General features: G+C 40.0%; 4 protein-coding genes across 4 annotated transcripts; 2 read left to right on the forward strand and 2 right to left on the reverse strand.

The window, feature by feature from the left end:
- Positions 1–3,248: 3,248 nt before the first annotated feature.
- On the reverse strand, positions 3,249–16,820 carry LOC133122113 (carbohydrate sulfotransferase 3-like). Its single transcript, XM_061231847.1, has 3 exons — positions 16,401–16,820; positions 7,285–7,502; positions 3,249–6,890 (listed from the first exon to the last, which is right to left on the reverse strand). Exons 2-3 carry the CDS (start codon positions 7,362–7,364, stop codon positions 5,657–5,659), a joined length of 1,314 nt encoding a protein of 437 aa, XP_061087831.1. The 5' UTR covers positions 7,365–7,502; positions 16,401–16,820; the 3' UTR covers positions 3,249–5,656.
- Positions 16,821–18,441: 1,621 nt separating this feature from the next.
- Positions 18,442–26,601, forward strand: ghitm (growth hormone inducible transmembrane protein). The gene is made up of 9 exons (XM_061231274.1): positions 18,442–18,560; positions 21,057–21,179; positions 21,543–21,645; positions 21,976–22,087; positions 22,626–22,767; positions 24,006–24,114; positions 24,722–24,910; positions 25,426–25,597; positions 25,968–26,601. The coding sequence occupies exons 2-9, from the start codon at positions 21,069–21,071 to the stop codon at positions 26,053–26,055; spliced, it is 1,026 nt and encodes a 341-aa protein (XP_061087258.1). The 5' UTR covers positions 18,442–18,560; positions 21,057–21,068; the 3' UTR covers positions 26,056–26,601.
- A 2,741-nt stretch (positions 26,602–29,342) lies between these two features.
- On the forward strand, positions 29,343–50,894 carry LOC133115149 (cadherin-related family member 1-like). The gene is made up of 18 exons (XM_061224907.1): positions 29,343–29,412; positions 35,844–35,942; positions 36,464–36,559; positions 37,219–37,364; positions 37,481–37,531; positions 37,643–37,732; positions 38,313–38,399; positions 38,713–38,829; positions 39,579–39,722; positions 39,912–39,994; positions 40,444–40,540; positions 40,939–41,142; positions 42,987–43,139; positions 43,601–43,765; positions 44,705–44,772; positions 46,851–47,079; positions 48,017–48,271; positions 50,349–50,894. The coding sequence occupies exons 1-18, from the start codon at positions 29,343–29,345 to the stop codon at positions 50,892–50,894; spliced, it is 2,700 nt and encodes an 899-aa protein (XP_061080891.1).
- A 7,032-nt stretch (positions 50,895–57,926) lies between these two features.
- lrit2 (leucine-rich repeat, immunoglobulin-like and transmembrane domains 2) lies at positions 57,927–60,586 on the reverse strand. Its single transcript, XM_061221415.1, has 3 exons — positions 60,477–60,586; positions 59,304–60,082; positions 57,927–58,717 (listed from the first exon to the last, which is right to left on the reverse strand). Exons 1-3 carry the CDS (start codon positions 60,584–60,586, stop codon positions 57,927–57,929), a joined length of 1,680 nt encoding a protein of 559 aa, XP_061077399.1.
- Positions 60,587–61,195: the final 609 nt, after the last annotated feature.

Genomic DNA, 61,195 nt, shown 5'->3' on the forward strand with positions numbered 1-61,195 from the left:
CCCTATTCCCAGACTCCAAGACCAGGCTTAGACACCATATCTGTATTATTTTGTCTTAAAATTATACATTATATTAGTTTTGTTTTAAAATGACAAATATCACAATAAACATTTTACTGTATCTCTTTTGCCATGAATGTAATTATTGACTTTAATTCAATGGTAAAGTGCTGAGAGAGGCCATAGAGTTCCAACTAAATAAGAATCTTTAACAGTTGAGACAGGAGAGGAAATTTTGAGACCGGTCTGAAAAGCCTTTGTGCTCCTCCTGTGCCGAATCTCTCCGCACCTCTTAATCTCCCCCCGTCTGCCACAGGTCTGCAGCCTCCCTGGCACGGACAAGAGAAGGATTCGTTCAGCCAGCGGCGGTGGAGTCAAAGGCAGCTGTGTCCAGAACGGGTCCTTATTGCTGTTTACAGTCGCAGCGGTGCGAGCAGGCCGTCTTTTGAAGACCGGCGTCTCCCCCTGCCCTGTAAGTATCCAGCTGTGTTCCCTCGTCATTTTTCACCTTACCTGCTTTTTCATCTTCCTGTCTCTAGCCCATAATCAAAGGACACGTATGGCATTAAACCAATTCATACAACAATCATTAAAACCCCAGCACACAGCCTTTGATAGGAGAGTATGTCATTCTCTCTTTCAAAACCGCTCCATCAGTTCTTTCCACAGTTGTTGAAGTCGGTGTAAACAATTCTTTGTCTGGGCAATGAAGAAGAACTACACCAAGCATGGCTGCAGTTCGAACCCTCCCTCTCCAGCATGGCAAAACCAGGGGAATATTTTTATACAGCAAGCTTATGTCCCTTCGTATAATACTGCTCCTTTGTTCAGGGCCAGGAAATCTCTTTTCTTGATCTGATTTGTGTAACCGTGAGGGAGGGGCTGCAGCTTAATAAGAAATCGCTGACATACAGTGTGTCATTTGATCAAGCCAATTAGCAAAGAGCTCCTTTTGACCCAGCATTTCAGTCCTCCTTAACTTAAAGAAGATGGATCTACAGTAAGTACAGCAAGTGTATCATGTGAATGCTCAACATCACTTTGGTAGTTGTTATTTATAGTATTTGTAATTCTTTAAAAAAATAATGCCTGTTCAACATTAGGACAATGTGCACACCAGTGTTAGATTCAACCTGGTTTGAATCCAGAGGCTTTTACACACCTGAACACCACCTCAGTAGATAAATACAAACTACCATACAAATATTTGTGGGATGGTCATGTGACATGCTGAAAAATGCCATTTCACGTGGGTCTAAATGCTTGCTAGGAGTAATAATGTATTTGCTTGTCTCAGTTGACTGTTACCTGGGAGCTGGGAGCTCATCCATTTACAACTGCTGCAGCAAAGATGGCTGGGCATTCCTCAGACACACTGCGCTTTGTTAAGACTATTTCGGGCCCTGCAGTTATGATGTGGCACAGCACAATATAACAGGGCAGCAGGGTGGAGTCAAGTGCCTTTTTTCACTACGAAAATAAGGCTTTAATTCAGTGGAAAGAGGTTTCTATATTCTATATTTGCCGTAACCATACACAAGCTCCACCCTAAAGACATGTACCATTCTTGAATAAGCCCACAGAACTAGAGTTTCTTTCTCTACAGCTCTTGGTTCTATTGCCTTTTTTTTCTAATCCCAAAATGCTCAAACAATAAGGAGTTATTTTGTGTTCCATGGCAGCAAATACTGTATATTTATACAGAATCATATATTTGAAATAGCCTTTTGATTATTATTTGTTAGGAGACACCGAAACATATCTCTTCACTAATAGTTCCTGCATAAGTATCGATATTTGATAAACCAGCGCACTAGCAAATTCTGCAGCTGAATAAACTTTGGACTGCAATGGCGGGAACGTAAACGACACCACTGTAAATATAGCATACTTTTATCACTTATAAAAGAAGAGCCAGGCCATCCAAATGAGAGAGGCGAGCAGAGCAGAGGAGCGCTGTGCAGACGGAGGGCCGCCATAAATCAGGAACTATAAAAAATGTCCCGCGTGTTGGTTCAGCGCTGCAGCGGCCTGCTGGGATGGGGGCCTCTGCTGTGGGCTCCTGTTGCCAGGTCTGTTCACTGGGTTCACAGCAACACACCACTCAGCACTGGCAACCCACCAGAAACCGGACACTGATGTACACCAAGCAAAGGGGACAACTGGTAAGCACAGTGTGTGTGTGTGTGTGTGTGCTTGTTTGCATATGGGTGTCCCTGTGTGTGTGATTGTGTGTGTGTGTGTGTGTGTGTGTGTGGGTGTGGGTGTGTGTGAGAGTATGTGCGTATGCTTGTGTGCATGTGTGTGCGTGCGTGTCTCTGTGTGTGTGTGTTTGTGTGCGTGTGTGTGCGTATATGCATGTGTCTCTATGTGTGTGTGTGTGTGTGTGTGTGCGTATGCGTGAGTACTGTATGTGCAAATGTACATTTGTGCACAAGTCACACCGGACTCCCGGGTCAGTGTGGGAGGGTGTGGTCAGGTGGGAGAAAGCCTGATCTGTACCACATTTGAATGTGAACCAGCGTAAATTGCTATGTTGGGAGACCTAAATAGCAGAGGCAGTGCAGACGTTACCATACTGCTAGCAGAGCAGCTGCCTCCACACGGGTGCTGCCTAGAAGATGGTTTGCGCTAAGCACAAACACATGCTGCCAATAGTACCAGAAGGGGAAGTAACAGAGACCAGCGCTGAAGAAAATGAGCAAGTAATCATTCTGTAAACAACTTTAAAAAATAAAATGTAACCCCAACTGATGACTGTTGGAGAGGCCACTCATGTTTAAGTCATATTTAGCATTCAATTTCCAGTTGCAAGCAGTAAGTTGTGTACTTTATGCAGATGTGGTTAGCTGTTAAAAGATGAAACTATTGGGTGGGACATTTTGACATAACATTTATGGGCTGTATTACAGCACATAAAGAAAAACTGAATTTGTTTTGTGTCTAAACTTTATAGACAAACGCTGTTGTGATAGAAGAAATCAAACATTATGAACCACTTGGTTGGCACTGAATAAAAGTTGTGTTTAGGAACAAAATGTGCTACTTTTTTCCTCAAATTACACTTCTTTTTCAAAATCAACATTAATAGTACAATGTACAAAAATGGTCATGAAATAACTGCTCCAAATATTTCAGTATTTCAGTATTTTGCCATGTCTGTGATTGGTTTCAAATGTATTAAAATGCTCTATATTGTTTCTCCCAGAGATTAACTGTAATATAATAATTTCATGGCACAAAACAGCTTTACTACCAAAAGACAGCATTTATTGAATGACAGGTCTGTAACATCAGCTTAAGGCAACATTATAATATCCAGGTGTGTACTGGAATCCTTTTTTTTTTCTAGAATATTCCATGAGCTTATTGGCCATCACCCTCTGGCCTCTGACATCCAGATGAATAAGCTCTCATCACACAGGATCACTCTTTGTGCATAAAGTCCACCTGGATTCCTCCTGAAGTACATCACGAGAACAGCTTCTTTTCCAAATTCAAATCCATAATGGAAGAACATCATCAGTAAGCATACCATGTGAATAAAAAACATCCTTTGATTAAATAACATGGTGTTTTAAAAAAAGACACAGACATTAAACAAACAAAATATGCCCATAGTTAAAAACTTAAAACTGTTTAATTTACTTGTACAATGCATTTCCAAGCAGTTCACTATGATAGTTCACACCTCCATAAAAAACTATAGATTCTCGAACTATGGAAAATCATAAATACAAATTGAGGACATAAACCCAATTGTTCGGTCAGTTGACACTAGTCAAGAGATTCTGTGAGCTGAAAAACAAACACAAACAAACAACTGCTGCAAACCAGCTGCAGACTGGAAGTCTACTGTACACTCTACTATTTTAAACATCTGTTCTACAGAAATGAGTTTCCTCCCAGAGCTCAACACATTACCACTACTGTTATCTCCATTCAACACATACATACATCACTACTGTACATTCCATTGAACACAACACAACACAACACACACACACAGGGACACGCAAGTCCATAAAGGATTACGAAAGTACAGCTAGAGAATCTCTCGACAGTGTCTGCGCAATGATATAAAACTTTGGTTGGAAACCTGTTTTTCATTCCCCAACTGTCCCTCTCCCCTTCCAAAAAGGCCTTAAATAAGTTATCAAAAATAAACTGCCCTGTACCCACAAGACTTTCCATAGAAAGGCTGAATTGACAGTAGCTATCATTGAGGTCTCTGTTTCTTTAAAAATATATACTTTTAAATATTTTATTTAGACACTGAGCAAATCTCCAAAGTATTAATTTTCTTGGGCATGTGTTTTAATTCCAAGCCTTATCTTGGGAATCTAAGCAGCATCACTAATTTGTTCATTAATTATCTTGGCATAAAAATACAAATGTAATTAGGGCCCAATTAGAGGTGGGTGACATATAATTTAAACCCGATAAACTGGTATAAATGAGTGCACACTTAAGATATAACATTATAAAAATTAAAAGACAAACAACATTGAATAGGTAAAAATAAAGAATGGCATTTTGAAGCTATTGTGTGAATGAATCTCAGGTGTGCTAATCAGGTTTAATTCACCTGGCCTTAGAAACGGTCTAAAGTGTCCCTATCAAATGAATCCCTGTCAGTATCAGGCTACTTTATCAAATTCTAATGGGGCAGGCTTAACCGGAGACATGTAATGAAATACCATGCCCCATGAGTCACTTGAAAAATGTGAGTCAATAAATTAGAAATGTAGACAAGTTAGCTTGCCAAATGATGATGATGTAATGGCCAAAAATGTGGTGAGGCACAGGTTTGGACTTGAGAAAACTGACACTGACCCGGGTATTTCTGCAGAGCCGTGACATAAGAGAACTTAGATCAATGCAGAAAATTAATTGGCAGGTCAGCAGTCTCAAATCTTGAAAGCCTTACATCAAACACCTCGAGGCAAACATAATTTCTGATTCGCCATCTGAAGTGGCGGTATCTCCTACGAAATGCAGGTAATCCGAGAATATGACAAAACAATGATGTGGTTATATGTACAGTGATTTATATTTCTGTCCTAAAGGTGTCAAGATATTGAGATTTGACTTTTAGTCAAACCCCCTCCCCCACCCAAAACAAAAAGCCCAACACTTCCATCTTATGTTGGTCAGGTTTCCTCATGTCATCATAGAAAGAGGAGAGGCCAACAGCAGGTAGATGTGTGACAAACTGCAGGAGAAAAGCACTAAAACCACATCAAGCTTTCATCAAAAGCACAATTATTGCCATCCATTATTAATATGCTCAGTGTGTTTTGCACTGCCGGTGAAGGACACCATCAATCTCAATAAAACTCTTTTACCTTCAACTTTCATAATAAAAGCTTGATGGCAGCATAACTCAGCCTTGATGTAAAATAATTCACAAGCTAAATCAGGTCGGCTCTGCTGTCAGTTGCTCTTTGGAGTCGCCTCCCCTTTAATGAATGTTGAGTCTTCAAGTGATTCAAGTGTAAAAAACACAGACCCTGGAGTTCCGGCCCTGACGGAGGTCCATACTGCAAGTCCTACGACGGCTTTCCTTTCTCGACATAATAAATATAATAAAACACATTCCCTTCCCATGTTTTGGTTGTTCTTGTTTTATCTTGTTAAAACACACAAAAAAAAGTTAATGGAAGTTAAACATCTTTTCTTCCAGCAAAGTGATAGTCTTGTCGGTCAGTGTTGTCTCATCATTGACAAACTTGTAACCAAACAGCTTCATGGTTGGTCCACAGACGTTCTGTACGACTTGGGCCAGTTTGAAGGGTATACTGAACCTCCATTTCTCCACCTGCTCCGATGAATTTTTCTGCGTGGAGTACACGCCGCTGGCCTCCTTGGAAGCCTGGGTGTTCTTAAGGATCCATTCCTTCACCTGAGGAGTGAAAGGGATCCCGGCGAAGGTGTACATCTCAGCCGCTTTCTGCATGGGGAACCGGGCGATGTCCTCATAGCGCACTAGCATGTAGCGCCCCCGTAGCCAGGCCGGCTGCTTCAGCCCCGCCTCCGCCGACACCCTGATGTTATCGCAGTTTCCCTTCAGCTTCCTCACCTCGTCATCATCGATGGGCACCTCGCCGTCCACCGCCCACCTCTTCCAGTTCTTGTACTTGGAGGAGAAGGCCACCATGCGGGACGCCAGGACGGCCCGCGGGTCTCGCACCAGCTGGATGAACCGAACGTCCAGGCGGGGGTCCTCGACCAGAGGCCGCAGGGTCTCCAGCTGCCGGACCCGCACCGTCTTGATGGCCCGGTGCTCCTTCTGCCGGCACGACTCGGAGGCCAGGGTGAGGTTGAGCGGCCCGCAGCGGCGGATCTTGCAGTGGTAGCGCTCGAAGACCTTCTTGACGAAGGGCGTGCAGACCGGTTCCTCGCAGAGCGAGCTGCTGGACTCCCGGCGGAAGAGGGCGGTCGTGACGTGGTCCACTGGCAGGGGGCTGATGAAGGTCTCCATCAGGCTGAAGTCGCACAGGAACAGCTGTTGGAGGACGTCGCGGTAGGCTTTGGCCGAGGCTGTGGCGTTGGTCCCCCCCGTCTCCAGCGTCAGCATCTTCTCCACGTGCCACAGCGGCTCGAACAGGTAGAACATGTTGCCTCCCTGCTGGTTGAAGAACTCACCCACAAAGGAGGAGCCGGTCCTGGTGGTGGCCATGAGGAGGATGTGCTTCTTTCCGCCGCCACGGCCCTCCGCCTGCTCAGAGAAGTCCTCCAGACGCCTCTTCAGGTGCAGGAAGGCCAGGTCCAGCTTGTTGAAGGAGGAGGAGGACCCATTGTGTTTGGGCAGGAGGTGTGGGCGTGCGGAGACATTGTACTGCAGTGGAGTTTGCGGTGTCTGTTTTGGCGTCAGCTTATCAGAGACCCTGTGATACAGACACCCAGATGTTAGAAGAACTAAAACCCTAACTGCTTATGCCTTTCAGCATTGAGCAACCACTAGCCTGAACTCCTTTTGTTTATTAAACTACTAGAGAAAGATAGATTAAATAGGAACTTCAGAGTTATGAGCATTGTTGAAAGCTGGTTGTAAAAATAAAACATTTCAAACTTATACTCATACTTATCTTTGAAAGATTTAAACATACAAGGACATTTTGAAAGTATCTTGAATTCTTACCCACTAAACATCTAAACAGTAAACAATCACACCCATATACAGTACACACATTTAAAAAAATATGTGCTTACTGAAACAGTCAAAGGTTTAATGGCCATATTAAATGACATAACAGTAGCTGATCATCGAGACTGGCTTACTTTGAGATGATGTTGTTTTCCTTTTCGATGATGACTATTGCCACAATAAAGATGAAGGAAATTGTGTATTTGATCCTCATTCTTGGATGTGATTACTTTGAGATTGCTTCCAAGGATTGCTTCTCTATCAGTTCTGCCAACTGTGCAGGGATCCACGGCTGCCTGTTCAATGAGCCTGTGAGTTCATCGAGTCTCGCCTTGCAGGTCCTGGCTGCATCCTGCAATACCAAACAAACATTTAATACAGCAGCAGACAGTGAACATGAGGCAACCAGACATCATGCACCCATGTGCAGAACTTCTGAGAGCCTTACAGAGCGTCCCATTAATGCACAACATTGCAGATACAGACACTGTATTCCTGTCGACAAATTCCCAAAATATACGCTGAGCAGCATATAACTTTGCCACCAACTGCAGTCTCTATTTTGTATTTAATCAGAATAAACCCACCGAACTTCAGCTAGCTGGCTGCATGGTTTTTAGAAAAATAATCTTCATAAAAACTTTCAGAGACAGGCATATTAGCAAACTTTATCACCATATGTTTCAAACAAAGTTTAAATTTTTGTTTGCACTGCGTACAGTAAGGTTCAGTTTAAATTAGAAAGTAAGTCTGGAATTGAGGGTAATTGCCCCCTTAAAAACATGTATGCTACCCTGGGGAGCACAATGAGATGTAAAGAACAGGCCCACCAAACAAGCACATTCTAACAACTGGAGCCCTGCTGGCAGCACAACGCTATGCTGGCAACATATGCCTCTTCTGCTTTTATACACAAAACAGGATAATTAATGAGAACTAAAAATACCCAGGTATAAATAAGGCTCAGAAATGGAGGATTACCATCTTTCACATGTCCACAAATCTCCACAACATAAACACTGCAAACTCCAGAGCAAGAGAATCTACATCCTGGCACTCAAGGCAACATGAAGAACCATGTGGTCGGCCTCCACCCCCACTTGCCCCCCTCCTCCAGCCCCCAAACCCCAACCAAACTACCCACCCACCCCCACATCCCGCCTGCAACCCGACACCTGTCAGCTTGTTACAGAGGCCTTTTATGTGTGAGAAGACATCAGCCATCTGCTCTTCTTTTCACCAAGCCGAGGAGATCTGCTGAGAGCCAAGAGCCACGCCATTCATCTCGCTACAAAGCAGTTTCTGCTGGAGGTGTGCTTAAAAAGTGCCTCTCAAACCGAGTGTGCCATTCAGAGCCTGGCCCTGGGGACCACACATAAAGAAGTATCCAGGCAGAAGCATGTACAGCCCCTTTTAGAGCTACAGCCACCACGGTTAAACGTGTGGACCAAATATAATGAAGTGAGAATACAACAGGAACTTGTCTGTTCAGGGAAATTTTACTAAAATCAAATGTATGAGACTAAGAGCAAAACAGATTCCATTTTCAGTCAAAAAAATGTTCACCAAAAATAAATTATAAAAACAATATCGCTCTGATATTTCTAAACCAGACATGCTTGTGGGAAGATATAGTGGGCATGAGCAGTCAAATCTAGCAAGCTGGTTAGTCATTATCGGGCCATTTTCCACCTACAGAGGAAGTCACTTCGACCGATTCAGAAAAGAAGAACAGGAAGGCATTCAGGTTGAATCAAGAATAAACTTATGTTTGGGAGGCAAGCCTGTTTATTCCAGGTCAGCAAATTGCAGTTGTTGAGCTGTGGTGGCAGTTCACAGACTGTCACACGGTGGGGGTCCGATATGCTGGTCAGCAGGGGCTCAGATGACTGTTGGTCCCTTGAGTGAGAATGGGTGCAGCTTTCACAGGGACTATATGAAGATAACCTGCACTTTCCAAATGTGCTCAGTATCAGGTTACAGCCCGGTCCCAAAAGCCTGGAACACACACTACAAGTCCTGGAAGATCACAAAGTAGTGCATCGCAAGTGGGCCTGCCATACATGGGCACAAGATCATCATCATCCCTACAGCTCTATTCTGTACTGTTTTTGTGAAATATTTATCTATTTGCTTGGATTTTTAATATCTTCTCACAACTGTGTCTTTCTTCTTGTGAAGATTTTGTTGTGTTGTTGGCATTTTTGTTGTTGTTGGCTGTGGTGTTGTTAATATTACTATTGTTGTTGCAGTTAATGTGTTGCAGCAGGATCAAGCTCTATGAAATAACAGCTCAAACATGACAATGTAGTGCTCCTTTTTCAATGTCTGTCTGTCTCTTTTTAGCTCAGCTTGTGAAACCTAACACTTGATCAACACTGTTATACTGATTACTGCACACTTATTACACCAGACGATTGTGTGCCAATGGATAATTTCAGCATGTTGGCACTATGTTTCAAAACAACCTATGATAGTTATTATTTTTCATGCACTGAGGCTGAAATCATTCATGGCCTAAGTTGGATAAGGCAGGAGGGATGTTTGAATAGCACCAGCTTTAAAAAGCCTCTTCTCTACCTCAAGATATCACCTACAAAACCAAACTTTCATCTCTACATCTCTACAAATTGTAATCTACTGCACATTAATTTACAGTTATCTGATCTGCACCTCACATATATACAAAATTCACTTGTTATTTGTCAAATAGAAGCCAACCAAAGTTCAACCACACAAGCACACTGGCAAAGTTAAGTGTTCAGTGCCGGAATAACCCTGACACATTTAAAACCACTATGAGAGGCCTTTATGTCTGACTAAACAGGAAGAGACAACCCAAATGTTTTCAAGTTAGCAATAACCGTTGATTACCCGCCTGCAGCTGTTGCATTCTTATTCAATATTGACATTGAAAACAAAAAATTATGAAAATATTATTATGAAGACTCAAACATAACCAGCTCAATCTCCACCACTTGTCTGTGTCTCTTAAAGAAGTTGAGTGGTACATCTGCCATATGAACAGGTAACGGTTCAGGTAACTGTTCATATAGTGTTAGGGGGTAAAGTATAGTAGTATAGTTCACTTAACCAATCCCGGGGAGGAGAGTAAAATGCTTTTCTATGGACGAGACTATTTCCTAGATGATTACAGACCATATCAGACCAGCATCGAGAATCAAAAAAGGAGAAAAGCTTTTTTCAAAACAAGCACTGTAATCTAGCTACAGTTCTTCTCACGGGCCACGGCAATATTTACTCAATTTAATATTTGAACTACTTTGGAAGTTAAAGGCCTTCAGTTGACATAAACACACACATACAGTACAGACACCAATGCACACGCATGCACATGCCATAAACTTAGAATTACAGGGTATAAATGCTGCCAATGACACTAGCGGATGAGCAGACACCTGTGGCTTGATCACAATCACAGAAAGGTGAGTTTACGACCCAGAAGTTAATTTCAGGGAATCAAAGATGTAGCAGAAGATGCTTTACCAAAGCTTGTCCCAACATGACCGCCCAAACACCAGTGCATGAGGAATGTCTATGGTTGGAGGGGAGGAGGGGAGCATGGCCAGGACTCAGAGCTGCACTGTAAACACATTTAGACCACTGCCCAGCCTGTGATGAAAGGGGGAGTATCAGAAAAACTGCTTAATATGGGCGATACTTTGTGTTTTAAAGCATGGAATCTGTGAATTGCCTACTTTTAATTGCCTCTCAAAAAACTGGCTACTGTAGTTACCTAGCAACAGATATTCAAACCCATGGATATGTTTCTATTGGAAGACATTTCATATGAAACAGGATACATGTAACTACTGATTTCCATCAGAACATGATTAAATATAAATAGTTTGGAAAGGAGGTGTAAATAATGAGGTTGAAGAGATCTGTATTCATCACAAAGATCCTAGTAGGTCTGAGGTATCCAAGCCTTTGAGGCTTTGCGATTTTAATTTGACCTCATATGAATGACATAAAATAATATTATAGAAGATACATACAGCATTTGTATGTTTCCTTAAATGGGTGTACACATTCGTCCTTGTTTATGAAATACACACCTTATTAGGTATTTAGTAGACTTTTTTTAGACTTCTTGCTATTCTGCTGCTGTATCTTATCCACTTAGAGGTTTGACGCATTGTGTGTTCAGAAATGCTCTTCTGCATACCACTGTTGTAATGTGTGGTTATTTGCATTACTACCAGCTTCCAGTCAGCTTTGACCAGTCTGGCCCTCTCCTCTGACCTCTCATTAACAAGGCATTTCTGCCCGCAGAACTGCGGCTCACTAGATGTTTTTTGTTCTTCACACCATTCTGAGTAAACTCTGGAGACTGTTGTGTTGAAAATCCCAGGAGAGTTACAGTATTTACAGAAGTTACAGAAATACTCAAACCTGGCACCAACAATCATGCTCGGGTCGAAATCACTGAGATCACATTTTTTCCCCATTCTGATGGTTGAATGGTGAACATTACCTGAAGCTCCTGACCCGTATCCACATGATTTTATGTATTGCACCGATGCCACATGATTGGCTGATTAAATAATTGCATGCATAAGTAGGCATTCCTAATAAAGTGCTCAGTGAGTGTATGATTAAAAGATTGTTTTTCCACTTCCACATAATTGAATAATTTATTTCCGTTTTTGTTGTTGTTGCACATTGCACACAATGCAAATCATCAAAAAAAAATTGATTATTTTGGGGGATAAGAGTTATTCTTGAGCTTTTTTGCTAAATAGACAGGAGTTTATCATCAGTTCTGTTCTAAAATAACCTAACAGCAGGGCTGCAATGCACTGTATTGTGTTGTTGTTTATTTTGGTCAAGCAAATTTCACAGTTCCTTCAGACCTCCCTGCTAACACTTCAGAGCTGAATCTCCAACCGAATCTCACTTCTAACACCCTGATGCAATCTCTGTCTCGAGCAGACTTGAGCCATCCCAACCAGCCAGAGAGACTGCAATATAAACAGAAATTCTCTGTGAAATTCTCTGTATGGTATGTTTTAGGGACTGACATTTTAGTAAGAAACCACTATCAATGTGGAATACAAAGGAAGGAACATAAAGGACATTTCTTCTTTTGGCAAAGACATCCTTCAGCCAGACTTGTCCCGCTGCATACCACAGACACAAAGATCTCTCAGAAAGTGAAGGCTCTTGAAATTTCTCTTTCACAGTAGGCATTCTCACAAGGTCAGGCCTCAGAATTGCCTTTCCTCCAAAGCATGCTACTGTTTGTTATCATGAGCCATTTTCTTTCCTGAGAAAGCCTGAGTCAAAAGGAAAAATAATATAACTGTTCACACCTTCTGCTAAGTAGCATTACTGATGGTGTCTCAGGGTGCTCACTCTGTAAGCAATCTAACCAGTATTATATCTATTATTGTCTGCGGTTTGCTAACTGTTTTCCACACTGCTTGGAAGAGATGTGTGCCTCTGTGCTCTCCTGAATTAACAGATGATGTTGCATTATGGAACAAGCCTAAGAATATGATTGGGTATTTAAAATTTTGTGAAAATAGAAAATGGTTAATACAAATGGTTCTAAAAACTCAACTGTGGTAGCATAGATTTTACTCTGACAGAAAGACCAGTCAACCCAACAAGCTATGGAATCGGAAGTATAATTTCACGACTGCAAAACGCATAATGAGTCACACTAACGCTATTAATTGAGACGACTATTAATTGCAGAGACAACAGGCTGAGCTGATTTTGGAGAGCTTTATGAACACTTTGGGCATGCTCAAAGAAAACTCACGTGAAATTTGAATGCCCATTGATATCTTTACCATATTTTGTACACAAGTTGAGATCAAATTTGTGCACAAATATAAAGTAGTTCTGGGTTGGTCCCTCACTTAGAAATTGAGATAATTAGTGCTAAACTATAAAAACAAGGCATTTTGTAATTTTGTTGTATTTTAGTGTAACTTCTGTGTACACTGTATGAGCATGCTCTGACATAGATTTGTTCTGTCTCGAATGTCAGAATGGTACAAGCCTCTCCTTTGATTTAAGTCTTCAACCATATGTGTGCAGTAAATAGTTTTTTAGAGATTGACAATTTTATAGGACTAGTACAAAATAGGTTGAAATTGCCCTCTGGGGGGGGGGGGGGGGGGGGGGGGGGCATTCAATTAAACTTAAATAAAATATATATTCTAAAAATATTTTCACTGCAACATCCAAGACACTTGTATTATGTCAAAAAGATGTAAAATACTTACACTCAGTACTTTTTTCTCTCAGCAGGCTAGACAGTAGCTGCAAGGGTAAATTCCGTGTCAGCCCAGGTTCAGCAAAACATCGGTGCGACTTGGGTTTTCTGTGTTTACGCTACCATCGGTTACAGTAAACCTACCTCCTATGAATAAACTCTAAATTACATGCCTTTTTGTTTATGTAGCATGACTGTGATTTCCATAGTAACAAAATGCTTGAGAAGGGAACTTTTAATTCACATACCCAGGTAGAGGTGCTGCTTCATGCAGGCATTCTACAGGTATGCTGCTTTGGGCACTGTAGAAGGAGAACTAAACTAGACCTACCCTCGCTGAACATGCCCTGTGCATTTTCTCAGGCAGACAGGGAAACCCCATTCATTAAAGTCCTTGTGTTGCTAATTATCTAACATGGAGCGCTTGATTCCCTTATATGGGTAGATTTAGTTAAATTAATTTCACATTAAATTGTTTTTGTCAAACTACTCCTGAATACAAAATGCATACTGTGTCACTGCTTCCCAGTAAACTAACTTGGATGACGAAGAATTCCTTTTATGTAGTACACTGTAGTCAAAACATCCTTCACAGATTTACACAAATTATGTAGAATCACACTTCACATTGTCGCCCTTAAGTGGAATAGCCAGGCTCTTTTAGTCCAGATTTCGTGGAGATTTCCATAATATTTTTTATTTTGCTTACTTATGTCAGCTCAACCTGCTCGTGCTCCCGGTCCTGAACCGTAAGAGGAGCTGGAAAGCTCTTGGTTCCACTGTGGGTTGTGATAAAGACTACAGAAATAAACATGGTCAGGAAAAAGGACCACAGTCATGCTTGGTCACGGAAAACAACCACTTGGAAGCATCTAGCATGGACTCAGATCTTTTTGGGATAACCCACTTTTGGATTTCATACAGAGTAAGGACATTAAGGAACTCTGCCTCTAAGAAGACACAGTAAATTCAGTTTCAGGAAACTTGGTACAGGATTGCTTGGTTATAGGCCAGCATTTGAAAAAGTAATAATAGATTCAACTGAACATGTGACAGCTAGGAAGTCAGCAGAAGGGTGCTCTATGATTACTTGCCATGATATCTCACCACCTCTCACAACAGTGACTCCTCAGTTTCATTGAGCACCTGCAGTTTGCCAGCATCACCTGTGTAAGACCCATAGTCTTCAGTGCAATTGCTGCACAGTTCAACTGGCGGACTGCAAACAGTTGCCAACAACTGACTGGACCCATTTTTTTAATTAATAAAAGTCCATACATTTTGCTGGTGCAGTATCACAGTTAAGGTTAGGACAGAAACTCAGTTAACTAATCCAGGAAGTTACACTTTCTGCTAAAGTAAATGTTCTAATCTGTTTTTCCCTCATTCAAACAGGAGCCAAAATAATGCCTTTCCATTCTCATGTCAGTTTTATAACAGGAGACTGTAATACAATTTTCACATTGTCAATCCTAGACAAAAATGCCCCCCAAAAGCTGGTGGTGAGTTTTCAATGACAAATTTAAGCAGATTTACTTTTTCACATGACATTAATCTCTGGCTTTATCAAACAAAATCTCTCCGAGTGGAGGGTCAATGACTGAATATAATTTTAGAAACTTCATTTGAAAGAACGCCATGAACTGAGGTTTTTCCATTAGCTATAAATAATCAGCATTTGAAGGGAAAAGACATGGATGGCTTCCATAACTACATCATGCTCTAACCTAACAACCACACACACTGTATTGTAGAATCATCTAGGCATAACTAAACCATGGCAAACAAACAATTACAGTATTAAAACAAACACGCAAGGCTCGATTGCACACTGGCTAAGCTAATATACGCCAGTTATTCTGATTCCGTTAACCTAACAGAGGCCTTGTACAAACAGTGATCTTGGAAAATATAGGGGGAAACTCACCACATTTGACAGATCTGATGATTTCATCAAGCTGAAACTATCATTGCTGGATCTGTCATCTAGATAAAAGCTGCTTTGTCAGACAGCTTTAAAATCCTATGATGAAGAAAAATGCTACTGTGGCAAGAGAAGGGGGAAAGTGTCTGCCAAACATCTGTGTCTGCTACTCTCCAGATTTGAGCTACATGTAAATCACCAGATTCATATTCTTCATTCTTGATTTTTTGTTGACACAACAGGATTAACTGCATGAAGTCTGGAGAACAGGTTCCCCTGGCATACCATGTCTTGTTGATAACAGCACATCTGCAGCACATCAGTGAGTGATCTTTACCAAACCCAAGCACAGGGCACAGTATGCTTCAATCGCTTCTGCATAAAGCACAATCACCAGTGACAGATGACCTGCTTGCCACCCATACCTCCTAAGAACAGGAGGTGTGTGTGTGTGTGTGCTGGACAGAGAAATACAAGAGAAACAATTCAGGAAAGAAAGAAAGAAAGAAAGAAAGAAAGAAAGAAAGAAAGAAACAAGCAAACAAAAAACAAAGCAAGCAAATCTACAGATTTGTGTGGTCAAGCAGATTAGATACCACCTTTTATATATAATAATGGTCATATTCAGGATAATGTGTTTCATTATTATTGTCATAAAAAAGTTATCAGGTTGTCACATTATACTTTACTGCACCTGATAGCTGACTGAAGCACCCAAAAGCTCGTCCAAAAGTTTTTTCAAGATCTGGGAGAATTACATGACGGTGAAAATAGGCACTTGTTCTCACACTTGCCTTACCCTTTCATTACTTGCTGCAAAAAAACAGGTTTTCAATGATTGATAATAATGCAGAAGAATTAAGCAGTGCTCATCGTCATTTGCATTTCCTGCCATACAACCACAACCATTTGGTTACCATTGTTGCAAACGTACTGGTACGTACGTACGGCTAAATATATCACAACGAGAAATAAACTGGATTCTTTTTGACCAATTCTTTTTGTATGAGTCCCCCTCTCAAACCCATTATCCGACAAGCAATTATCAAGCTATTTATCAATTTCCCAGTACTTACTTAAGCATTATCTTCAGGGTATTAGACAGTCATTGCTCGATTCCCCGTTGATGACTCGCGTTTTGTAGCATCCTGTTTCTGCATCTCCAAAATGATGCTGCTCAGACAACAAATTCCTTTCATTTGCCATGGACACGGAATGAACTGCTCCATGTCCGTTATGCGTATCCCACGTCAGCCATGGTAAAGACTGTAACTCGGTAAAATGTATGGAATGTCTTAAATCAAACAAATGTATGGATTAATCCTCAACCAAAACTTCGAACGTCCAAATATTAAGTGTAATGGCTTTGTTTTGGTTTATTTTAAAGTGCATACATAAACGAGAAAAACAAAACATTCCTGAAACGAAATAACGTGCTGATAATTGCCCGTCAGTTCAGAGTGGAACTTCAGATCAAGAAGTGTGTAACTGTTCGCCTAAACTGAAATCACCCTAAGTCCCAAAGTCACGTGGTCACAGGAAGCACCCATGTAATTTGAATTCTATACAAGGACCTTACTGTTGAAAGAGGTGTCCCAGTAGTCGGTTACAGGTCTCTGACTGTTATTCACTTTGCTGAAAATCTCGCCGCACATTACTGTCTAACTTTTCGTACTCGAAATATTTATGTAGTCGACTGCAAATTTGCAGATATTTATGCCGTTCGATTATAATCATCATGCAGACTATAATAAAGGTAGAACACGCATGTCAAGTTCTCAAATTGGTTCAGTGATAACTCAAGAATACAACTTTAAGAATACAAATGGTTCGTCGTTGATATTTGTACCACCTTCATTTCCATAGAACTGGGATCTTAGGATCTTAAAACATGTAATGTCAATTCGCTGTTAGTTTTACCCACAGACCGGTTCTACCATTTATTGAAACTTCACGTCGATCGTTGATTATATTGAAACATTGCCATCTAGCGTTTCATGTAGTGTACCGCATACAATGCTGCGCAGTGCGCACTTTCACTCATTCCTATTGGCATTCTTCTTCCCCAGACAACTCTATGGATCAATTGCAGTGTGCTCAGCTGGAGTTTATACTGTGTATCAGTTTTAAACCCCTAGACCACAGAACCGTTTTACAACTGAAAGAGCTACCCAAATCTGTTTAATACAGATGAGTTCTTCCAGTTGTTATGCAGTTCTTTGATCTAGGTATTCAAACTTCCTGATATATAAACTTCAGCTAAGCGTATTGCAATTGACCCTACTACTTTTACTACTGCTACCATCAACAAAAACAACAACAACAACAACAACAACAATAATAATAATAATTGTTGTTAATGTTGTTGTTACTATTCCTATTCTAATTATTATGATTATTATTATTTTATTTTATTTTTTGTTGCTGTTGTTGTGGTGTAATACAATGTTCCAAAATGAATATAAGTATTTTATGAATACATTGGCATGAAACATGGTAATAAACAAATGCCAAAATGCGAGACGTTTTTAGAGAGGGTTTTATACTCATACAATAAAAAAAAAAAGAGCAGGCCATCATAAAATGTCGTCGGGTTAGGTTGAGGATGATGATGATGATGATGATGATGATGATTGTTATTACAATTATTATTATGCATGCATTATTGCATTCATAATAATAATAATAATAATAATAATAATAATAATAATAATAATAATATTTGCAATCATCATCATCAACAACAACCATGTCAACCTAACCCAACGACATTCTATGATGGCCTGCTCTTAAGTATATTTCAAGGCCAACGTGCACATAAAATAATACATATAATACTCATTATATTCAACAAGAAGACGCACTTATCCAATGAAAGTGAACAAAGATGCATCGACCAGTTATGTGAGAACTGTACAAAATTCTCATACCAGCGCGTGTAAGTACGTAAGTGTAACATTTACTTGTGCTTTGGGAACATCAGAAGATAAATCTGTTTCTGAAATAAAAAAATAAAAAATGTTAAAAAGTAAATTAAAAAAAAACCCAGCTTGGAGGCTACCTCGCCTCCCTCGTACTTCAGCCAATCGCACGTCGCTTATTAGAACCACGGAATGTACTGTCGCCAGGTTATGATGTCATCATAACAAGAACTTTCAGGAAGGTTATTCTGTGTTGCGTCAGTTTCTACGGTACGCAGCAACTGAAGGAGAGCGTTTAGCCTACCGTTTAACAAGGTAAGATATTATGTCAAATACTTTAAAAGAGATTACTTTGTGTGTGGGGAACAATGTAAGAGTAACGTGATTCAAAATGTTGATAAGATTGGTAGTTGACGTGCCTCATACATTGCTATGAGAACATTAAGAACGTTACAAGCCTAGCTAACGTTAGCCTACTGCTAGCTAGCTAACTAGCCACTTGTGAAAGGTTAGCATAAATATCATTCCCCACATTCAAGAGTGGCTAGCTATTTAACAAACGTTATCGACTGTGCTAATATCATTTGAGATGTGTCATCATGGTACAGAATATTTATGTCGTTCGACTGACAAAGTGCCGTTAAAAAGCTAATCGTATGGGTTATTGCTATTGGCTTATGCTAGCTACATCATACTAACCTCATACCGGGATCAGTAAAGTCTAACAACACACTATCCCTTAGTTCTTGTTAGCTTTGTCACCACTACTGTGAAGTAAAAAGAACTGGACAAATTACGTTTTCTGTGAGAATTGTATTGTCTAGCGCTAGTATGGTATATATTCACAAATCTTGAGTTGCTACATAGTTAGCCGACACTGGGCAACGAGCAGAGCGGCGAGTTAACTATAAATGTCCTGCAGATAATTTTCCCTTTGAGTTTGAGTTTAAGGACACCGAACAATGACTCGCCCGATACGAGCGTATTTATTACCGACGTCATACTTTTATTCTAATTAGCTAGCGAAGTTTCATTGTAGTTAGGTCATTGTAAGTTAGAGGATAGCTAGGTGCGATCCACACAAATGATAGACTTCAATCAATCAATCAATCAATCAAACAAACAAACAAACAAACAAACAAACAAACAAACAAATTAATTAATGAATAAACGTTTAGGCATTTAGCAGACTCACTCATTTTAGACCAATCTCCAACCTGCCTTTCATGTCTAAGGTGCTTGAGCGTGTTGTGTCATCTCAGCTTGTCCGCTATCTTGCGTCCAGTGATTTGCTAGAACCATTTAAATCTGGTTTCCGAGCACAGCATAGCTGTGAAACTGCCCTGGTCAAAGTTACTAATTATATCCTCCTAGCTGCTGACTGGTTTTATCAGTATACCTCTCCTGTTAGATTACATTACATTACATTACATTATTGGCATTTGGCAGACGCTCTTATCCAGAGCGACGTACAACAAAGTGCATACCCATAACCAGGGATAAGTTCGCTGAAAGACCCTAGAGGTAAGTACAATTTCAACTGCTACCTGTACAACAAAGATAAGGACAAGGGCCATTTTTTTTTTTTTTTTTTTTTTTTTACTTTTTTTGAACAAACAAACAAACAGAGCAAAAGTCACCAAAGTTAACTATCCAAACACTGCTTACCTAGCCAACTAAAATACTGATACACAAGTCACAGAGACAACAATTAAGGTTCACAGGGAGGTAGGGAGGGATGGGGAGAGGTGCTGTTTGAAGAGGTGTGTCTTCAGCTTGCGCTTGAAGGTGGGGAGGGATTCTATAGTTCTGACCTCAACGGGGAGTTTGTTCCACCACCGTGGAGCCAGAACAGATCTTAGTGCCGCTTTTGTTATGGTTCATCACAGCCTCCTCTCCTGAACAGAATGGAGAGCATTTGTGGAATCAGTGGTGTAGCCCTGCAGTAGTTTAAATCCCACCTCAGTGACAGACTTGAGTCAATCATGGCCTGCTTCTGTCACTCAAGGTGTGCCTCAAGGCTCTGAGCTAGGTCCATTCCACATTATTTGCAGGAATGGGCTTGGTTACCACTTTTACACAGATGACACACAGATTTATCTTAAGGTAGTGAAATTCTCTCCTCAACTCAACAAAGCAGCCTCTTTCCATGTCGTTGTGGTTACTGAAATCATTTCTCCATCTCCTTCGGTAAGGAATCTTGATGATGTCTTCGACTCCCAGTTCTGGCACACTTGCTGTACCCCCCAAACTCCATTCAGTGGGTGACGGGGCTTTTAGTGCTTCTGCGCCCAGGCTCTGGAATGACCTTCCTGAGTGCATAAGGACTTCAAAATCCATCCAGTCTTTTTAGGAAAGCCTATGATACTGGTCATCACACATAGCATGTCATTCATCTGCTCATTGAGGGGTTATTATCCTCCCTTCTGTTTCCTGGTAACCATTGTTTTTATTGCATGCTCTTTGTATTTGTGTTGCTTCTTGTATTTTTGAATTGATGTACTTAAAAAAAAGTGTGTACTGTGCAGAGATTAGAGCTTCCCAAATGTGTTGTTGTTGTTAATAATAATAAAAATATTATTATTATTATTATTATTATTATTATTATTACTACTACTACTATTATTATGAAAATATCCGGTGAAACTTAAGCAGTTCTGGTGAAGTGTTCAAGGATACAACAGTAGTGTTTCAGTAGAGTTACAAGCCTAGTTACTAACTAGCCATTATGATACACTGTGATCCTTAATATGAGTAGTGTTTTTAAGATAACTTGTGAAGTTAACGTTAGTATGCAATTCTCTGTTGTAGTGCTTGAAAAGGATGCTGGTGGCCAGGCTAGCATGTCTGCGCAGCATGCCCGTGATGGGGCTACGCCCTGCGCTGGCCCAGAGTTCCCCAGCTCTGAGGAGCCCCCTCCTGAAGCCTTCCCAGGTCAGTCGTGTCAAACAATACTAAGGGCTGAAAACCTACCAGTAGGATATTTCTACGCTATCCCATCTGTAATGTTACACACAGCTTTAAATGCATTGGACCAATTAAAGTAAAATATTATCCAGGAAATGCTGCAGTACATTTCTATTGGTACTGATGGTATGAGTATTCATAGTAGTTGTCAAATTGCACAGTAGTAGCATGTGTTATAAGTATACTTGTGATCTCCTTCCATTTGAAGATATCGTTGGAGCTACAGTCCCATTACTGTGCTCGGACAATGTGCACATATGGGATTATTATTATTAATTTATTTTTTTCCCATACAGCAGATTCAGAACTTTTTTTTTTTTTCTCTTTCAGGGGTATTCCACAAAAGTTCGATTTGGATTCCGACGGGGCAGAACTACTAAAGACCAGCTCAAAGAGGCAGCCTTTCAGCCATCAGCTGAAACATTCATTAAAGGTGAACTCTTATCCACCTAAACATCTGCCTTCATGGGTATGCCATGTCTGAGTATAGCTTGTATGAACTGTAATTCTACCTTGTGTACAGGCTGTTTGTCTCATAACAGCACATTTAAATGCAAATTAAAAACGTTATGGGCGATTCCATGCTAGCTAATGTTACAAATGCAGTATATTTGCATGGTACAGTCTAATAGAGAATACCTAACAGGCTTAAGAAAATTCATTAAAATATGTTGATTGAATGGGTTCATAATCTTTAGCTACTTCCCCAGTTTGGCTGTGCTGTTGGAGTGCCTTTACAAATATGTGTCTAATTCCTCCTCAGTGGATAACATGGGACGGATGCTTCTGGGCGGTGGAGCTGTTGTTGGCCTTGGAGCCTTGTGCTACTACGGCCTGGGGATGTCAAACGAGATCGGCGCCATTGAGAAATCAGCGTAAGATGATCGGCAGCAGTGTTATATCCAGCGATTTAAAACATTCAGTGATTTAAAACATTCAGTGATTTAAAACATTCAGTGATTTAAAACAAAGCCGCATTCATGCATGCACCTGATTCTGGAAAAAAAACTGTTTCAAGGCTTTGTCAGCATTTAATTAAAACTTGTTTCTTTGTATTTCTGAAGACAAAAAAGGTTTTTGTTATAAGTTATTTTAATTACACTATTGAGCATTTGACACTATTTCTTTACAAGTGCTTCACAAGCAGTTATGCAACACAAAATCAGATTTTGTGTTCTCCTGACAACATGTCCCTCTCCGTGTCCCTCTCCGTGTCCCTCTCCGTGTCCCTCTCCGTGTCCCTCTCCGTGTCCCTCTCCGTGTCCCTCTCCGTGTGCCTCTCCGTGTGCCTCTCCGTGTCCCACTGTATACCTCTCTGTGTCCCTCTCCGTGGTGATGGTCTGGTTGTGATGGTGTGGTTGTGCTCCAGTCTGTATTGTAATGATGTGACTGATTGGAGCGTGTCTCCCGCAGTATCTGGCCGCAGTACGTGAAGGACAGGATCCACTCCACCTACATGTACTTTGCGGGCAGCGTGGGGTTCACAGCCCTCTCTGCACTGGCAGTGAGCCGGACCCCTGCGCTCATGGGCCTCATGATGCGAGGCTCCTGGCTGGTGAGAGTCCTTCCTCTGCTCCTTATTCTGCCTTAGGGAAACGGTGCTCACCTCACATACATCATAGCTCATTATTATTACTATTATATTCGCTGTACCAGTGGAATATGGTGCCTCTGTGCTCAGTGAGCATGTCCCTGTCGAAGCGTAGTTTGTGAAATATGTTTGGTTGGACATACTGCGCTGGGCTGGTTTCAGCTGAACCAAGCGTGGTCTGTGCCAGGCCTGGCCCAACAGAACCAGCAACCTGTTTAAACCCAAGAGATCAGCCAAACCAAGGTAGCTGTAATCTACTGCTTTAATGTACCCGGCTGGGTGTCAGCAAAAACCAACAGACACTGTAACTCTCCAGGACCAGGGACTGCTACCCACTGACCTGAACAGTTTCTCTGGGATTAATGTTAACACTTCCATTCACTTTTACTGTGAGATGAAGAACTGAAAAATGCTCTGTGGACCTGCCCTGTGGCCCAGAAGCAGTGACATACCATTGCCATACTATATTTTACAATAGGGTTTATATCCATAATATCCGGGCAGCACGGCTGGTGCAGTGGGTAGCACTACCACCTCACAGCAAGGAGGTCCTGGGTTTGAATCCCGGTCGGCCGGGGCCTCTGTGTGGAGTTTGCATGTTCTCCCCGTGTTTGTGTGGGTTTCCTCCGGGTACTCCGGTTTCCTCCCACAGTCCAAAGACATGCAGGTTAGGCTGATTGGAGAGTGGGTATGAGTGTGTGAGTGAATGGTGTGTGTGCCCTGTGATGGACTGGTGACCTGTCCAGGGTGTATTCCTGCCTTTTGCCCAATGTATGCTGGGATAGGCTCCAGCCCCCCTGCGACCCTGTTCAGGATAAGCGGGTTAGGATAATGAATGAATGAATGAATGAATGAATCCATAATATCCAAGGAAAAAACTTTTTTATTATGTTCTATGAATCTATGGTTTGTTAGATACCTTTTGTTTCTGGTATTCTCAGACATTTGTGACCATGAGTGCATTGTCCATTTGCTTTGTTTGTGTGCTTTCAGTGTGCCCTCCACATAAGTGTCTATACGTATTTATATCTTTGTCTTTATAAGAATGCATTCATTATTCTGCTGTATTTCTTTTTCTCCTGACATAGCTGCACCATGTGAAGCACACTGATCTCCATATGCTGGATGAAATGAGCTCTGTAAATGAAGTTTGATTCTGTTAGATTTTCAGGTGATTATTATGTTTTCATGTAACGGTGTAGGCTATCGGTGCCACGTTTGCCGCCATGATCGGGGCAGGGATGCTGGTCAGGTCCATCTCATATGAGCACAGCCCAATCCCCAAGCACCTCGCCTGGATGTTCCATGCAGGTATGCTTTCCCATCCACTGCTTTATTGTAGGCCATTGTAGCGGTGCTATTGCATTTACTGTTATTTTGCCTCGTTTACGTTTATTCGTTTTGGTAACAGGAGTGTTCAATTCAATTCAATTTAGCCCAAACTCCTAAAACCCAGAAATTCATTTTATCTCAAGAACCATATTCTACTATACTGAAATCTACTCTTCCAGGGACATTCAATAAAAATAAAAGAATATTTTAGAAAATATTTTAGAACATATTTTTGTCATCCAAGACACTTGTGTTATGTAAACATCTGCTGGATATTATCCTACTGTGTGAAGAAAAAAAGAAACCTGCCTCATACCACTAGGGGGAAGCGATGACAAGGTAACAAGCTTAGAATTATGAAACAGGCTGTGGTTTGTCATTTTATCAAAGCTCTGCTGACCAGTAAAAGACATGGGTATATTGCGACCAAACGGGTGCTCTCTGTTTGGCCGCAGAACAAAAAAAAATAAAACTTTTGATTAAAATCACTCATAACTCTCTTGCCTTATAAGTAAAGTGTTTTGATGTGCATTGTTGTGAAGAGGCAGCGTAGCAGCTGAAACTGTTCTTGTGTGTTGGTTTGAAGGCGTGATGGGGGCAGTGGTGGCCCCTCTTACCTTGCTGGGGGGGCCCCTCATAGTGCGCGCGGCCTGGTACACAGCAGGCATCGTGGGAGGCCTGTCCACCGTGGCCATGTGCGCTCCCAGCGAGAAGTTCCTCAACATGGGCGGCCCCCTGGCAGTGGGACTGGGCGTGGTCTTCGCCTCCTCCATCGGTGAGTGTGCCTTCAGAAAATAGCGTTTTACTTTAAACAGGCCGGTTATAGGGAATCACCTGGTGAGCTTTGTTTTCATTTGGTTCCATGTGTGCTCCTGGAGGCACTCTCCCAAAATGAGTGCCATTTGTGGGCCTCATGACCTGTTGCAGTTGTAATGTTTATTACTCTTTTTTTTATTTATTATTTGTTCTTAGTTTTTTTATAATTATATATAATTATAATTGATCCCCTTAATTTTTATGAATTTATATTTCATGTTGTATAGCTTCTTGGACCTGACAACATTGAAATATAAGTAAAAAAAAAAAAAAAATGAAGGGATGGGTATTATTAAGAAATGTAATCCCACTGGAAGTCAGCTTGGAGTCAGACTGAATCATGCAGTTATTTAGTCTTCCGGGCTGACAGTCTCTTGGCGGAGATGTGATGCTGGGTGAGGGAGGCTGTGCTGTTATCTGAGTCTGTTGAAGACGAGGCCGGGTTCTGAGAATGGCGTCTCTCCGCCCGCGCAGGCTCCATGTTCCTGCCCCCCACGTCAGCCCTCGGAGCGGGCCTGTACGGAGTGGCCGTGTACGGGGGCCTCATCCTCTTCAGCATGTTCCTCCTCTACGACACGCAGAAGGTCATCAAGAGAGCCGAGACCTACCCTCTGTACGGCGTCCAGAAATACGACCCCATCAACTCGTAAGTGGAGGAGGTGTGCAGTAAGCTCAGGTCATGCTGTCCACCCGCGTGTGTTTACAGTAGGGTTGTAAGCTCAGGTCATGCTGTCCACCCGCGTGTGTTTACAGTAGGGTTGTAAGCTCAGGTCATGCTGTCCACCCACGTGTGTTTACAGTAGGGTTGTAAGCTCAGGTCATGCTGTCCACCCACGTGTGTTTACAGTAGGGTTGGGTATCGACTGGCACCAGTCTGGCGCCTGTTCTGATAAGATGTTTATCAATCCATCGTCCTCCGTAGTTGGTTTGAAACTATTAACTATTCAAAAATGGTTAAGAAAAATGATATAGCATGGAAATGTATAATAACATTTTACCTTAATCTTGATTTGTAGATGCTTGGGAATATACATGGATACTCTGAACATCTTCATGAGAATGGTCATGATTCTGGCCAATGGCGGAGGAGGCAGGAGGAAATGAGAATCTTCACATTCTACAGTTGGACTAAAGCACTTCCTGAGGAAAATAACCTACCATTATACAGTTCAGCTACAACACAGACCTTTCATTTACACTGGGGGCTTACATAATACACATTGGTAGAACCAGAACTTATTTGTAAAGAAATCACTCATTGATTTGCTTTGCATATGCATTTGATGTTTAATTAATGGGAACCTGATGTGATAAATTGGATTATCGGAATATTGTTAAACCTTGCTTGTACCTCAACCTGGATTTAATTCTTTTTTTTTCTATATATTTATGCATATGTGGTTGTTAATGTATCATAATTTTTGAGAGCAACTCAAACCTAAAATCCTGTGGGGATATTTTCATTGGTAAATTCCAGTGCTGCATCTGATCTCGTGCACCATATGGGTGTTTCCTTCTTGCAGTATGGTGAACCTGCGTCGGGATTTCATAAGTGGGTCATTGCGGTATCTGATTTAATTGAAGTTTGTTTAGACACCACAGTAAAGAAGGCTCCTAATAAAGCTATGAATGGCAGTATCTTTCCCTGTCTGAGAATCTCTGGTGTCATTATTACATTATGCTTTTTACATTGATCTTGGGTGGGTCCATTTGTGGTCATTGTGATACAAGGGAAGTTATTTGAACTCTGGAAATAACACACATTCCCTGCCTGGGCATGATATTTTGTGGGACTTCATTGTTAATCTATAGCATTAACAATGAAGGGTAGGGTTTCTCAGGGATTCTTGAATGATTGCAGAGGCCGTTAAGACTTGCTTCCTGGGAGGAAATGGGCGTAATATCACCTGCAGTGTGAAGGGATAAAAAGGGATTATTTTGATAAAAAGCCTTTTTTTCTTTGTAATTTTCAGTAATCTGATATAAAACTTTTGATTTGTGAACCCTTTCTTACCTTTCCGTGAGCAGAATTCACCCTTGCGTTAAGCGCCTCATTTACTGAGACCTGCGCATGTAAAACTCATAACCAATGCCGGCTGCAAAATTAATGCCATTGCTCATGTTATTGATTTAGCGTGTGCTAAAAGGTTTTGCACGTGCTAAAGTTTTAGTAATTCGGGCCATAAATAGGTCATATATGCCATAATTGGACTTTATTACTTTAAATATGACTTTATTTACATATTTCGTATGTATTCACCTTTTATGGCTCTTGTTTTTCCTCTGCATTGTCAAGAATTTCTTTTGAGTCATCTCCAGTCATGGAAATGTCCAAAGACACCCCCTGAGACATTACAATCTCCTCCGTTTACTGCCCTGCATGTGCATAATTACGTAGCTGGCACAGTCAGGCCGCAGTCATCAGATTCACCAGTGGTGTCGCTATTGTGCAAACGGAGAAGAAACGTCCAACTGACAGACCTTGCCTCCCTGGCTAATTCTACGGCGAGGGTGCACAAGTCCGCTCCTGGAGTGCCGGTTAACGAGCTGGTTTTTGTTCCAACCAATTACCTTCATTTTAGTTCTCTACAAACAGTGGAAACACTGCAAACTACGCTGGCTCACTCCTTTACGTGAGCACAGTGTAATCCAGGGGTCTCCAATCTTATCCTAAAAGGGCCGGCGTGGGTGCAGGTTTTTGTTTTAACCCAGCAGTAACACACCTGATTATACTAATGAACTAATTGTGGTCTTTAATCAAGACCTAGATGAGTAGAATCAGCTGTCTTAGTCCTGTGCTAAAACAACAACCTGCACACACACCGGCCCTTTCTGGATAAGATTGGAGACCCCTGGTGTAATCTTTAATGCCTGTGAATTGTGCGACTGTAGCTGGTGCATGTACCAATGTCTGATGAAGATATGATTTAGGTAATTGTATAATTAAGGGCAGAAGTTGGCACAAAATCCTGAAACGGATCGGCCCTTGCTGTGCTCGCCTGGCCGGTAACACAGGTAACGCAGCCGGCATTGAAAGAGTCAATATTCTGTGCAATGGGGACGTCGATGTGTTTTTCAACAATATACTATATAATGGATTTCTTACTCATTCGGCTGCACTTAACATTATTATCTCAAACTGAAAAGGGGTAGCGTGTAGGCCCTTTTGTAGATGGTATTACATTGGTATGGCGAGTCCTTTTCTTGGTTGCTGAAAAATAAGCTGGCACGCCTTACTTGCAGGCTAAGCTTACAGTGACCACCCCTGTCATCGACTGGAAAACACGGGAACTTTTCACCCCAATTTTTCATCTTTATTCTCCTATGTATATATCAATTTACAAGTAAAGAATCTGGTGCCTGCAGCTTCATGAAATGAGATCTGGCACTGTATTCATCCTGCTGGAAAATGACCCCTTCTTCAACATACCTGACAAATGTATTTCTCATTTGTTGCAGTTGTTTGTTTGGTTATGGGATAATATTGTTTCCAAAAACTCTTGTTTCCCAACTTAACGGCACCCAAAGCAGGCACAGATGTGAAAACCCCAAAAGGAACAAATATGAAAATGCTCTTTTATTACGCAGTCTCTGGGACAGGCTGATATAGAGGCTAATATGTGTGTGTTGTCACACACAAAGCAAGCAAGCTGTATTCACTATTCCCAATGTATTTTTTTCATGTACTTCTTGATGGAATATGAATTATTAGTCTTGTTAAACATCTTGAAGCTCATAATCTCCCGGTGTCCTACTGGACCAGTGACAAGCAAATCATATTGTTTTCAAAACTTTGATGCAGCTTTACTCTTTGTGCAAAGAGTATTTGGGTCAAGCAAAACTGGTATTCCACCGTGCATAGGACTGCCTTTGTTTAAAATGGCTTTGTATTTTTGCAGACCTCTGAGAGGGAACATACAAAGGTCCGTTTGTACAAATATAAAGCAAACTATTTTCTCAGTTAATTGTAAGTGGGGGAAAAAAAACAGCAACAGAGTTGGAAATTGTATTCCATTCGGTGTGTGTAAAGCGCTGGGAAGCATTACAATAACTCACTGGAACATTGATGGAAAATGGCATAGAGAACGTGAATGAAGCCATTATCATCCATGAAATATCATGAAAACCTGTGTGGTTTGACATTAGTCCATAAAATGATGTTACGTGAACTATTATGAAAAGCCATTGTACAGCTTATTTTGGAATCCTTGCTGAAGGGTGCAGTGTTGATCAGGTTACCTCCAGGTGGCATGCTTAATGTCCTTTGAAAATGCAGGGGGGGGGGGGGGAGGGGGGAGAATGCTCTGTGTTCAGGAGCCAATTGGGCGGGTCTCACGCACTGATAGCCGCTGCAAAATTCCCTTAAAGATTATTTTCCAGAAGCCTGCGACATGAAGGGACAGACTCTGCTGGCCTGGGGGATTGTGTTCCTGCTTTGTGTGGCCCTGATGTCCACTGAAGGTAAGGAACGAGCCATTTCCCCCTACACAGATACAAGCTGCTGGAACAGAGAAAATAAATACAGTCATGTTGGGTATTTTCCCAAAGGAGTTCATCGTTGACTATAGATATTGGTATGTGTTCATTAGCTTATGAATAGCTGTTCAAATATATACAGGTCTAAATATATACAGTGACTTCAGAAAGTATTCCGACCCCTTCAATTTTTGTGCACTTAATTTTGTGATTTCATTTTAAATGGAATTTTTTTAAATTTCTGCCCATCAATCGACACTCAATAACCCATAATGACAAAAGTTAAAAAGTTTTTAAGAAATTTTTGCACATGAAAAATTATTCTAAATCAAAGAAAGGCATTAAGGGCAGTTTATCCATTCTTCCGGGCAGATTCTCTCAAGCTCTGTCAGAGTGGATGGGTAGCATCTTCAGGTCTCTCCATGGATGTTCTATGGGGTCTAGGCTTTGGCCCCATTCATGTACAAAGGCTTTGGCTGGGTCACTGAAGGACAGACAGCCACTCCAGTGTTGTCTTGGCTGTATGTTCTGCTGATTTCAGCTTGTAGTTATGGGTTATTGAGTGTAGACTGGAAAAAATGTTTTCATCCATTCAAAATTAAATCTACAACACAATAAAGTGTGGAAAAAGTGGAGGGGTCTGAAGCCACTGTATACGTTTACATGTATAATTGCATGATACAGCATTTTATTTAATGTGGTGGGTATTGCTATTTGGCTGAAATATAATGGGTATTTTAGTTTTTCTTCATGGGAGCTACATACCATTATATAACATCCATGGGTATAATGTCAATGGATTTGATATTAGCTTTATTTGTTCTGTTTAGCTTGTTTCCATGCAGAATATCCACTGTATAATATGATCATTTAGCAACTTTAGAAAACAACAAATAAAACATTTTGATAGCTCTGGAGGTGAATTATCTCATCTTAATTTTTTTTTTTTTAGCAAATCACAAGAGGATTCAGCTCAGGTGCTGTACTAGACGGGACCTGAAAATTCTCAAAGGTAATAAAGATGAATATATTTCCTCCTAACACTGCCTCAATAGGCATTTAAGGTGCTGACTGGCATGTCTTTACAATGAATGTGTAAGTTGATACAGCCTCCTCTACAAATATAAGTCTTCTACTGTATCTTTGCCATCAAAAACTATAAAGTATAAAAACTGCAATTTCCTTTGAATTATGGGTAAACATTTTTTAAATTCCCCACAATTTTGTTAATGTGGGGAGAGTGCTGTCGCAGCATACTGTACCGAGGTTGAATCCCAGCCAAGTGGAGTGTGCATGTTCCCCACACGTACGCTAGGGTTTCCTCCCATGGTGCAAAGACATGCAGGTTAGGAGAACTGTCCCTGGGGTATGAATGTGTGCGGTGGTACTGTGTGTGGGGCTCCGCAGTGGATTATTGACCTGACCAGGATGCCTTCCTGCCTTTCATAATAATTCAAATAATGAATCAAATTAGACCATCAAATTCAAATTTCAAATGAAAATGTCAGATTTCTTTACATTTACTACATTATTTCTTGCCCTTTGTTATGGAAACAAAATCTAATTTGGATGCAAAATTTTAGATTTTATATGGCCATTTATCAAATGCTTTTCTGAGTACTATAACATGCAAATAGAAATGTGTTACTAACCAATCACTGTTGCTTTCCCAACGCAGAACTCTATAAGCATAAAGTTAATAGGATCAAGCGTTTCTGCAAGAAGTGCAAGAAATCACGAAGATTTGTCCTCAATCCACTCCCTTCTGTCTGATGCTCTTCTGAGCATAGAGGCGGGAATATCGGCTGATTAACCCTACATATGCACAACACAAATTATTCAACTGCAGATGCAGGAGGTGTACTGTTAATCTTTCCCTCTCTTATAATATAAATCAAATATTAATCAACATAAGCCTGATCCAATATTCTCTGCCAGGCAGACTAATAGAGAAAGTGTATAAAAGCAGTAAACTTAGTGTTTACACACTGGCTGAAACGTTACAACCTTGTGGCTGCTACCTTTGGTAGATCTGATTAGATTGATGAAAATGGAATGATCCTCTGAATTACTGTCTATTCATCAAATTGGTTGTCATATTCATATTTGTCCATCTACAAGTCAGCTATAGACCTAGGCCATATAGAATTATATAAAAATATATTAAAACAAATCTTTCTGTATATTCATGCCTCTCTATTTTATGTAATTTTATTTTTTCTAATAAAATTCCAAAATTAAAACCATCTTGTAACCTGAAGCTGAATGCATTTTTATTTGTGATGTTTTATCTATATTCAGTCTTACTTTTTTCTTCTTACAGTTATTTAGCTGATGCTTTTATCCAAAGGGACTTTTAGTTGATTAAATACAATCTGAATTGGTTTTCACTCTTTAATTATCTATTAACATCCTGGCAAATAACTTGTAAAAGACACAAAACACACACAATGGAACAAATGGAATGTCAAATTTTCAAACATCTCATTAGTTAATAATGTTCAGACCAATGTTTAGACATTCTCATACAAAAGACATGCAACTTTAGATACACATTTTCATGTACATAGAAAAGAATCTTAAATAGAGTATGAAAAAAGAGTGTAACTGCATGGCTACTGTAGGCTACTGTAGGTCTAATGTTGAACACAGCTGCACTCCTACTTGCACACTTTTTAAATTTGAGATAAAAAACAATGCCCTTGAACTTCCTGATATTTAGACAAAACACAAAATGACTTGGATACATGTCATTATTTTCAGTGGTACAAAATGTCTGTCCGCTGGAATGGATTTGTACATAATGGCGGATGTGTTTCCCGGCTGGCTGGCCCTGCCTACCACCAGATGACAAAGGATTAGCGTATTAATCTTCTTGTCAGCCATCTGTCCACTCCACAAAAAAAATGAAACCTGAAACCAGGGCACTGGTGACAGATGTTAACATCTGTAATATAAATGTGAAGTTTAGCAGCTTAATTTTATTATCTAAATTTGCATTAATTAATATCATATATGAGCTGCAGTTTGTGATGTTTTTATTCAACATTTTTATTCCAGATTTAAATGTCCATTTTCCTGCTTTAAATGCCCCCACCATTTTATTTATTCATTAAATAGTGCTAAAAAGAATGACAGGGTTAATACTGATAAGGCCATAGCCGTGTGTTCTCCTTTCCTCCATGCTGCACTGGTTGCTGTGCCACTGGCACAAATATACCGGTAGAGGGAGACAAAGTTATATTCTAGAATTAGATTTATATTACGTCATGACCCAGTCTTACGACTGCATGTATTTGACAATTTGACAATTTCCGAATCGAGGGACGTTATGCATTTTTGCTTATTGATGCCATCTTACTCTGGTGGCATTATAAAAGGTGACCTCAAGATATTTGATTCCTCCCAATACATGAATACAATGTTTTGTGCCGAATTAGATAGTTAATTGTATAAAAATCGAATTTGTTGGAAGCAATGTATTTCCATCTAGTAAACTATATTTGCCGATATGGATTATCATAATCATTTTTAAATCGATAGGTTTTATCACTGATGTGTGATATTCACACAGTGAGGATGCACATTGGCTTTCCGTTTCGGTGTTTAGCGCTGGTGAGGGATTGTGACGCACAGACAACAGGAAGCTATCTGCAGCCAAAGTGCCCGTGCAGGCTCCCCAGTGCTGCCGTCTCTCACCTCCCAGAAGCCTCTGGGTTCGCCATTTCCTGACGCGTTCTCTCTATTTCTGAGGTTTCTTTGAAGAGGTTTTGCGGGTGACATTTATAATTCTTTGGAAAAAAGTAAAGCAGTCGGATGCAGTGGCATGTAGCTACGCTTATACTGCATATTTCCTGTACAAAATCCAATTCAGATGAACTGTTATTTGTTTCGTCTTGTTCCTGTTTTTGTTGTTACCATTTGCATGCATTGTAAATAATTACATATAAAATGGCACTGATCTAGAACTTTTAAAGACCGTCAATATGCTGTCAAAACAGTTAATTGGACAACCAGTTGAGTATTTGCAAATGGAGATTCATGAACAGCAAACAGTTTTACGCGTGTTCAATTCAGCATCACATTCATATTAATAACTGTTTACAGTTTTGGAATGGCTAAAGAAAATTGAAGCAATCATTCTGAATAAGGACCTCCATCGTGAAACATATATTTAGAAAGCACAGCTTTTCCCTGATTACAGTACTTACTGTTGTACTGATGTGCAAATAATACGTTACATGCAGGGGGTTGCATATCAACAGCTAGTACACAAGTACAATGCACCTCATCAGTCCATTGTGTACTGGGCACGAGAAGGTGAAGGAGGCTAGTGATAGCCACCAATGTCCATAGGACCTAACAGTTGAATTTACCATGCTCAAAATAAAATACAAATATATTTAAATACATAAATAAATATATACATTTCCCTAGTTTGGATAGATGTTCAAGTGTGAGTATCAAATTTAATATATGCCACAAGGGCTCATGAAACTATCTACAAAGGCTTCATCATCTTCCTGAATGCTTATGCATTTTGCATGATGATTTTCATAATGAAAATGACCATGACTTGCCATTGAATAATGACTGGTAATTTGTTGATGACATTTGAGTGCATTCACTGTTTCTATGACCAAAACTATAAATGTATTTTTGATTGTATTAATTAATGAATTAATTTATTTATTATAAATGTATTTTTTTGAGGAACGGTGTGGTGAATTCAAGCTATTTCAATACATGACTGGTCTCCCTAGATGTATTCACAGTATGTCACGTGTCATGTTGTATTTTTAAAATCTGTGAAATCTGCGCATGAGTGCTCGGCGCAGTGAGTACATCAGACAAGAATATCTTCAGTCGTTTCGCTGCACCTGGAAATACAATCATCACATATCACACCAGCAAACTCAGGTCGCATGAAAGTAATTGAACTGCGTCACAGTGTATTGTGCAAGTATTTAACAGCCAAATAATTTTGTTTCCTTCACTTTGTCTTTTTCCCCTGAGAAATAACAAAACAATATTTACCAAAATTGTGATTTTCTCCTCGCTACTTAATATGTCCACATCAGAAGTGTAAATAATTATTAACAAACATTTAAGAACAAATCTATTCAATGAAGTTGAAACATCGGGTACCGTATTTTGTATGGCTAGTTTACAAATATTTTGGCAATATCCCAGTTATATTTAACCGAGAAGAGATTTGAGATATGTTTATAGGTGATGCTAACGGTATAAACATTGTACACCCTATCCTATTGTTAGACTGGCACACTTAGTTCAAATGATACACCTGCTACCCACAGCAGCCTTTTCACTGAGAGAGCCCCCTGCTGGTTCCCAAGGTGTAATGCCTGGAAATGTCCTATGTTGACGCATTTACTGTTGTTACTTGATAGTACTCACTTTACAGGTTGAGAAAATGCATATTGGAAATCCATCTGATCTGTTTCAGTGCGTTTCAGCGGTGGGTCGTGTGATTATGTACCGCTGATTTTCCTGCCCGGAAACCCACACAAGCGTCACCTGCGTGCGCTGCACAAAACCCTGCACCACAGAAGAAGAGTCCAGAACTCAATATGAAGGGATGGCAGACGGCTGTCACAAATATTAATTCAGCATGGAAGCTAAACTGCTAACAAGATAACACATTCATATCTTGGAAACAGTACAGTGTAGACGCATAAGCAAAAACTGACTTCTAGATATCTTGGAATAGAATAGTAATATGTGTACTGGCATTGCACATTTGGCAAATGAATAGGCCAAATATTTATGTTTGCTTTCTCTCACTTCAATTCGGTATAATATTGATTATAAGACTATTATAGAAAATATATTTACTTATGTGAAATCTCGTGCAATGCAATAGAATGACTTTATTAGTGTGAAATCACAGTTGTTTAATGTCAAATAATATTAATTAGAAATGACATTATAAGCAACCTAAACTATAGTATATACAGTAATGTAATTATGATACAATAAATGCTGAAATGAATAAACTGCATGGTATAGAATAACATCTACATCAACTCTTATATGTATATGCAGTTTGTACAAAAGATTTATCATCATTTCTTTATAGATACTTACCACACTTCCATCTTCTCCAATGACATATAAATAATATAAGTGCAAATGAAATTATATTGTGCAGTTATGGTATTAGTTTTAATAGCCATGTACAATAAGAGCAATGTGTGTGAAGCTATTCGCTGGTACCTGAGTCTAGATTCCCCTCCTTGTGAGAAACTAATTGTTGTAATTGGGGTATGACAGGGGCACTGAAAGCCGGTGGAATAAAGACGCGTCATTGGATTAGCATCTGAGCATCTGTTTCAGCTTCTTCTAGTCAGCCGTAGACACCTTCAGAGGGGCACCGTGCTCTCCTTCTCTCGCAGTCCTCAATGTGACCCGGTCCATTTTCCACTCCTTTAGGATGAAGAATGATAAGAGAGTGCCTTTTTCCCTCTGTTTTGCCCTGGTGCAGGTCTGCTTGGGTGAGTTTTTCTCTTTTGTTGCTGTTTGGTTAGGTGCCATTTTAGAGGTGAGCGCTGCTAATGTCTCCCTAATCCTCTCCTCACTACACGCGTTGGATTTTAGGCTGTGCGCACTGTGCTTATGTTGCTGTGTGTAGAGGTGTCGAGTAAACAGAAAATTTTGACAGCAAATTGTTCTTTTTCCCACTTTCCTGCTTCATCGACCTCTCACTCACAGCAAGTGAGTTCCATTTTTTTTTTTTTTTTTAATTGATCACTGGATGATGATTTCAGTGATCAGCTTTTGTTTTGTCAGAAGCAGAATTTATTACAGGGGTAGGGATATTATGGTACTTCCTTTTTCTGTCAAGCATTCCATTTGTAAAGTGAGTGACATTCAGCTACATAGTAGCTGGAGCTGAGTATTTTTGTGAATATGGTATACCCGTAAGTGCAGCCACTGTAGATGCTGCCAGTCAAGGAATTTAAGCATGAGGGTTTAAGCACAGATTTTTATTAGCTCCTGGCTAATTCCTTTTCAGCACATGGGGACTACGCCCCACATTTCTTTGATAATGGACCCAGTAGCACCAGTGGAAACATGGCGTTGTTCAGTCTTTCGGAAGATACACCCGTTGGTAAGTTAGCTCAGCAAAAAATGAAACCTGTGTATAACATGACAAAACACCCCCCCAAAAAAACATGCGATAGCACATTAAAATTGAGAAAGAGACATTTTTGACATATTATTAAAATAATATCAGATCTCTGATGTAACATTGACGTTGCTCCACACTTAGCTACAATTCAATAGAATAGAATTCAAGCAAGGAGTATGTGATGACATAGGTGGCTAAATATAAGCTCTGAATTCGTTACTGCAGTCTAGAATCTAGCACATATGCACATCTGTGAGGACAATGTGAGACTGACACAATCGGGTAGATGGAGGTGACTCTCCGTGATGATACATGTGAAAATGTGATTAACACTTTAGTAAAACAGCAGAATTATTTAAGTAAAACACAAGAGCGCAGTTAAATACCGGGTGAGCATACCTTATTTGAGTGGGAGTGTATATAAAAGACACACTGTAACAGATTTGAAGAGAAGACAGACCACATGTGTATATTGTACACAAAATAATTGCTATTTTCATGGCGTTTTACCCTGTTGGAAGCCCATAATGCTGAACTGTGAACTGTGCATGTTTCTGTAAAAAAATCAGTTTTCACATATAGCTTGTCTCCATTGTAATGTGTGTGATAAATAATGTCCTCCATTATTTATCACGCAGGAACTCAGATATACATTCTGAATGGAACAGATCCAGAGGGTGATCCAGTCAGGTTTGGCTTGACATTTGAAAAGGGATTCAAGGAATACTTCAAGGTTGACCCCAAGTCTGGGAATGTTACTCTTATTGAAGAACTTGACAGAGAAGTAAGCTTAAAAAATCAAAACTAAGCAACATGCTTTAATGATTGGCCAAATTGATTGTGTTGATTTCTGTTCTCTGTGAATTCAGCTAAAGGCGGGGCTTCTCATTCTTTTGTTAGCTACAAGATGAAGTTGAGGTTCTCGTCAGTATTACGGATGGCCGTAATAAAGTAAGTCAGTGAAATTTAACTGCTGGTATTCTTGCACAGTTAACTGGAATGTCTAACTGCCCGGGTAATTGTCTCCTTATTACATGAGTTGCCTTTTTTCTTTTACACAAGGTGGTTGAAAAAGTGCGGGTGTTTGTCACAGACGCAAATGATGAACGTCCACAATTTCAAAGCCTTCCATTTACTGTTGACGTTCCAGAGGTTTGTTTTATTTATTAATTTGATGAAAATATCTGATATTGATAATACTGATAGTAATGTAATATTGATTTGGATGAAACTTGATCTGATGACTGACCTTGGTGCTTGGTACTGGATCAAACCGATCAACGAGACTATAAAAATCTATAGGATGGTGGATATATAAACTGAACACTTGTAATTACCGTCAGTTGTACTGGTACATATATACACAGAGGCATGTGTACCAAATTAATATGACCTACGTGTGTGCACGCGTGTGTGTTTGTGCATGCATGTGTGTGTGTGCCTGTCTATCTGTACGTGTGTGTGTGTGCATGCTTGTGTGTGTATGTCTGCGTGTATGTGTGTGTTTTTGTGTGTGTGCGCATGCCTGTGTGTGTTTCTGTGTGTGTGCATGCATGTGTGTGTGTGTTTCTGTGTGGGTGCGTGTATGTGTTTGTGTGTGTGTGTGTATGTCTGCGTGTATGTGTGTGTGTGTGTTTGTTTTTGTGTGTGTGTGCATGCCTGTGTGTGTTTCTGTGTGTGTGCATGCGCGTGTGTGTTTCCGTGTGTGTGTGTGTGTGTGTGTCTTTTGCAGGACACACCCTCTGGGAGCAGTATTTATAAAGTGCAGGCAGTAGACCGAGACACGGGTTCTGGAGGTAGTGTCACATACTTCCTGCAGGTAACTCAGCCCACTGGATTGTACCGACTTAAGTAGAATACTGACCGATTAAAGTAAGCTTGAAAGCCCTTTCAATGAAATTGAAGTAAGCTAAAATAATTGTACAAGTTAATTTGTGAATAATGGGAATATTTGTAGAATAAGCATATTCCAGATCAAAAGTTCTACCTGCTTTTTTTTTATCTAAAACTGCAAGTGTTGAAATTGTATTTTTAGTAGTGATTCAATGCTGTTTGAATTGTCAGTTGATGTTTACAGATATGACAGACATTGACAATTGTTTTTAAAGGAGTCTATCTCATTTTGTGTCTAGGAGCCCTCCATGACCAAGTTTTCCATCGACGGACACAGCGGTGTTGTCCGAATCAAACCTGGCGAATCTCTCGACTACGAGAGGACAAGGACACACTTCATCACGGTGGTCGCCAAGGTGACATATGACTCATCTGTTATTACTCATCATGACATCATCGTGCTGGGGTGATCAGCCTCTCTGTATCACTTGCAGGTCTTGTGATAGCTGCTGATCTTTGGCCATGATTGCTTGAGGGACAAATAGACCCGGGCACAAAGTTAGCTGTAATACCATACATCAAAGGATCAAGTTGCTTTTTTTAGTTTGAAGTGGTTACTGTATGACAGTATGAGTCTGTGCTTTGGCTGGAAGCTCACAGATTATCAGGAATCGCTGTTGTTTCCATGTTTAACATCTAAAATTGAGGAAACGAAAGTCCCATTAATGCAACTATTTGTGATATTTAATGTAATAATAATACAGTGCATTACTTACAATTCATGCCGTTCACATTTGCTTTCCCATAATCAGTAATATACTTGCAATTCAGAAAGAGTGCTGAAACTGACATTTAATTCCTGCTGAAAAGAATAGCTCACAATTTTGAAACAGCCTGTATCAGGTAACTGCTGGTAGCTGGTCGACCAGTTAGAAAGAGCTCCATACTCAACATAGTTTGACAAGCCCAAGCTATGTTTTGAAATGGCTGGTAGCTGGTATTTCAAGCTGGCTAGATTTTACACCAGAGATCATTTACACCAGCTCTCAAAAGATCCAACTTTTGCATTCATGGTCTAAGCTGGATGTTTGTATGTGTGTGAATGAAACATATGTTCCTGTACTGTGATACTGTATAACTGTAATTTATCATTCCCATACCTCAGGATGGTGGTGGAAAATACAAAGGGAAGTACCAGGTGCTGACATCAACAGCAACTATGACAATCAATGTGATTGACACCCAGGATACTCCCCCAAACTTTATTGGCACGCCATATTTTGGATTTGTTTATGAAATCTCAGAACCAGTAAGTTGTTATACAGTTTTCATGCGACAATAAACTGCTGTTAGATGCATACTGAATTTTAAAGTTTCATGCATAACATAACATTCTTGAATTATTACATGATGCGTTTCCAATATTTTCACATTTAAAGGTATGAAAAGGTATATCTTCTAAATATGAATGTGTTTGTCTCACAATTTGTGCTTTCAGGGCTCTGAAATACTTACAGCTTATGCCAAAGATGGAGATGAAAACACTCCTAGTCCTATTTATTATTCCCTGCTTGATGGTAAGTGGTAAATGATATCTCTGTGCAATATGTTTAAATGGTAAATGGTTGGCATTTATATAGCGCCTTTATCCAAAGTGCTTTACAATTGATGCTTCTCATTTGCCCATTCACACACACACTCACACCAAACGCGACTGGTTGCCATGCAAGGCACCAACCAGCTCATCAGGAGCATTTGGGGGTTAGGTGTCTTGCTCAGGGACACTTCGACACACCCAGGGTGGGATCGAACCGGCAACCCTCTGATTGCCAGATGACTGCTCTTACCGCCTGAACCAATGTCGCCCCGTTTACAACTCTTATAAAATAGTGGCACATTTTTACACTAGCAGATCATTGCTTGTAAAATACCCATAAGACAACAAGCCTGTCTTATGGGTAATATGAAGTTGTACATTTGTCCTGAAAACATGCCCATGCACTGACTGATGTTTTGCTGCCCACAGAAAGTGAAGGGGTATTTACCATAAACAGTACCAGCGGATGCATTACTCTTCTTGTCTACCCAGTCCAACTTCGGAAAGAATTGTATTTGCTGAGAGTCAAGGCAAGTTTATTTTCATGTTGGAGCCATTCAGTATATCAGTACAGTAGCCTGATATACCTTGGCGAGTAAGTAAGGATGAATTAAAATATATTTAAAACATCAATTCCAGAATCTAGCAGTTTTAATCACCAACACCCTCATTTAAATGTCCAGCACTCTGAATACCAGTTAACAGTTAAAACACCTCTCATAACCAACATGTAAAATATATTGATTTGATTTAATTTAGTAATTATTATCAAAAATCTCAATTATCAATTAAATCGCCAAATTCTTTGATAGGCAGAGCAACCTATTGGATCAACCTTTAGCAAAATGCAAAACTTGTAACCAGGTGAAGATCAAGAGATTTATTTAGTTACAAAAGAGTCACCATGATCTCTCTGATAAATCAACAGGCATCAGAATGGAACGTGGACAACGAGACGTCTGATTATGCCATCACCACGGCGACCATCCGAGTGGTGGACCTAAACAACCACCCGCCCACCTTCTACGGCGACAACGGCCCCCAGAGCAGGTTTGAGCTGACCATGTATGAGCACCCTCCAGAGGGAGAGATCCTACGGGGGCTCAAGATCACCGTCAACGACTCTGACCAGGTGGGCCTGCTAATTACATACTGTTTACTGACCAGACAGGCCTGGTTATTACATACTGTACTGGTCAGACAGGCCTGGTTATTACATACTGTACTGGTCAGACAGGCCTGGTTATTACATACTGTTTACTGATCAGATAGGCCTGCTTATTACCTACTGTACTGGTCAGACAGGCCTGGTTATTACATACTGTTTACTGATCAGATAGGCCTGGTTATTACCTACTGTACTGGTCAGATAGACCTGGTTATTACCTACTGTACTGGTCAGACAGGTCTGGTTATTACATACTGTTTACTGATCAGATAGGCCTGTTTATTACCTACTGTACTGGTCAGATAGGCCTGGTTATTACATACTGTTTACTGACCAGGTGGGCCTGGTTATTACATACTGTTTACTGATCAGATAGGCCTGCTTATTACATACTGTTTATTGACCAGGTGGGCCTGGTTATTACATACTGTACTGACCAGGGTTATTACATACTGTACTCACCAGGTGGGCCTGCTTATTACACACTGTTTACTGATCGGATAGGCCTGATTATTACATACTGTTTACTGATCGGATAGGCCTGGTTATTATATACTGTTTACTGATCGGCTAGGCCTGGTTATTACATACTGTTTACTGATCGGATAGGCCTGGTTATTACATACGGTTTACTGATCGGATAGGCCTGGTTATTACATACAGTTTACTGATTGGATAGGCCTGGTTATTACATACTGTTTACTGATCAGATAGGTCAGGTTATTACATACTGTTTACTGATTGGATAGGCCTGGTTATTACATACTGTTTACTGATTGGATGGGCCTGGTTATTACATACTGTTTACTGATCATGTAGGCCTGGTTATTACATACTGTTTACTGATTGGATAGGCCTGGTTATTACATACTCTTTACTGATTGGATAGACAGGCACACAGACACAGACAGCATGGAAGGATGGACTGATAGATAGATAGATAGATAATGCTTATATATATCATAATCCCCTCCCCACTGCTACCAAATAAATGTTACAGCAGGTAGCATTGTGGAAATAAACTTGTTCTTTTTTTTTTTTTTTCACATCTGCAGTTTGTCTGACATAACACTAGATTATTGGCTCAACATAGCTCAGATATGTAATTCCCTTGGAAAAACTTATTAAAACACTTCAAACATGTGTTCATACCACGATGTGCTTTTTGAACCCAATACTAATGACATTAAGTTTAGCTTTTACAGTTTATTCCCTGTTGAAATCACAACTGATTTAATGTAACTTTTTTCCCACCTCTTATGCCATTAATATATGCAAACAATCTATTGTTAGAGATTTACATCAAGCACAGACCTACTGTAAGTCATATTGAAATAAGGCACATTTAATAAATTTGATATGACCGTCACACATATTGTACCTTTATAAGCGCTTGCTTCCTGTAATGCATTTCTATTCTATAGTGTAGTGTATTCAACAAATTACAGTTGCCATCAGAAATGCTGTAAATGCCAAGACACCAGATATAATGTTGTTCTTTAACATACTGTACAGCCTGAGATATTTTCCCTTGTGAAAAAGTGTGATTAAAAAAAATATGATGTCAGTGGAATATTACTATTTTCCCTATTGTGGCAAATTTATATTGTTGCTTATGTATAGTCTAACCACATTGTGACTTGGTGTCATTGTACACTTAAGCCTGTAATACTTATTTTTCCTTATTTCACAAAATGATGTGTTCAGTAAAAAAGGGGGAGGCACTTTATCGTGTAAAGTCTGTTTGTAATGGGATTATGTATATGTCGTATTATAATGAAAGTAGACACTCTTTCACTCTTTTCCAGGGGGCCAATGCTAAGTTTAACCTGCGGCTGGTCGGGCCCAGCCGAGTTCTCCGAGTCGTTCCCCAGACGGTTCTGAATGAAGCGCAGGTCACCATAATCGTGGAAAACTCTGCAGCCATCGACTATGATAAGCAGACGTTCTTGACCTTCAAGGTGAGAAAGTAAACTTTCATTTTCAACATTTTTCAAAGTGACCTTTTGGATATTCTTCTCATGGCTGATCAGACTGTAAAGAGAAAACATGGGAAACATGTCCTGGTACACAATTACATATTCTTCTGTTCACTGTCCGCTGTAGTAGACTTCCCTCCAAAAGGTCCAACAGCTCAACAGGTAACTTTAAGAGGCAACTTATAGTACTGTATGCCTCAGTGTCAATAAGGCCAAAGCAGACTACGGTGGGTTCCCTCAGCTTCATGTAGGCAGCCTGTAGCCTAGTGGTTAACTTGCCCAGTCAGATCAGTGCAACTGTTGGGCCCTTGGCCCCAAACCTCCCATTGCTCCAGGGGGGATTGGCCCCTGCTTAGGATAAAAGTGTCAGCTAAACTGTACTGTGACTGTAATGTGGGTTGTTCCTTGTCTTACACACTCTAACATCTGAAACATTCAACCAGCTCCTCGCCGTTGAGATTGATACGCCTGAGAGGTTCAGCTCGACGGCCGACATCGTCATTCACCTCCTGGACACCAATGACAACACTCCCAAGTTCTCCTCTGACTACTACATCGCCAGGATAGCGGAGAATTCACCCGGGGGGTCAACTGTTGTGTCCGTGACGGTGAGTGGCCTTGTTCTGCTCCTTCCCTCCCTCCCTTCCAACCTTACTTACCAAACTAATCAAAATCCACAGCTATAATACATGCTGAAAATATGTTTTAGGCTATATGAGAGAAAGAATCATTCTGATGACACACAAGAAGAAAATGTTTGAGTTCTGCGCGCATATAGCTATTTTGGGGAAATTGAACACCCCCCTTACTGTGCTCATCAGGAGGAGAGATAGTCCAATTAGTCTAAAGTCTGAATTGCAGTAAGCCTCCAGATGGCTGTCCCTGCCATTATAATGTGTAATGAATTTGCCTGATATGTGATAAGAGCTTTTACTACTGAGCGACAGTAATTTTATTAAAACTCAGATTATTACCCATCTCATTACATAATGCATAGCCTACACAGCATATGGGAATATTCTTCTTCAGCAGTCTATTTAAAGGGATAATTCAGAAATATGTGGACCTTTCTCCTTTTTATTTCTTTTAAACAATATTAATTCCAAAAGTTTATAGAATTGAGTTTACACAGTATATTCAAACTAAAAGCACTTGAACATTAAAGCAGGACGTTAAGCAGTGCGTAAATAATGGGGTCCACCATTACTTAATGTTCCTGTCTTCCATTTTAACACCAGTGGAGAAAAGCAGACCTTCCCAGATCTAAATCCCTACACATTGTGTAGCTTTAGATCATCGGGGGTTATCCCCCAGGCAATTCCAATCAGCTAAATGAATGGCTAAGGAATGACCTTGGTTCAAGTGTGGATTACCATCATGCTTTACATCAGTCAGGGAAAATCTTCACTTCCAGTACCTTTTACCAATATACAGTACAGTACACGCGGTTTCACATCATAAGAGATTTGACCATGAACCTTCATGTGACTTCCAATGAAGACAGTTTAGATGGTTAACATTGTTCAACCTCCTCTCCTTTTTCTCAGGCTTCTGATCCAGATTCAGGTCTGTGGGGTGAGGTCAAATATTCCATCTATGGATCAGGGGCCGATTTGTGAGTACAATAGCTGTGCTTTTCTACTAATACCAGTGATTGCTGATTATGTCGGTAATAGTCTGGAGCATTGTGGCGCTTGCAGCTGCTGTAGAGCCAATAGACCACTATAAATCCCGCGGAAGTTATCACCTATGCAATATCATTAATTCTGACATTATAATTCATTTCAAGTGACAAATTAACAGCCCAATGACAGCAATAATTACTATTTTATGCAACAGTCTTAGTTATGAGCCATGTCTGTGCATTGTTGGTTAGAACTCATGGGGGAATTTCACCTCCTACTGCCTGTCTTGGGTCAATCTCAAAAACAAACCAGAGACTTAGCCAGTACTCTCAATATGTAATCACTGACTGAGCACATCTACTGTAAGACTGTAGCTGTGTTGGAAACTGCATACTAGCATACTATTTCTACTAAATTTCAGTATGTAGTATGCTAAGTATGCAGTTTTAGACATGGCCTGTGTCAGTGGATAATACTGAGGGCACTGGGGAAGTCACAGGGATTTTAAAACAGGTTTGAAAAGGTTTAATTTCATTTTTAAGGTCAATACTGCCTTTATGACTGATTTGTTCAAGTAGTCATTTTAAGGATCCCTGTCAAGATTTGTGAATGTGTTTTATTGCTGTCGGGTTCTTAGCACAAAAGTGAGATTGTGGAGTGAAATATTTCCACCATCCTGCACCTTGCAAATCAGCGATAACATTCTTAACACATCTCTCACTCCTAACCCCTAAAAAAGCAGAAACAAATTCATAGTGATAAGTCTTAGAAACTTTCTGGAAAATATCACAATCCCATTATGTTCTGTGTGGAAAGGGGGAATATTCTCACTGACAGTGTGTATGATTTGTATCTATAATATTGAATTATACCCAATGTGACTTAGGTGGCAACTTGTTTGTATGTGCATGTGTGTGTGTGTGTGTGTGTGTGTGTGTGTGTGTGTGTGTGTGTGTTTGCATGCATGCATGTGTGTCTAGGGGGGCTGAGACATGATGTAACAGGATTGAACTTGCGGAAAAGTACTTGTTTATTGTGCATAATTTTCATTGTCTTTGTTTATTATCTTAATATTTATTATTATATTGGCTGAGATGCTTTATGTTATTTTCCTTTGGTTGGCCCAAAGATTGATTAAGTGAGGAATGAAACAGGCCTCACACAAACATACCCACGTCTATGCCAGAATATGCTGACCTGGGTTACCCTACTGGTGTTTTTTCCATGTCTTCTCCTGACAACATTTTAAATGTAATCAGTTGGGCAAACGCATGCCCTAAACATACAAATGTTTTATAGAGAGCACTTATAAATAATGGCATTTAGCAAATAAATTGGCATTCAAAATACAGATACAGAATACAGTATTTGGTGCACATTATAATTTAATGGATGGGTGTGATATTTTTGTTGTTATGTCTGTGGCCATTGATTAAAGACCTAAGATGGCTCCTTGTGGTCTTCAAGGAGGAGAATATCTGCTGTTGCCCTGGTAGCTCAGCTTTCCTGCTGCACAAACAGCTTATTTAGAGCTGGCAGCCAGGTTCTGACTAATCTCGTAATTGGATTGGAGGGGAATAAATAGACTGTCAGAGTTGCTTCGTATAACAGGGCCAATTAACTTGCAATGTGACAGCTGGAAGTAAGAGCTTTCAAGTTGTTGAAATGAGGAAAGATATATGGATATGCAAATGCGCACAAGGATCTCACCTCGGAGCGGATATCCAATTATAACGTGTGAAAACTCACAGACACCAGAAAACTTGTTATATCTCACAAGGCACAAGTGTAAAGAACAGCTGAATAAGATACAAGCCCAGATGTCGGTATGAGTTGGAATAAGTCTTTGCTTCATCTCGGACCTAACCATGTATATAATTGCATTTATATTCTAAAACGTCCTTCAAATTAAACCGTTCACACCCAAATGGACTCTTCCTGACTTATTTATAGATTATGAGGTGTTAGCAAATATTCAAATGTGGAATAAAGAAATGCTGGAGTTGTGATGCCTGATTTCATATACTTCACACAACTTAATTATTGAACTGTTTTCTATTCATTAAAGGTTCCTTATTCATCCAACGTCAGGAATAATCTACACTCAGCCTTGGGCCGCCTTGGATGCTGAGGTGAAGTCGAAGTACAATTTCTATGTGAAAGCTGAGGATACCGAGGGCAAGTACAGCCTGGCAGAGGTCTTTGTGACCGTCCTGGACCTCAATGACCACTCCCCTGAGTTCAACACAAACTTCCTGGAGAAGACCATGATTATCGGAGCACCAGTAAAAATAGAGGTTAGTGCACTTTGGGATCAAGCAGGATATCTCAAAACTGTTCCTGAGGGGATGCAGTCAAGGGGAAATTCCAGCACTTTTTAAACCGCCACCACCCTCGCCATCTGAATTGGAGGTTAACCCATTTACGCAACGATAACAAGTAGTTGAAGACAGCATTTGCTTAGGTATAGTCCCGGCAGAAACATGTTTTCTTGAAAATGGCTGAATGGATCACAAAATACACTTCAACGTTAGTCAGAAAACAGTTTCATAACCAGGTGGGATATTTGGTTCCATAAATATGTCTATCAAATAATTTACAAAACAAACTTTTTTCTACAAAAGCGGAAATATATCGTTTGGACGTGGAATAAAAGTGAGCTAAGAAAACAAATGTTTATTCATGCAACTTCTGAATTGTATATTTTTGTTCTTATATTGGAACATGATATTTTGACATAGGGAAATGGTATCAAGGGTTGTTAGAATGTGCCTTTTATTGTTTGAGTCTGTGATGAGGTCAGGGTTGTAAACCGTAAGCATGACATGGGGGAGCATGCTGTTTTATTGCCCTGCATTTGAAATAAGTGGCTGATAAGAATCTGAATTGTTGTTCTTGCTAGCAAAGAGTCTTTTTAACAATCTAGCATTGCTGTTTTGCGGTTTTATTGTGTCAGTTATTTGTGACTTTGATGACTCAACCACAAGTTGAATGTGATTCAATCAAGATAGTGCTCACCTGAAACATATTGAAATAAATAGCCCAGAAAAGGAGATGCAGCTGCACTTCAGGATCAGGGCTGAGAATTAAGGGAACAGAGTTATGTTTATAGCTACAGTTGGTGTATGGGAAAACACCTCCATACCCAGGCTGATCTTCAATGTAAGGAAAATAATTTGTGTGTGTGTGGGGGTGTGTGTGTGTGTCCATGCGCACATGCATGTGTGTTTTCAGGCGGTAGATGATGACGCAGAACAGCCGAATAATGTCATCGAGTACTCCATCATGAAGGCAGACCCAGATAACATCTTTGACATTGATGCGGAGACCGGTGAGATCAAGGTGAAGCCTTACATCAAGTCCTTGGAGATCGTGCAGAACATTACCAAGAAGGCCGACTGCAAGTGGTCGCTGGTGGTCCAGGCCCGGGACCGAGGCTCCCCGTCCTTCAGCACCACCGCTGTGGTCAAGATTGACCTCACGGAAGAGGTGAGACACAGCATGGCTTCCGGGCCTGGTTGCATAAAAACGTTATGCCCGGGACTAAACAATAATGTTGGTCATTCAGTCACGCAGGTTGCGCATATTTGGGTGTTAGCAAAAGTCTGACGTTGCTCAGGGGGTAGCCTTCAGCTGGGTGTAACATTGACTTATGTAACAATAATTAGGGTTACCACCTTCAATGCACAAAAATAATGCACCCCCAGAGAATTTGGACAGATATCTTTAAAGGTTACTGTATAAGGGTAGATAACAACATTAAATGGTTGAGGTAGAATCATAGGCAACTGACAGCATTGGTTTGATTTTACTCATGATTGTGTTAATCTTACTATTGAGAAAGTCTTTGTGTGCATATGGAATTTTGTGCAGGACAATATGGAGAAGATTGCATCTCATATTGATTTAATAGTAATGCAACATTTCGTTCTTCGATACAGCACAACTCCGGATTGTAAGGGACAGATGGCAAGCATAGTAATTACAATCCAAGGTTTTTTAATTTGTTTTATTTCGTTTTGACTCTGCATTTGGACAGTAATGTATTGTTGTTTTGCTCAAACAATCAGTGACGGAACAAACTTCTCCATCGGAAAACAAAGTTTTCTTCTTGGCTTTGCCTCAGCCATTTGAAGCTAATTCCGTTGTATGCAAATCAGGATTTATGCGACTAACTTCGCATGTGAACATCTGTCATTACTTGTCAACCTCTAGCTGGTGCGATCAACATCAATATCGAGCTTACGTCAAATTTACTTCCAAAGTAAGTAGGGACTAACAGTTTACAACGTAAGGAGAATGTTGGACATAAGGGATGGTCATATGACCAATGTTTATTTAGACTCCAAAATATCCATATATTCCTGGTCTTGCTTGTGATAGTTTTGGCAATCTATTCTCAAATAATGCAGTGCTGAATATTCAATAACCATAAATACAGTATATTTTATTAGGCAGGATGTTGTATAAGTTGTCTTTGTGTGTGTTTTGTATTGTGCTTTCAGATCAAATCCAGAATTATGTCATACTTCTTGAGCCTCAGGAAGCGGCCCTGGACTGTTTTCTGGATTTGTTTGAGCGTTGTCGTCTTCGCCATTTCACTAACGGCCCTTATTTCCTCAATCTCTTACTGGAAAGCCGTGAAAAAGTCTCGGGTCCACCCACAGGGCAAGATCAGAAAGATTATTCGGAGACGTGACCTATAAATGCCTGTATTACAGACCCAATACATTCCTTACTCTGTTCCTCAATGTTCCTCAAACACTCCAAGAACACTTTTGTCTGTAAAAGAGTACAGGAGCACAATTTTTAGAAACACAAAAGAATTATAGGAATTTCGTCATGGTTGTTATTCAAATCAAGTTTTATGATTATTGGCACACAAATGATCAATTTAGATGTATTCATGTTAGGCTTCATGTAGAGATATTTGTCTCAAACTTGAATTATAGTGTATTGATACATTACTAGTGTGATTTTTGTTCTTACTACTTTACACCATACACTGTCAACAGTGACAACACATGTACCAACAATGCAACTAAAAGCTCACATTGGTGCTGCATGACCCTGTCTGCAGTGTGCTACATTCAACCCTTCTGATCTTCTCTGGAGGTGCAGTTGAACTTCTGTAACAATACCAAGGAAGAACAAGTGTCAGCTGCTTTTAGAACTGCAGCGTGTACCTGTATCGCAGCATGCACATGCAAAAAAAAAAAAAACTGTCCAGAAGCACTGCACTGTAAGACGATTCCTGCAACTTAAGTACATGTGTTTTGCTGTATTTAACCTAGAACCCCTTTTGTGATGTGTGTGTGTGTGTGTGTATGTGTGTTTATATGTGTGTGTTTGTGTTTGTGTGTGTGTGTGTGTGTGTGTGTGTGTCTGCGTATGAGAGAGAGAAAGAATGAGAGAGAACTTTGTGATTTAGCGACACAGATGTTGTCCGGAGTCCTCTTGCAGCGCTGTGCCCTCATTGTGAATGCATGCTTTGGACATGATGATGAAGATCTATGGAGAGTCCTATGGACTTGATTAAAAGCCTTCTCTTTGTGCTCTTTTACAGACTCAACTCAAGGGGCCTATGGCAACCTTTTTATTGCAAAGTAGAGACAATCCCATGAAAGCCCTAGGTATGATCGCTGGTGTCATTAGTGTAATGGTAGTAGTGACAGTCCTGATTTCGACGGCCATGTTCATGCGCAACATAAAGTCCAACAGGATAATGCCTGCACGGCGAGTCATCCGGAGAAGGCCCCGAGATCAACGCCCCTGGAATTTCGGGTTGCCATTGGTTCGCCTCGGCAATCGCTCCGACAAGTTTTGCATCGAAGACCCTGATAACGTTGGCAACAACACCAACCTGAACAACAACACCAGTGCCCCTCCGCCACTGCCCCCCTCAGCCCCCACCCTGCCCCCGCCCCCTCAATACTACCACAAGCACAAGGAGACAAAACAAGCAGTGCCTACTGTCTCTGGTTCCATGGAGTCGATCTCCTCAGGAACGTCAAGGAGGAACAGGGATGACATGGTCAGCTCAGCGCTGGTCTCGGAGCTCAAAATGATCCTGGAACAAAAAATGATGGAGAGCAAAAGAGGCTATTATTAATTCCATTTCTGTGTCAATGTGAAACAGTCAATTGCTCATTTGCAGGTTCCCGTACGTTTTAATGTTCCACAATGAAGGAGAACTGTGAATCCTGCAGTTAGTCATGCAGGTATCTGAAACAGGTGCCTGCTCAACTCAATGTCCTGGACCAGAATCTAATCTATCTGGACTTTTATTGTGCTTATTATTCAGATTCTGTTCAGGACATTTTATATGTGTCCATCTAAAGCCTACTGATTTGCAAACGCATCAAATATAATGAACCCAAAGTATAATATGTTTATATTGCGCCAGAGTGAATTGGAAATTGATATGGTTTTTTTCATGTATAATTTTGTGTTGGCTTGGGGATTTCTCAAGTTTATATTGAGATGTTTTGATCACTCAGCTTTTTGTGCTATCACTTGAAATAGGCACTTAGATCATTCATATCCTCTACCAGGAGGCTTAATTAATGTTTCCAGCAGTTAAAATAAACTTTATTCCTAATTAAAAAATATTAGTCTGTTTATAAGTACTATTGCCATTTTAAGATTTAAGTAGCTTTAAAAATAAATACATTCTCATGTATTACTTTGTATGAAAATGTATTTTATATTTTGATGTTCGAGATGTCTATTAAACTGTCATTATTATGAAAATGTATTATTGTAATTATAACACTGTGGGGTTGGCATGGTGATTCGGGGTTAAACATGGCATAAATTAAACCACAAGCGGTAGCGTATATGTTAGTTAGTTAATATAAGTTAGAAGGGGTAAAATCAACATGACATAATACTGACAAAAGATAGTTCTGCTGGAAAAGATCGCTTAACAACGCAACAGGAGAACAGTTTTAAACAGAGAAAGATTAGGTTGATTATTTTGCTTATGAGCCCGTGGGCTCGGTTCAACGGTTGAGAGGCAGAATATGTGTTTGGGTCGCACTGTGTTAGACGTCGTCAAGACAACATCTTCAGACCGTTAGCGCCAACGTGGGGCCGCTGTCTTGTTGAAGCAGCTGGCTGGACTGGAAGTAATCCGACTTGCTGCATTGTTGTCAAAAGCAAAATACCTGCATTTGGAGAGTATTGCTCCTGGACCACCTGAATAAGTGCAGCCACAACACAACAAACAGGACAGAACATCATTTTATTACGTCATGGATAATCCTGCTGATATTTCAATTTAAAACTGCTCTTGTTTCTCTTGGATCTTATTCTTGTAGCTCATAGGATTTGACATTTCCTCCATACAGGGGAGTTTGCAAGTGTTTGACTTAAGTGTTGAAATATTTTTGATTGTAAGGATCTCTTTTTAATCTTTCTGCTCTATGGTTGTAAATAATCATTTTGATCTTACTTCCCATAAATATTTCAATCATAATCAAAACAATCCATAGAGTACTAAGTAATTAAAATACATTTGAAATCCAACAGTATAGACACATCACGTAGCACATTAGACACACAGAGCATGCAAATGATTTACACAAATGTGACAAGTGTAAAACCAAATTTAAAAAATATGCAACTTTATTATTTTTCTACAAATCAAGGCATAGTCAACTACAACTAATGACATAATGCTATTTGCTTATAAAGATTTTTTGCAGATATGAGTCTGAATTTTAAATTAAAATAGAATTAACTATATTGCCTGTAGTTGTCATATAGTGCAACTTAATAGGTCACCGGGTGCCCTATTCTTTGTATGAATAATGTTTTTCATGTTATGTGTGTGGCAATTCCATACTGTAGTTTTCAATATCACAGGACAATGTGATGAAGCTACCATGGTAATGTGATTGCCAGAAAATATTATGGACTTGTTATGCATAAGTTATTGTTTTACATAACTGTTTTACACAGGCCTTTTGACAAATCCTGCCCTATATGCCCCATATTTTTATGGTAGTATGTTCTGCAGAATGTGTATTGTAAAAGCCCACAGCAGATCACAGAACTCACACAGCTGTAAGAAATAGTTCCTATGTCATTCAAAATGGAAGCCACATTCCTGTGTAATGTGCAATGCTCATTTTAAAATACTATTTCCTTGTCCAGTGGAAAAAATGTGGGCCTAAATAACACGCTATGGTAAATGGACAGTGGGAACTCATCAACTATCCCCATGCAAGCAGAAGTTTCTGCCAAAGCACACCGGTGTTCTTGGGCAAAGTGCTCATTTTTCTTCATTGTTTAACATTGTGAGCTTTTTTTTTTTTTCACAAATTTGCTAACTAAATTTCATAGCTGGCTAACATGTACACTTCCATGTTTCAATATGCAAGCCAAGTGCAGCAAACAGCAGGCTAAACACTGATGAAATTCACACTTTGCCCCAGAATACGAGAGTGCTTCGGCAGAAAAGTCTCTTTTGAGTTCCTGATTAAAATTGTCCCTGGATATTGGTGTGCTTTGGTGGAAATTTCTACATGTGTGACAGATGGTGAATTCCCGCAGTAGAAGAAATAGTTTAATTAAAATGTGCATTGAGCTCTGTTGATATTCGTATGTAACTGTGGCATTATATCTGGAAAGATATGTTTCTGCTGAGTTTTTCGGAACAGTTTTGTGATGGTGATAGTTTTGGTGGTCAGTTCTTGCACAGTTATTAGGAGTTCCTGCTTCTCTGTACCTTGCAATCATATTTTTTTGTTTTGGAAACCCCTGTTTTGTTTTTCCTTTGACTTTCATATTCCTGATGCAGTTGAATTACCTTATGTCTAATCTCATCATGAATACCTCCTTCAGCCATTTTAGATACACATGACAAATCTGCCAAGGTGTGCTTGGGTAGTTTGTTTGAATGTTAGAGTCACTTTTGAAGGCAGTGGGTTCAATCTTAATGTCACAACGTTTGTTGTACAGACACAACTGTAACTTTTGTCGGTTGGAAGGATGGAAGACTTAAAGTGGTAGTAGGGTACACAACAGAAAGAGTGGACAAAGTGTTGAAGTGTAGTGTTGAAGGCTAATTTTATGTTAAATACAATTTCTGCATTATTGTTTGACGGTGAACCTATTCAATTATTAAATTGTTTATTTGAGGCTATGCTAAATTTTCAGTGTTATTCTGCATATGATATTGTTTAGTTTATAGTGACTGTCACCACAGGCATTGTGTAAAGCTTCTTAGTATTTAATGGCATTTATATTGTTTCACAATGCAAACTGAATGTAAAACAACTGTGCAGCATGTGCTTTTCAGTACTGACTTTATATTGATTATTTTGATAAATAAATGGCATGACTTTGCATTATTTTGCGGTTTATTGAAAAGACGTATATGCTATGCATATGTATGTGGTAGTTGAAAAAGGGGTCTCATGTATTTCACCTAGCTTATTCCACTTTGACATCCCCAATTTATGATAATATGATAATATGGATAAATTTGGTACCGTAACATGGACCTTATTTCTTACAATAATATTTTATTAAAAGCTATTGCTAATATCCCTATATGATGAGCACATGGTAAAGCATTTCACTTAAGATTCTGATATTAGAAATGAATGATTAAATAACACATTGAAAAGGCACAATATGAATATTGAAAGTAGTGTAGATAAATATGAATATTAAGGTAGCAACCTGTAGTGTAGTGGTTAAGGTAAATGACTGGGACCCGCAGGCTCGATGGTTCTAATATCGGTCTAGCCACAATAAGATCCGCACAGCCGTTGGGCCCTTGAGCAAGGCCCTTAACCCAGCATTGCTCTAGGGGAGGATTGTCTCCTGCTTAGTCTAATCAACTGTACATCGCTCTGGATAAGAGCATCTGCTAAATGCCAATAATGTAATGAAAGAACCATTTGGTGTCAGATTTTATTATTTAACTGAGAATGTTAGTTTGTTAACTGAAATACTAACACTTTTCTACATGTGTAAATATTGTATGGCAATATTGTAGGTGACCTTTCCCTTGGCACAGAGTGCTCTTCAGTACCACCGCTGTGTCATCAGGCTTAGAACAAATGCTAGATGCCAATGCTATTTTTTGTCTCTTTTCCTCCTCGTCCCTTTTACGTAGGTGAAGTTGTTTTGGCAGCAATGATGTTGAAAAAATATTCAGACTCAGTAGTTGCTCATTATAAATCTTTAGTTAAAAATAAAACAGATTAATCTGGGGAGTCTGTGCGCTCCAGAGAACTTCCAGAGATCAGAGAATTCCAAAGTAACAGTAGGAAGTATCCTAGTCTTTATACATTATAGCTAACCAATCATTTGTCATAAATCATCACATTGTCTCTCTTAACCCGCCTTAATATTTTCTGTCACTCTATGAAAGCTGAGCTGTCTTAACCTTTCGCCTATATAATGATGCAGGCAAATTGAGCTGGTGATCACTAACTCAAAACATCTCTTTGCAAAGACCCACATCTCTTGGGCTGCATCACAGAGTCAAAACAGGCCGCATCCAATGCCATGGTTTGTAAACACCTGATTAAGTGTTCTCTGCACTTTCATTAAACAAGCTGTACTTTGCAGCTCAATGTGTTTTAACAGACACACAGTTCTAATTGCTCAAGATGACTGACTTATTCATTTTAACATAATTAATAATAATTCTTAAAACAGTATGGCTTATCATTGTAGTACTAAACAGCATTTGAAATATAGTATAGAGATATATAGTAACATTTAGGAAAGGGTATTTTTGCACATGATTCTGAAAGTATTTAAATCAAACTTCATCATTCCTGATTTTCAATAAGGGCATTTTGATCAAACTTCAACACTGGCAAACCTTTCGTACCCCATTCACAACATTTAAAAAGATTAATCATCTTAAAGGGTGGGGAGACGTGGTCAAGTCAGTCTTTGTTCTGCTTCTTAATGTAATTATTTGCCTATCAGATGCCCTGACCCAGACTTATGCAGCTTAAAACATGGCCCTTTTGCACAGTAGGTGGTTTTGAGCCCTCAGTGTCTGGGTTATAGGTCCTGTGTGTATCCTGAGCACAGATCTGCTCCCTGCAGCTTATCTCTGGTCCTGTAACCTGACCTGATCCCCACCCCATATCCATAATTATGTGTGCTACATTTATCCATTCATCCAGAGTGACTTGTGTAAGTCCATACCAAATGTTTAGGCCACATAGAGCCTGTGTCAAGTCATTTTGGTCACATAGCCTACCAAAACGTATGTTGTGTTTCAGCTTTACAATTAGTTTTACAATATTGTTTTCAATGCAACACAGGTGGAGCTAGTAATGCCAACATGAAATTAATACCATAGTACAGTTGGTACAAGAGGAAGACTTTTAGCCCAGTTCTATTTAATTATCCTTCCAACACCCATACAGACACCTTTTTACTCCATGAATCTGACCCCTACTCTCGACATAATCCTTTTGCATCTCCCCAGACCAAGACTATTCCTGAAATACTGCATGCTTCCACATAATGAGCTGGAACCATATCCCAGTGAGAAAGTTCCCCTGACAGAGGCAGAGTGGTGGCAACAGCAGTCTCCCTCAGCGATGTGCCAGGAGGATATGAGATTGCCTCCAGAGGGAATTAGTTTCATGCCATAATAAAAATGCATCTTTCATATATTGTTGTGCCTATATCAAGTAATCTAAAATGGAAGCCGACACAGGATATGTTTTCATTGTTTAATTGTTCCTATCTATTATATCTATGTACTTCTCCTGATTATATGTGAAACTACCATGTGTTGTTTTGTAGAAGGCAAAAGTACAATGTTCAGCTGGTAAAACCAATACAAGGCATTAACAATGTGGCTGTATAGAGGGAGGTGGGATTATGGGTTCTGTGAGACAGGATTATTCTGCTGGAGAGTGCATTCAGGCTTTGGGGATAATAGATGCTGTGAATTCAAAACAAAGATGTACGTTGATTGATGGGGTTTGCTCAGTTCATTCAGTAGAAACACTCAAAGGTCACGGCATTACAGCCATAGATTATAGGGCACAAGAGAGCATTACTCATCTAATGAATTCCTCACTAGAATGTTGTGCCTATTTCCGGGAATTCAGCATTATAAATAGTTAAATATTTTTTTATTTATTATTATTGTAAATTATTGTATTTGCAGTAGCAGTAATTTAATTTAGTCAGTAGTAGTAATGGTAACTAGTAATGGTGGTGATGTTAATACTCTTTTTCTGGTGTTATTTACCATCGCGGTTATATTATTATTATTATTATGCTATTCTTATGTTGTTGTCCACACCTCACATTTGCTAACATTTCATCAGTGAAAACACAGGAGGCTGTGCTGCCTCTTTGCAGCTGACATTGTCAGTAATACACTTACTGGTGTAATCCTGGTTATGTAAAGGTGCATTTCTGTCCAATGCAGGAGTCAGGAGAATAGGAAGCAGCACTTTCCCAGAGATGATGGGGGGAGCTGTAGGTGAATGTTCACAGACTATGGCTGTGTGGTATTTTTTGTTAATTATTTATTTGTAACATTTTATCAGAGTCTCCATTAAACTGAAAGCCTCCTTTTATGATGTCAAATGAAAACAAGTGAAGCTGCTCAGAAAGAACAATAGCATTTTATTTGTACTTCATTGAGCATGCAGCCTGAATTATTTACATCTTGAGAAATAATGTAATGTAAAAAGATTTTTTAGCAGATTTTTTCATTGTTATCCATTAACTGTCAATCAAGACTAAATTATTTCAATTTTAAACATCCATTTGAGCCTGGAGGCAATGACCTTCTATAGCCACGTACATTTACGAAAAAGGACACATTTTTCTGTGATTGGAAGTAAGAAAGTGCAACTTTTTGATTTCCTAAAGGAGTATCATATTTATACTTCACCAAACATTTCAAAGCATACATTTACACATTATAGTCTTCCACTGTCCTAGGAAGAAAGGCCTTGCACATGACAGCTAGCTTAACTTACTCATCACCTAAGGCATTCCTTTCCCATACAGTTGTTTGACGTTGGTTATTTTATACCTCTCTCTATATTTAATATTTTAAAATGTGGAGTTGAGATATTAAGACTCTGAAACATTTGGGTATCGACCTTCCATAGCTGATTTGGGATGTGTTAACTCAGTAAAGCTCAGCCGTGAATTTGGACTTCTGTGTTTTATCATCCGATCTCCTCCGCGGCCGCTTGTCCTCACTAGAGTCCTTGCACAGGCCCTCATCGCTAGCCGCTTGCAGGCTGTCGAAGGTGCCCTGTCTCTCCGTGGGTTTCGGAGTATTTTCCTTACGCCTCCGTTTCCTGCAAAGCTCTATGCAGCGGTCGAAACAGCTGAACCTAGTCTCGGTGGTGCAGGCGTACATGCCGGCGGGAACTGCCAATACCATCGCACAGACGATAACGATGATGTGAATGAGCTTCTCCCGTTGCTCAAGCTCGCTGATGTCACTTCCTGTCACAAACACGACGCACTGGTCATTTCGGGGTGCCTGGCTCTTCAATGTCACGCAAATCTCATACTTAGTCACAGGCAGCAAGTCCGTGACCGAGTAGCTGTTTATCCCTGGCCCAATATAGACCATCTCCTTCTTGGCAGCGTCGAATCTACCGAAGTGTATAGTGTACCAAGTCTCGGCTGGGTTCTCGATTGCTGCATGCCACTCCAGGGTAATTCCGTAGACTGTCTGCTTGGCGATGCGAATGTCAATGTAGACGTTTTCATCTGCTGACGCCAGGGGCGATGCAGGGGAGAGTGACATGGAGACGTTCTGTAAGTTTACATTAACTAGGATGCTGATAGAGGAGTTACCGATGAAGTTGTTGGCGGTGCAGGTGTAAACTCCGCCGACTGCCAGGTTCAACGCTGGGATGGTCAGCTGTGACCTGACGGTCTCCTCATCCACCCGTGTCTGTGACTCTGTGACCGTGAAAAGGAAAATGGCAAAAGTCACCAGTGAGCTGTAACTAGAAAACAATCTCAATGGCCCTTACATAGACATATTATCTATGGGTGTGCATTAATCATTTGAGTGTGCCTAGAACACAAAGGAGGAACACTGACTGCATTGACTGCACTGTGTAGGCCCAGGGAGTCCATCATGAATTCTGCGCTCCATGAAAAGGGCCACAACTCTCACAATGGGCCCCAACACCACAGAATTATGTTGTAATGTTTTTGAGGAATCAGGTCAGGCCCTGAGTAGGCCTACTAGTATCAAGTGTACAGGGGTTAGATGTAACCTTGTATGACAGATGCAAATCTAACATCTGCCATCAAACAAGGAAACAAAGGATGCGGGAGCCATGTACCACAAAATGGCCGAACCCATAGAAGAATCATCTTATTCTTAACAGCTTATTGTTCCAACAGACCAGTTGCAGTATTTGTGCATTTATTAAATCTGTTCCTTAGGTCGATGTTTTTGTAAGCAAGTAGGCCTACTTTACAGAGAAATACATCAGAGGATATTGCATGTTATGGCGAGTTTTAGACTAAACCTTACCAGCAAATCTTCTCACAAACTTTAGTCCGTAGGTCCATCGAACTGTCGGATCGGGCCTGGCCTTAACTAAGCAAAAGAGAGTAGCATTCGATCCAAACTGCAATGTGAGGTTCGTTTCTGGGGCAGTGGCCACTGGCTTCATGCATGTCTTCAGTTCTATCTCGTGAAAAAACTTGCCTGACCTAAACTCAGGACCGGAGCAGGTTAAATAGGAATTCATTAAAATGATGGGCGAGCTGACGGATTTGATAAACTGGACAAGCCCCTTCAAACGGCAATCGCAGAGCCAAGGATTGTCGTGCAGAGCCACAACAACAGTGGTGGTCTCCTCTCTTTTACCCTGTTTCCCTGGTGAGGGGTAGATAGGCCAGTTAAGAAAAACATCCCTGGACACTACAGTAAGCTGATTGAATGATAAATCTAAGTAGGTCAGAGCCGGCAAATGTCTGAGCGCATACTCAGGGAGAACGTCTAGCCGGTTGTGTTTCAGATCTAGAATTTTTAAATTTGGTGTGTCCAGAAATGCTGTCCATGGTACTGAACGCAGTTTATTACCCTGTAATCTGAGCTCTGTCAAATTTTTCAAGCCCTCTAAACTCTTTATGTTCATAACGGTTATGTTATTAAAATTTAACCAGAGGAACTCCAAGGCACTAACTTCATTGAAAGATCCGCGCGGTATCTCAGTAAGATGTGAATTCTCTATTCTGATTTTTATGAAGTCTTGCGGTATGTTTTCTGGGATTCTTCTTAAGGCTGTTTCCATACAAAGCAATGTCCTATAAAAAAATAAATTAAAAAAATTGTCAATTAGACAGATACAAAATTCTACATTTCGTCAATTTAAGATGCAGATAGAATTTCAAATAAATGAAGCTTAGCCAAGGCTATCATTTTTAGGACGCTTTCCTTTGTGCAACATCGTAACAAATTAATTTTGCTCAAAAGCAAAAGCATGCTGGATGTTAATGATAAGAATCGACGAATAATAGCATATAACTTTAATTAGGCCTTTATTGCTGGAAACACCAGTCTGACGGTTAAGCAATAGCCCACAACTGTTGAGACTGCGACAGTCGGTCACCACGCGCAACAACCTAACCCACTGACACAATGAGTCCCTGCAATCTTTCCTGTCGTTAGGCTATATTTCAGATCCGAAAGCAAACTTACCTCCCAAGCGTATCATTTGTACAAGAACAAGCGGGAAAACAAAATGAGGAAACTGAATTAACCCGAGGAATAATTACAAATATGGTTAAACCTATGTACAGGGTGTCCATATTCCTTTAAAACAGGCTCATGTGAAGTACCTGTGCAGGACATGTCCGCAGGTTCAGTCGAGTAAAGCTGATTATCCTTCTTGACGCAATTCTTAAGACCAAATGACAGTTAAAGACACCGGAAGCTATTATTTTTAGCACTGACCAACAGTCATTAAGGGTAAAAATGCTCTTAATGCCCTGTCTAGAAATTAGCTCAACACCATGTTATATAGGCCTATTTGAATAATTAAACAAGGACTATACAGTGTTCAACATATCTCTGGAGTAGCCTATTGCAGGGCGATAGAAGCTGTCACTTTGTAGGCTACTTCAACAGAGAACATGTATATTATAAGAATACAGGAATATGCGCCAATAATTGTAATATTGGGCTGCAGGCCTGCGCTACAGCGTATTGTATTAGGACGGCTAAATTCATATCTATATGAGTTATAGTAAGTGTTATTTCGATTCACAAAGAAATGGCACATTTCGATGAAAGTGACACTTTTCCGCTCAGATTTTGAGAGGTTTAGGATTAGCACAACAAATAGGTAGAACAAAGTTACCATGAGATGTAGCCTACAGACCACAATCAGAAAGCAATATTTTTCTATTGAGACTTTG

The sequence above is a fragment of the Conger conger genome, chromosome 2 (genome assembly GCF_963514075.1).
Source record: "Conger conger chromosome 2, fConCon1.1, whole genome shotgun sequence".
In the NCBI taxonomy this organism is placed as follows: domain Eukaryota; kingdom Metazoa; phylum Chordata; class Actinopteri; order Anguilliformes; family Congridae; genus Conger; species Conger conger.

Coding starts and splice junctions, on each gene's coding strand:
- LOC133122113 (XM_061231847.1), bottom strand. CDS start 7,364: ATGAGGATCAAATACACAATTTCCTTCATCTTTATTGTGGCAATAGTC. Junction 6,891..7,284: donor GAAAACAACATCATCTCAAA/GTAAGCCAGTCT, acceptor TCTGTATCACAG/GGTCTCTGATAAGCTGACGC.
- ghitm (XM_061231274.1), top strand. CDS start 21,069: ATGCTGGTGGCCAGGCTAGCATGTCTGCGCAGCATGCCCGTGATGGGG. Junction 21,646..21,975: donor AGCTGAAACATTCATTAAAG/GTGAACTCTTAT, acceptor ATTCCTCCTCAG/TGGATAACATGGGACGGATG. Junction 22,088..22,625: donor GGCGCCATTGAGAAATCAGC/GTAAGATGATCG, acceptor TGTCTCCCGCAG/TATCTGGCCGCAGTACGTGA.
- LOC133115149 (XM_061224907.1), top strand. CDS start 29,343: ATGAAGGGACAGACTCTGCTGGCCTGGGGGATTGTGTTCCTGCTTTGT. Junction 37,365..37,480: donor TTGAAGAACTTGACAGAGAA/GTAAGCTTAAAA, acceptor TTCTTTTGTTAG/CTACAAGATGAAGTTGAGGT. Junction 48,272..50,348: donor AGATTGACCTCACGGAAGAG/GTGAGACACAGC, acceptor GCTCTTTTACAG/ACTCAACTCAAGGGGCCTAT.
- lrit2 (XM_061221415.1), bottom strand. CDS start 60,586: ATGGACACCCTGTACATAGGTTTAACCATATTTGTAATTATTCCTCGG. Junction 60,083..60,476: donor ACAAATGATACGCTTGGGAG/GTAAGTTTGCTT, acceptor ATTTTTTTATAG/GACATTGCTTTGTATGGAAA. Junction 58,718..59,303: donor GTTTGTGAGAAGATTTGCTG/GTAAGGTTTAGT, acceptor TCACGGTCACAG/AGTCACAGACACGGGTGGAT.